The sequence below is a fragment of the Diuraphis noxia genome, unplaced genomic scaffold (genome assembly GCF_037042655.1).
Source record: "Diuraphis noxia isolate RWA-SAM2 unplaced genomic scaffold, SU_Dnox_SAM2 contig0004, whole genome shotgun sequence".
NCBI lineage: Eukaryota > Metazoa > Arthropoda > Insecta > Hemiptera > Aphididae > Diuraphis > Diuraphis noxia.
Window position 1 is genome coordinate 62,188,363 of NW_028301714.1, and position 70,364 is coordinate 62,258,726.

The 70,364-nt window shown below is 28.6% G+C and overlaps 6 protein-coding genes, 2 long non-coding RNA genes and 1 pseudogene across 11 annotated transcripts; 4 read left to right on the top strand and 5 right to left on the bottom strand.

The window, feature by feature from the left end:
- The first annotated feature begins 571 nt into the window (after positions 1–571).
- On the top strand, positions 572–3,123 carry LOC107170331 (uncharacterized). Its single transcript, XM_015520419.2, has 2 exons — positions 572–719; positions 2,593–3,123. The coding sequence occupies exons 1-2, from the start codon at positions 666–668 to the stop codon at positions 2,887–2,889; spliced, it is 351 nt and encodes a 116-aa protein (XP_015375905.1). The 5' UTR covers positions 572–665; the 3' UTR covers positions 2,890–3,123.
- Positions 3,124–3,928: 805 nt separating this feature from the next.
- Positions 3,929–5,108, bottom strand: LOC149056310 (uncharacterized). Its single transcript, XR_016191679.1, has 3 exons — positions 4,981–5,108; positions 4,531–4,657; positions 3,929–4,464 (listed from the first exon to the last, which is right to left on the bottom strand). It is a non-coding gene; the product is annotated as an uncharacterized LOC149056310 (long non-coding RNA).
- A 2,106-nt stretch (positions 5,109–7,214) lies between these two features.
- Positions 7,215–11,536, bottom strand: LOC149056311 (uncharacterized). 2 transcript variants are annotated; one of them, XM_089226757.1, is made up of 2 exons: positions 10,043–11,536; positions 7,215–7,878 (listed from the first exon to the last, which is right to left on the bottom strand). In XM_089226757.1, the coding sequence occupies exon 2, from the start codon at positions 7,853–7,855 to the stop codon at positions 7,295–7,297; it is 561 nt and encodes a 186-aa protein (XP_089082883.1). In that variant the 5' UTR covers positions 7,856–7,878; positions 10,043–11,536; the 3' UTR covers positions 7,215–7,294. The 2 variants fall into 2 exon arrangements, with proteins under 2 accessions (XP_089082883.1, XP_089082882.1); XM_089226756.1 differs by having other exon boundaries at positions 7,215–8,752.
- Positions 11,537–12,082: 546 nt separating this feature from the next.
- Positions 12,083–17,705, bottom strand: LOC107170330 (uncharacterized; annotated as a pseudogene). The gene is made up of 4 exons (XR_016191570.1): positions 17,445–17,705; positions 16,396–16,923; positions 13,536–14,195; positions 12,083–12,436 (listed from the first exon to the last, which is right to left on the bottom strand). The product of XR_016191570.1 is annotated as an uncharacterized LOC107170330 (transcript).
- A 5,158-nt stretch (positions 17,706–22,863) lies between these two features.
- Positions 22,864–23,507, bottom strand: LOC149056312 (uncharacterized). The gene is made up of 2 exons (XM_089227904.1): positions 23,197–23,507; positions 22,864–23,068 (listed from the first exon to the last, which is right to left on the bottom strand). Exons 1-2 carry the CDS (start codon positions 23,434–23,436, stop codon positions 22,916–22,918), a joined length of 393 nt encoding a protein of 130 aa, XP_089084030.1. The 5' UTR covers positions 23,437–23,507; the 3' UTR covers positions 22,864–22,915.
- An 8,181-nt stretch (positions 23,508–31,688) lies between these two features.
- Positions 31,689–36,111, top strand: LOC149056313 (uncharacterized). Its single transcript, XR_016191658.1, has 3 exons — positions 31,689–31,934; positions 35,884–35,920; positions 35,997–36,111. It is a non-coding gene; the product is annotated as an uncharacterized LOC149056313 (long non-coding RNA).
- A 321-nt stretch (positions 36,112–36,432) lies between these two features.
- On the top strand, positions 36,433–37,345 carry LOC149056314 (uncharacterized). The gene is made up of 3 exons (XM_089227395.1): positions 36,433–36,539; positions 36,610–36,648; positions 36,725–37,345. The coding sequence occupies exons 1-3, from the start codon at positions 36,440–36,442 to the stop codon at positions 36,934–36,936; spliced, it is 351 nt and encodes a 116-aa protein (XP_089083521.1). The 5' UTR covers positions 36,433–36,439; the 3' UTR covers positions 36,937–37,345.
- Positions 37,346–41,838: 4,493 nt separating this feature from the next.
- LOC107170861 (zinc finger matrin-type protein 2) lies at positions 41,839–44,498 on the top strand. The gene is made up of 5 exons (XM_089226136.1): positions 41,839–42,058; positions 42,140–42,354; positions 42,418–42,491; positions 43,396–43,541; positions 43,610–44,498. The coding sequence occupies exons 1-5, from the start codon at positions 42,044–42,046 to the stop codon at positions 43,745–43,747; spliced, it is 588 nt and encodes a 195-aa protein (XP_089082262.1). The 5' UTR covers positions 41,839–42,043; the 3' UTR covers positions 43,748–44,498.
- A 611-nt stretch (positions 44,499–45,109) lies between these two features.
- Positions 45,110–61,050, bottom strand: LOC107170859 (inter-alpha-trypsin inhibitor heavy chain H3-like). 2 transcript variants are annotated; one of them, XM_089226135.1, is made up of 18 exons: positions 60,650–61,050; positions 51,094–51,263; positions 50,896–51,006; positions 50,670–50,808; positions 50,473–50,581; positions 49,937–50,097; positions 48,756–48,956; positions 48,490–48,670; positions 48,022–48,205; positions 47,407–47,599; positions 47,117–47,333; positions 46,884–46,999; positions 46,688–46,796; positions 46,568–46,603; positions 46,400–46,483; positions 46,034–46,305; positions 45,808–45,944; positions 45,110–45,284 (listed from the first exon to the last, which is right to left on the bottom strand). In XM_089226135.1, the coding sequence occupies exons 1-18, from the start codon at positions 61,013–61,015 to the stop codon at positions 45,257–45,259; spliced, it is 2,814 nt and encodes a 937-aa protein (XP_089082261.1). In that variant the 5' UTR covers positions 61,016–61,050; the 3' UTR covers positions 45,110–45,256. The 2 variants fall into 2 exon arrangements, with proteins under 2 accessions (XP_089082261.1, XP_089082260.1); XM_089226134.1 differs by lacking the exons at positions 47,117–47,333; positions 47,407–47,599; positions 48,022–48,205; ... (6 more) ...; positions 51,094–51,263; positions 60,650–61,050 and having other exon boundaries at positions 46,034–46,194; positions 46,884–47,018.
- Positions 61,051–70,364: the final 9,314 nt, after the last annotated feature.

Here is a 70,364-nt window from a genome sequence, read left to right on the forward strand (position 1 = left end):
CAGAAAGACCTGACCAAAAAAAAAAGTATGCTGATTCAACGTATGACGAAAATTATTAATATTATACGATAAGAAAATAATTTAAATAAAATATACGTATGTCAGCAAATTCTGAAAAATATATTTTTTTTAAAGTGATTACGTTCCAAATTAATTTAACCGAAAAAATTCTGAAAAATGAACTACTTGACTTAGATAAATCTTTTTACCATTAAAATTGTTCTTATAATCAGATTCACATACAGGCTATTTTGAATTCATCCAAAAAGTTTTTTTGTTAAAATAATTTTTTTTTTTTCAGTAATAATGAGTAGTATTAAAAAAAAAAAAAAAAAAAAAAAAAAAAATATTAATTTGAACAAAAGGTATTCCAAAAGTCAGTTCTATTTGTTACACATCGTATAATGTAAAATCAAAGAGACATGTTTGCCATTGTGCTACATAAGTGTTTATATTTGAACAAATGAATATTATCGAGACAAAGGAAATCTGTATAATATGTTTACAAATAAACATGCATATGATATGTCAAAAATGAATGATGTTTTATCTTTTTGATTTGAGGTGCATTTTAAAATAGTTTTTTCGAATGGGCTATAAATAATAATAATTTTCATATTCATACGATGAGTATAATTATATAATTATAATTATAAATATGCACTATGAGCTGTCAACAACTAACTTCAGTGTGCATTTTTATAATCACATGTCAAATCGTAAGTAAAAAAAAGATCTATGTTCTTATAATTTACATCTTTTCATATTAAAATATTATATACAAATTCAAATTTAGTTTCAACATAAACCTTTAGCTAAATTATATTGAATTAATTCATTTATTTTAATGAAAGAAATTACTTTTATATATCTAATGGTAAATTCAATACTGCACAAAACGTTTAAAAATATTATATGAATGCAGTTTTCCACACTTCCACAGTATTATTATATTCAACCTATGTAGACCTTTTTTTAATAGATCAGCCCATCCTAATAATATATGTATACCAAATACAGTAAAAGACTTCAATTTCATCATAATAACTGCTTAAACAATTTTCAATTTTCAATTTAGTTTCACTTGAGTTTGATTCTGATCTGTATAAGAAACCAAATCTGTCATCCAATTCTTGATACCTATTTGGATTTTCTTTTATTTAGCTAATATTTGAGAAGTTTCTAGTCGTTGATTTTAATTGAATACTATAATATACTCTCATTAATCCTGTTGAGAATGGAGCTCATCCAAACACATGGGAAAACAGCAGTTTCTTTTTTTTAGTTGTTTTAATAAGTTATTACTTTCAACTCTATATTGAGGCTTCTCATTTTCACTTTCATAAATATTATTAAAACTGATAAAATTATATTATAACCATTCTAAAGAGCTTTAACTGCATTTGCATTAGATTATCATCGAGTCTCAGAATGTGGTTTTAAAATATATGTATTGTATTCTTAAGGTTATCAGTTAATAATTTCAATATTTTTGTAGAAGAAGAAAAAAATACATAGAAAGCCTGAACTAATCCAAAATAGTTGACAGCTTGTATGCAAGATTCAATTGAATTTACACCAACTAAATTAAGTGAATTAAGTTTGCCATTGGGGAAATATTTTTAATTCATGCGTGGACACCAGTGTATTTACCTGCTATATTACTTGCATTATCAAATTACTGACCAATACATTTTTTAATATTTAAGTTCTAATTTTTTAAAAGATCAACAATACTAGATGACAGATACTCAGCAATGTGACCATCAATACTATGAAAAGTCATAAAACGTTCAATAGGTTCACCTATATCATTTACATATCTTAATACCACTGACAACTGATCAGTATGTGTAATATCTGGTGTAGAATCTACAATAAGACCGAAATATTTAGCTTGCTTTACATTTTCTATTATATTATTTAAAACTTTAATTGTCATAATATCTTACATTTTACACTGGTAAGGATTAATTATTATAGTTTTTTGAAATATTATATTTATTTTATAAACTGAAAGTAGTATTCTAGAGAAAAAAAAATGTAAAGTACATGTAAATCTGAGGCCCCCTAATAACGGAGGTCATAGGCAATTGCCTATCCTGGCTAATGGTAAATAATATGGCCCTGTGGTATCAGAGTAACTCAGTCACCGAAAAACGTCACGTTGAGTCCTTGATGAGGTGGAAAGATGAGGTTAGAGGACCGGTTTATTAGTAAAAACTAAAAAGGTCTTTAATTCAATCATAATATATATATATATATATAATGATTATAATGTTGCTTATCGTAACTAGAGTTGTCGAGCAAGTGCTGGAATATAACTTATGTCTAGGCATGTCTAATAATGTTTGCCCGATTTTAGCTTTTTCCTATACCATAAATACTTACATAAGGGTAGGCTTTTACACTGCATCATCTCTGAGACTGTTGTGCAGTGTACACCGATCTTAAAATGTTATAAAAACGCGTATCGACCTGTATAAGTAGAATACATTTTTTTAAATGGAACTTTACACGTGAATACGTAATGCAGTGTACATGCCTAAATTAATATTATACCTTATCATTAAAATGTCTCGTAACCCGCAGGCATACGGCCAATTAAATCCACCGTTTAACATCCTATCATTGTTGACGGGAAACAGAAGCTTGCAGAATCTTAAGCCGCCACCGCCGGGCTACCACTATGAGCCGCTGGAATACGTATATGTAAACTATCCAAGCAATAGGTTCACGATACAATTCGGCCGATCGAACATTGTCAATAAAAGAAATAATGGTGGAAGAAAAAAAAATAAAAAAAGTAAAAATTCTGATGACTTCAATACTAACGACCCTCAGGAGACCGGGACAGCCGATGACACTCCTCCAGAAAATACTGATTAAGCGTAACTTTTATCATAGAGTGTACTGTACAGTGTGGGATTGCGAAACGAAATGGATGGTGGTGGAGTATTTTTTTCAACTTTTCGAAATTTGTAACAAGCAGTTTTATTAATAATGTATTCTTATGGTTTTAATCTAAGAAGTAACAATATATATAACAGTAAATATACTTATATATATATATAAGCTTATAAATAATTAAAGTAAAAATAAATTTATATAGAATATCAATAATACCCTGTAAAATTACTTACATACCCACGTATGCCTTCAAAATGAATCAAAGACAATGTTATATATTATATTTTATACTCAGATATTCTTAACACAGCATTCTTAGAAAGCCTTTTTCAAAACTTTTTTGATTAAAAATCCCACAAATTATAATTACAATAACTTTTATAGTTAACTATAAATACATTAATTCATTCATTTATTAATATATATTTAATGTTTGTTGTTATGCGTTTGCAAAACAAATTTTAAAAGATTAATTTTTTTGGATTTGTAATCAGAATAAATTTTTTTCAAATAATTTTGTTTTTTTATGTATTTCTATTCTACGGATATTTCCTTTATTTTAGATTCCGGGCGAAGCGATGGATGTATTATTGATTTTACAATGATGTGTGTGTTTTTTCTTTTTTTTGTGTGTGTGTAGGTACGCGATAAGTTGTCGAAATAATAATTCTTTGATTTTCAACTTTAGTAGCTTTACCGGTTGGAAAGTAATTCTAGTTGGTGCATTGGGGAGGTCAAATTTGAAATTCCCAGTAGTTTTTAAAAGCATAAAGAAAAACAAAAATATTAAAATTCTACGCAAAATCAATTTTTGAGAAAATCGATGTTAGATATCGGCGTAACTCTAAAACAAATAACCATAGATACATGGCATATTTACTTAATGTTTATGCTGGCATTTACTATTATTATACTAGTATACTATATACTTAACAAAATTTTCAAAATATATTCAATCTTTTTAGTTTTTTTTTTTATAAATGACAACACAGTTTTATTCGTTGGGTAAAAAGGTTCAAAATTTAAGACAATGCTCCTAATATATTGTTAGGACCGCTAAAAAATTATAAAATACATGGACACATTTTTTGTTAATAAGCATTTCAAGTCAGAATTTTGACAAAATACGTAAAAATCACGAAAATTCGCTATTTATTTTGAGTTGGAAATTTATAAAAATTTATTTTTTTTTAAATCTAAAGTTTGCCAATTCAATACAAGATTCAGTCTGAATGAGTCCCATTTGAAGGAGTTTCATCTAGAGGAGTCCCGTTGGCTGAGAGGTGTCATCTAACTTCCTTGTCTTCGTCGTTATTTGGTTTTCTATTTTTTTTATTTTTTATTTTTTCACCGATCGACCAGTCATTATTGTTTTATTTGGGCTTTTGGCAATGTTCGATGCACCGAATTGTATCGAATACGAATCGCTTGGATAGTTTTTCAAGGTGCATTCCACTGGCTCATAACGATAATAGGCTGGCCGTGACCGCAACATACAGCGGTTCATCGAGGATTGTGAGAAGTTATATACAATAAATCGAATTGCCCGGATGCCTGTGGGTTATGAGACATTTTAATGTTAAGGTATATAGAGTATAGACTATAGATATAATAATATACATTTAGATATTATGTACACTGGATCACGTGTATAGTTCGATTTGAAATATTATAATTTATATTCTACTTGTACGGGTAAGTATAACACATTTCCAAAATTTTGACATCGAAGTTTTCGCCATAAACACTGTAGAATATTTTTAAGACAATACAGTGAGAAAGTCTGCACTTATGTATAAATATACTAATATATTATAAACTGTTCGGTTGAACGTTGAATCTGCAATTTTATGATATTTTTCTAAAAAATATTTAGTTCAATTATGTCATTGTACTAGATTTTTTATAAATAATAACCTGCTTAAAAAATTTAAAATATTTAAAAAATATACAATGGCTTCAAAAGTGTCGCATATCCTGAAATCAAGTTTGTATATGTATAAGTTATATGATATTTTCATATATGAACAAAAGTAGATTATTGGAACGTAATGCAAATATTTTACTTACGATTTGACATGTTATGTTGTCATAAATATGCACACAGTTGTTAGTTGTTGACAGGCCATAGTTCATAATAATAATTACCTACTCATCATGACATCATATAGATATTAAATTTGTTATTAAGGAAATTCGATAAACATCTATTTGAATAGCGATTAATAACTGTAGCTCAATTTAAAATGATTAAATTTCATATTATATCTTCGACATATTATATACGCATATTATTATGACTATAGTGTTGTCTCGATAATATTTTATTTGTACAAATAACATGATGGCAAACATATCACTTTGGTTCTGCGTGATATTTTAGGTACCGTCAGTCATTTGTTTAATTATTAAATCTATTTATAAAATTTTACAAATATTCAAACGTATACCTACCTATAATAACGAGTAACGAATTATCGTTAACAGGTCGACTGTCATAAAAATTGAGAGTTGTTATTATTGCTTGCCTATTTCTCTTTTCTTATTCTTGTGTGGCTCTATGTCCGGAAGTAAGCACGAAGATCTAGTTCGGACGACTATTTAGCAGAATTTTAAATTAGGCAGCTGTAAGTTTCTGCTATGTCCGGTCGGGGGATGGTGATCTCATCCCCTAAACAGTATTGTGTGTCCAGAGAAAGATATCACCCGTGATAGGGATTCGAACGTGCGACGGTGTGTGTTGGAACCAACGCCGTAATCCACTCGGCCACTCCGTCCCCCATTATTACCTTTAATCCCACAATATACATTTACCTCTAGGCTATATAGTATGCGTAACGTGTCCATACGTCCCACTTTTGAGCTAAGTGAAAAATTACTACATTTAAAAACACTAAATTTTCCAATATTTTATTCGTTAAGTAAAAAAGCTTCAAAATTTAATAAAAGGCTCCTGATATATAGTTACAATGGTAGTTAAAAAAATATTAAAAATACATAGTCACAGTTTTTTTTAATAAACATTGAAAGTTCAAATTTTAACAAATACATAAAAATCACGAAAATTTGCAATTTATTTTTGGTTAAACATTCATAAAAATGTAATTGTTTAATTCTAAAATTTGAAAATTCAATGGAAGATTCTTCATGAGTTTGTTTACTTTTATCAAATTAAAAATTTCTACCGTAATCTCAAACTAAATTTTTAAGAGCATTTAAATTACAACATTGAATTTTCACTCAATTTCTCTTGTACTGATATTTTTATTTTGTTGTTATTAAAAAATCAATAACTCTAGAAACTTGAAATTTACACCATATCTATATTTTATTAATCTATATACTTGATAAAATTTTAAAAATATTTCAACAATTTTTGAATTATTTATAGACATGAAATTTTCAGATTTTTATCCCATAAAATGTCAATAAAATTTTATTCCAAATTTAATAAAAAACTCAATTATGCAAACCCCACCATGGTCTACCAAAATCATATAAACACAGAACTGGCAGAAAAAAAAAGAAACCTCTCCTGAAATTTTCAAGAACCTGTTCTATGATCTTAAAAGCAATTTATTAGGACAAGTCTTGTCCGACAAGACATATATACCGACGCTTCAAAAAGCGAACAAGGAGTAATAGGAATAGCTATTATAATTGAAAATAACATAACATCAAATAAACTTCGAAAGAACTTCTGAAGCCATCACCATAATATCAGCACTAAAACTTATTGAAAATGATCCACATCAGTATTACAATATTTTCACGGACCCCTTTTGTACCATCAACAGCATCCAAAATAATTTCCTAACAAACGACATTGCCACCATCATCATAAACCAAGTAGAAAAACTAAAAAACCTAAACAAGTAGATCAAATTCATATGGACACCAAGATAATTCTAAAATTAACGGGAACGAACAAGCTGATCAACACGCAAAAAATGCAACACTATCTAAAGCCCCTTAACAAAAATACAGCACAATAATAGACACAAAAATTCAAATTAATATATTAACACGGAACATATGGCAAACCACTGGGTAAACCAAAATAACAAATTAAGGGAAATAAAACAAAATATAAATCCCCAGGGCCGGCGCTAAGTATTTTGCCGCCCTGTGCAGTTAATAAAATGCCGCCCCTTTCAATACTTTTTGCCATATAATTAGTACATAGTATTATTTATTTTATACAAAATGAACAAAATGAATTATAAACTGGACTAAATTGTAGGAGAATAGGAGTTCAAACGGTGAAATAAATAATCAATTTATTTATTTACATTTTACATTGTTACACTTAATATTTTTTTCACAAAAGTTTTTTATTTACATTTATATAAATAAATGGTAGTTCATATTTACAATTAATAATTCATACAACAATAAATATAGAAATAGAGTATACAAGCCATGTTCTTGTGACATTTTCTCCATTACTCATACTTCGTTTGTAATGATGTTGTGTGAATTTTCGTCCTAGATCATCTGAAGGAAATACAAAATTTGCAGTTAACGGAGCAGGAGGGCCTTTTTCAACCAACAATGTTTTAAAGTAGTTATTAATAATTAAAGGCCATTCCGCAGGGTTTGTACTGATAACATTTTCTGTTGAACTTTTGGCTACTGTAGTTTCAGAAGGTACAGTGACATCTTCAACTGAGAAAGAGTCAAAAATCTCACTGAGTTGCATTATAACATTGTCTGTTATATTTTTGGCTACTGTGGTTTCAGAAGGTACAGTAGCATCTATAACTGAGAAAGAGTCAACAACTTCACTAGGTTGTACAACTACAGCATTTGAAATATTTAATGAAGAGGAAGAACTCGTTAAAAAATTTTTGATAGAATTAGACTGTTTTTCAATTACAGCTTCTTTTTCACGTTTTCTCTTCCTATATTCTGCACCCGAAAGTCGCTGTCTACCATCCGACATATTGGCGCTTTCTTAACTTTTTACTACATAAATAATAAATATAATTTGTTAAAAATAAGCATGTCACTAAAACATGGATAAATGATCTTTGAGTCTATATTTAATATTTTTGCCGAGAAACTTGAAAATTGACACTTGTCATTTTCTAACAAAATTCATCTCGAATTTCTTTAAAAAAATTGTGATAGTTTTAAAAAAAGGGTAACTTACTAAAAATTTTTTAAATATATGTATGACGTATGTATACGGTTGAATTACATAAAATGAGAACACAATGTATGAAAATAATACAGTTTTTCAAAACCCCAAATCCAACGCCGCGGTCGCGGCGCAGAGCTAAGTAAAAAAAGAAAGAAACTAGCGCGCGACAACGGTGTATATTACACGAGAGAACCAACTTGTATTTAACCAATGTTATTTTACGAAAATCATGTCGACCACCCTGTAGCCTAAACTAATGAACCAATTGACTTGAAAAGTTCACAAATAGCTCAGTTTGGTGTGTAGATGATTCTGTGAACATTTAAAGTTTATCGGAGTATTACAGCCTTAGTTACATGCTAAAGTATTAACATAATAATTAAGCAAAACGCTATTTTTTTCATCAATTCCACAATGTATATGTATATGTTCCGCGGCGTTGGATGCTTGTGCTGGCCGCCCATTTTTCCCCTTCCACTCGTCGGTTGAAATCACTCGTTGCGTAATCCGTCGTCACGGCGCGGCGCTGCGTTGAACTATCTGGCCGTCTGAATTTCCCTCTCCATGCAACGGGTTTACGAGTGTAATTAATGTGATTATGTGAAACGAAACATTTGATAACCGACAGTTGTAATGTACAGTACCGTGCCCGTTGTACAAATTATATCGTCCAACTTACTGCTCCTACCGACAAGTCTAAAGTGACATTGAAATCTATGTTTGAAATAATTTCAGAACAAGTTCTGATAGATAATATTCTGTGTGAAAATTGTCAAACATATTACCCTCATACACAAACATCACACATATTAAATGGCAACAAATATATATTTTTACAAATACAACTATGGTCAAATTCAACCACAAAAATCACCGACTTAGTCATTAATGGATTACCAAATGAAAAAATAAATATTGATGGCAGCATGTATAAACTACACTCGGTGATTTGCCACCATGGTAATTCAATGGCATCAGCTCATTATACATGCATTATCCGATTTAATAATAAATGGGTTAGATGCAATGATTCTAATATTTATTACGACCGGTGGCCACGTGGTGCTAAAGACGTATATATAATCATTCTCCAGCAATAATTAAAACTTAAATTATATAATATACCTCCCCTCTCCCAAACAAAAACATTTCATCACCGCTTGAAAAGAATTACATATATCTAAAATTTTAATTAAAAAAATGAGTGATATCTCATCAAAAACACTCCGTGTAAAAACATCGCTAAGTAAAAATAAGCACTTAAATTACAAAAGTTGTGATATCAAAAATTGGCTAAGTAATTTCATAAATTCATTAATAAAAAAGTATTTATAACTGTTTGTATTTATTGTACCTTGTTAATTTATTCAGTGCAAATAATTGTACTTAGCTTGGCGCAGTTACTATTATTTATGTCTCTATAACTAAGAACCCAAATGTCTCGATTTCTACATAAATATTCGCTTCATTTTGCGTATTTTTACTATAGTTAAACTATAGAACAATACAAATATTTAAATACATTCTTCTAGTACCCGCCAAGCTAAGTACAATTATTTGCACTGAATAAATTAACAAGGTACAATAAATACAAACAGTTATAAATACTTTTTTATTAATGAATTTATGAAATTACTTAGCCAATTTTTGATATCACAACTTTTGTAATTTAAGTGCTTATTTTTACTTAGCGATGTTTTTACACGGAGTGTTTTTGATGAGATAAACAATACAATTATTATTATTGACTATCCTAATTCCTAGAGTCAACCCAAATAATAAAATAATAATGTAGCTAATAGGTTTTTAATTTTGAAAATTAAAAATTCACTTCCTAAATATATTAGGAATATATATAAATACATTCAAAATTTAAAATCAGATATCGGGATGTATTCTTTTTTCTTAATTTTTCATTGTATTTACATAAATTACCTACTTAATATTAATAATATTACAATTATTTAAAATAAAAAAAATACTCACCAAATTATTAATATTAAAATATGACGTGTTGAATGTTGAATGTTGATCGACTAAATAATATGCACAATGCACAGCACTCTATAATCGTTGACACTACGACTCGTAGACAAATGACAATATACTAGGTACGTATAGTTCGATAGTTGTCAATCGTTATAAGTAAACTATAGTTTGTATCGCTGACAATAAATTACGATTATTGATTATTGTATATACGATTTTGGGGATCTTTATCATGATTTGATTCGGTTCATGTTTGCTAATTGGAAACCATAAAGATATTAGATAATCGCGAAGCACGCCGAGCGACAATGCTAGCCCGCACATTATATTATATCTAATTATCTACTAATAATTCTTACTTAAGTACTACATACAATGACATAGTTCCAGTCAAAATAATATAATGAGCATTATTTTAATTTTAGATTTACAGTGAGTAATGGTGAAAAATACATATTTTTATTTATAAACAATGCCGCCCCTAAAATTCCAAAAAAAATTGCCGCCCTGTGCGATCGCACAGGTCACACGTGCCTTCCGCCGGCCCTGTAAATCCCTGCAGGACACAATCAAAAATAATAATTATAATAACCAGATTAAGAATCCCTCCTCACAACACTAATAATTATTTTAAGTTCAAATGCGGATGTAATTATATATTAAATAATCGAGACTAGCAATTTTAGTTATATTGTTGTAATTTAAAAATATTATTCGCCGGTTCTTAAAATTTAGATTTATATATTATATAGAATATATAGATATAGATATATATATATGTACATTTAGAAATTAGAGTATACTTCATATTCTAATATTAATATATAATGTCTTCTTGTCGTTAATGACTTATATTAATACTTATTATTTTAAAATAAATTATATGTACCTACTATGAATTACTGAGTGAGTCAGGTACATAATGAATCTGATTTGATTAATTTGGAATTTATTTTATAGGAACCTACATTTTTTTTAAATTTTTTTTTGAACAATAACAATATATTTAATATAGTATATAACATATCCTAGACTGGCGAGCCGCCTCCACTCAGAATCATTTTTTGTATACAATGATATCATATTATTGAATTCAAATTTAATACTATCCATTACAGCAGTAGCTCATTTGTAAACTACTGTATAGCAGAGCGCCATCCACTTACCCACTTTTTTTTTTTGTACATAATAACATTACTTCACGCATCAAATTTCGAGGGATGGCAAAATATTTAAACTATCTATCTGAAAATAAAATGTTACAATGGTTTTTATCAATAACTTTTTTAGTCCAATACCTAAGAAAAAATTAAAAAATAAATATTTAAAAGTTTATACCATTAAAATATTTTTATTTTTATTGTTTATATGGGGACATGGGTATTTATGGGTACATAAACAAGTTAAACTACTAGAATATTTTTTTGCTGGTTATGAGAATGGGGGTGGGAGTCAGGTTAGGCTAACCCAATTGTTTGTCTCCCCCCCCCCCCCCCCCCCCGTAGAACAAAATCATAACTACGTCACTGGTGAGAGTAAGTGGAAAAATATTTTGCTCCATGGCATCATTAGACCTTAAGAAGGCTTTTTTTTTAGCTCGAATCTATTATCATACCACTCGGTATTGATTTAAAAGTTAACAACTAGCATTACTATAATAACACATAAGAATATTTTTGGCAAAAATTGGTTCAACTTACCATATTACCGTCTAGAAATAAAAATAAATGTATAACAAAATAAATCGTTCAAAATATAGACTGACAGTGTTTTCCGCTCTGAATATTTTTTAGTATCCAATAATTTATCTATGAATTCCAAATCAACATATAAATCATATTATGATGTAGGTATTTATGATTTATATAATTTTAAACAACATATTTAAAAATAATACAGACAAATAAAATTTTAGTCGTACTATAAAACTGTGTGCCATTGCCCATTGAATACCTACACAAGCAATATACTTAAATAAATATACATAACCCTTCTAGCTTATATTTAAATAAAAACTGGAACAAATAAAAATAATAATTTGAATACAATAGTTTTTTATATTATTTAAGTATGAAACGAATGTTAATTACAATTAATCCATTGTTGGTGTTGGTGATGTAGTTGGTGTAATTGGTGTAGATGGCGTCTTTATTTTAATAATACATTTGCTTCAATAGCTTTAACTATGAAATAGTTCGTAATTACTTCGAGAACGTTGATTAGTTTATTTACACGGTCACCAGAATATTGTTCATCAATGCCCAATTCTTCTGTTACAGCTTTAAAGGTTTTTCTGTTTTTGTGGTTAGTGTTAAGGTTAGGTAATGATTTTAGTAAATCTTCGATGTGTTTCAGTAACTCTTTGCCATCAAGTGTATTTACAAAGTCAGCCTAAAACCAGTATATATATTATTAATATTTACGATATTGAATATAATATGGTATTTAATAAATGATTTATTTTAGGTTCTCAAGTAAATAAGTTATCTTGTTTAAAGATTATTGGAACTTAAAAAAAATAAACTATTTTCATAGAGCAAAATAGGTACACACTAATGAAAATAAACAAACACTATAGGAGGGTTGAGATCGATATAACTAAAGCCTATTATACACATTTATTCGACAGTTTCAGTAGACAGGAAGAAAGTCATTAGTCGTATAGAGCACATAAACCATACAGGCCTTCAATTGAAAATTTGAAAAATTAATAAATTGAACCATGTCTAAGTATCTGTAAAATATTTATATACAGTTAGAAATTTGAGGTCAACAAATCCCAAAAAACTGTTTAACTGTATCAATGGGAAATGGCTGTAAAGTTGAGTAAAGTTGCAAATTTCAAAAGATACGTTGCAAATTGTTGCAATTCAGTTGCAAAATATTGGCACTGATTTGAAGTCGATACCTCAAAGTGGGGGTGCTACGTGAAGTTGGCACCCCCCATCAGGAAATCGGATTTTCCGGAGAATGAGTAAAGTTGCAAATTTCAAAAGATACGTTGAAAATTGTTGCAATTCAGTTGCAAAATATTGGCACTGGTTTGAAGTCGATATCTCAAAGTGGGGGTGCCAACTTCACGGACGTGTATATAGTCACGATTTTAGCATTAGTTATTATCACATTGTCAAACAATGATGGGTACACTAAAAATTTACAATTTTTATATGTTGACAATTTAAACCATAGCGTTATGTAACTTAAAAACTAAAAAGGAACTTTTTATTATCAAGTTATGTTATACTAAATAACCAAGTTTTTTTTACTTCCAAATACAAATTTTTCACGCGTAATTGAAAAAATCAAAAAATTTCAAACGTCCATGAATAGTGCAAAGAAAACCAAAATTTAAAAGTGTAGACAATTTTAATATCATTATTTATTTTAAAAAATGAATACTTCACAGTTATTCATTTTTTGATTATAAAAACGTGATTTGCAATTGCGAACGTGCTTTGTATTTGTAAAAATGTAACACGAATTAACTTACTTGTAAAACCATGGATTCTTGCATAACTTTGTTAAAATCTTCTTCTTTTAATTCAACATTATCGTCTATCGTGATATTGTCATCATCATAATCGTCATCATCATCAGCATCATCAACATCATCATCATCAGCACCATCATCATCATCAACATCATCCATATTTTCATCACCATTATCATAATCGTAAGATTCCATATCAGAGTCATTCTTCCAGTTTTCTTCGCTAATTAATTCATTTTTCATCTCAGTTATTATTTCATTAACTTTATAATTTCTATTTTTTAATAGTTTATTTTTGGGTATGACATATTTTTTATCATTAATTGCTCGGCGGATCGGTTCCACATCACTTTCATACGTTTTCGTAACAATCGTTTTGGTTAAGGGGATTTGAGAATTTTCTATATACGTTTGTGTTAATGTTGTCTCAATTTGGTTTTCTTTGTTTTCAGTTTGGGGTTCGTCGACACTGTTCATAAAACTATTCATTTTTTTTTTCATTTGATCGAAAATACTATGCGTTTCTGCCAATGAATCGGTTTTTTCTTCGTTCGAGAAATAATTTGTAATTTGTCCAATATGTGATTTAAAAGCATCTTTCAACTTTCCATAAATGTCAGTTGCATATTGACCAACCATATTACGAATATCGGATTGGGACTAAAAATAAAACACAATAATGTTATTTACATAAACAAGCACTAGATTTTGAATTATTTTTATAATAACAACATCAACTATTTACCGTCTTTGAACTAGAAAACTGAAATTGCAGGTGTAAAGATTAAAAGCTATCTAAATTTTTTAACTTACAATTCATAAAATAGTGTATAATATAGGTATTAGGTAAACCTACTGGGACTTCTTCAAATGTTTAAAAACAATTGAACAATGTATTTCAACTGTGACTAATTATGACTATTATGCCTTATCAAAGATAATTTTTTGGATAACTACATGCTATACAAGTGAATATGAATAACTATGTAAATAATAACTTAATTGATGAGGTGAGTAAATCTTTTTTTCGTCGATGCCTAAAGCAGTAATTCACCTAGTGGGAATTTTTTAGAAGAAGCGTTTTACTTAAGAGGATGGCGAATCTTCTTCCACTTGTATTTGTATAAATTGTAAAACGAATACTGCTCTTACGATTATTTTCGAAAGGCCTGGGTATATATCGTCATAATATTACTCAGCTATTACCAATTTATTATTATTATTTTTGTAGGGGGATTCCTTGATAAGAGAGTAGATCATGAACACGCTCCAAATGCAGCCGGATTAGAACCAGAAAAGGTAATAGAACAACCAAAAAAACTAGTGATTCTACTCAGACAACAAGGAATATGATTAGCGAGACATACCCTCAGTCATCTATGCCAATTGCAGCTAAGTTACCTTCAACTGTTGCGCTTAAGAGTAGGACAATTCAACGTTCTCAAAATCGAAATAATGTACCTCCGCCCATCCTTGTGACTATTGATTATTTAGTAATACCTATTGAATACACACTAATTTTAAGTAATTTACGTTTTTTGCTATATTACAGTAAAAATAATGAACATTGGGATATTAATAACAGTATATTGATAATTGATATCCACAACAAATAAAAATTTAAATAGGTATACTTAACGACTCCGAAATATGGTTTGCCGATGGAATGATTAAATCTGTACACAATATATTTAATCAACTGTATACTATTCACCGTAACATTGACAGCACTGTTTATATATATATATAAATGTTTAATAAAAACGAAAAAAGTTATTTCGAAGTACTAAATCAAATTAATATACTCAAACCAAATTTACCAAAAGCTATTGTGATAGATTTCGAACAGGCATTTATAGAATCATTTGAAGAATTTTACACTGATTTTAAAATTTAAAAGACATCGATGTTTTATCATTTTATTCAGTGTTTATGGCAAAAATTGCAATCGCGTGGATTAAAGAATAGGTATTCCACAGACGTAATATTTTCCCTCGAATTAAAAAAATTATCGACTCTTGCTTTTGTATCTATTAATAATGTTATTTCTGCATTTGAAGAACTAATTAACTCCAACTATTACGTAGAAAATGATTAAGATTTATAAATAGTCGTTGATTATTTTGAGAACACGCGGATAGGGAGACACGTGGTGGTAGGCGAAGAGCATCTACTTTTCCAATTAAAATATGGAATATGTTTGATGTATAATCCAAGGACAAATAATGCAGGAGAAGAATGACACAGAGCGTTTAATTCTGCACTGGCAGCTAACCGTGTAACAGAGTGAAAGTTCGTATTATAAATATGGTAAAGCAAGAACATGGTCTACAGGAGGCCAAAATAGAACATCATACAGCTGGTGTACCTCAACAAAAAAAAGGCAAAACTATAAAAATTTGGACGAGCGGTTAATTGCTGTTATGAGAGAATATGATGAAACTATAATAACAATAAATATTTAAAATCAATAGTACATAACTTAGTATTATAGTAAGCATAATAATTTTAGACTAAAAACTACCATTCAATTTTTTTTTAATTAATTAAAAATGTTTTAATTCATTTTTTGTATTCTATAAATATATTAATATCTTTTTAACTTGTATAAAAAGGTTTAAATTTTGAATTAATAGTTACGCGAATATTTAGACCGGGATATTTTTACATGGGATATTTTTTCATGGATTATTTTTGCGGGGATATTTTGATTGGATTATTTTTTACCAGTATATGGGTAGTGAGGTTTTTGAAAATCTAAAAATGGGTAGAGTGCGTTGTGTAAAAAAGGTTGGAAATTACTGATTTTCGTCTATAATCAATACATGTTGATACAAAATATTATAAAATATACGCGTACCTGATCTCCGTTGACTTGGGCATTGGCGTTGTCCGAGGCCCCTAGCGTGGTGAGTAGCGCCACGTTCAAGGACAACGTTACCACGTCACGCATCGACAAGTCGGGCATGATGTACTTGGTCAACTTGTTCACCAGTGGCAGGTACGGAGCAGCTTCCACCAAACTTTTCTTCACATCTGACCCGATAGCCACGATTTGAATCTCTTTAGACGATTGCATCATATCCAGGAAGCTGTTGTAGGCCTCATTGACAGTCGCAGTTATCCCGGGCTTGACGGTGGTTGAGAGGTCAGCGTCCGAGGTAACGGTTGTATTCTCGACACCGTTTTTATCATCGTCTTCGTGAACGAACTCCATGTTCGGCATCGGAATTTTAAACGAGGAGAAAAATCCCCGTTTCCTCCTCAAGATATTATACAAGTCGTCGAATTTAAGTAATTCGATTTTGGACGATTCGCTGACATCGGATATGACGTCATTCGATAATATATACTCGTCATATTTATGTTTAATCTGAATTCCATGCACCTATTATTATGATATTTACGTAAACGTGGTGTATAATATTATTATTTAACATAATAAATATAATAGATCTATATACTTTATATATTAAACGAAAATCAATCAATAATAATCACATTAATAATTTAGACGATATATTATTAAAGGAACGGTCGTACTTATATGTGTGTGTAGTGTGTACGGCCGTTAGTACGTGCGTTGCTTTCATATTACAATTATTATTACCTATAGATCTAAATAAATTTCTTATAATTTTGGACCTTCAATAGACAAACGCAATGTTGACCCGAAAGAATTTACAATGGGGAGGAATAGTTTACTACCACTCGTTTGCATTTTATGATTAATGTACTTGTTATTTAAATAAGTAATAAAATCCTCTGAACAGAGAACACGCCTGACACATGCAGTGGTGACCGAGCTGTGGTAAACTCTTCCGATTGTATGGCTAAATCTCTCGGGTCAACATTGTGTATAGTTGACATTACTCGTTAGCTGGTAGACGGAAGTGTTGTTCGACTTACAACATTGCATGCGATTACGAAGACCACAACAGCATAGTGATGGAAACAGTTCATAATTCGTAGTCGATACAGTGAATGTGGTGGCGTACGGTGTACTTATACGGTGTAGTCGTGTAGATGATAATATATAATATTATTGTACATAGGCTTATAATCAGATTTTATGATGCTACTCGGTCACGTCACGACATACAATTTTTAAAAACGCGATCTAAATAAAATTATTATCATAATATTATCGGTAGACATTTATAGCGTTCATGATGCGTGGTTTTACATACAAACTCATCTGTAGGTGACAAAAAGTATTATTCATTTGTGCAAACATAAGTACATTAGGTAAGCAACATATTACATGATAAACGCTGTCAAACCGTGACATTTCAGTTTTATTATAGGAATATGACGCACATACTTTTTACCTTTATGAAGAGCGGGCCGTGTGGGGGCATATACATTTATATTATTTTTTGTTAACAAAATCAAATTTCATTCGCATGTATTTATATGGTCGCATTTATCATTTAATTGTGTGGTATACAATGAGAAAAAAAACGACGAGTTCATTCTTGCAAATTTTACTAATTATTATGATATAATATCATGTATTTTGGTGTACCCAAACAACTATTTTAATGTCACACTATTGACCTTATATTGTTATTTCCCATGTAAAAATATATTTTTTTAAATTTGGATTTTTAATATTTATAGTTCTAGGTAGGATTTTTAGGAAATTGGTACCTGCTCATGATGCTATAATTTTGAAAAAATATCCTACTTTTAATTGTAGTCTTGTATAATTTTATCATTTATATTTCATAAACAAAGCAAATAAGATAAGTATAAAAAACTATTTAAGTTTTGGTTGTATAAGTTAATACTACTCCGATCATCTAAATTTAAAGCCTAACCTTAATTAAATCTAAAATAACCTGCTCATAATAATTTAATATTCAATATTTATACATTGACGTTTTTATTAAAATATTAGAAGAAATATGAAATTAAAAATATGGATTGCCTATACCATTTAAAAGTAAAAGCATTTTTTGATGGTTGGTAACTTGGTTGATGAGTGTTCTAAGTAAGAATAATCGTGGGATTTTATTTGGTACAATCACAATATGTTCAAAAACAAAATTAAAATTTTTGATTTAATCAATCAACATTTTCGTTTGAAAACAATGACATTTTAATATGTATGCCTATTGTATGTATACCTTAATACCTACATATACCTTTTTTTTTCTTGTTCAAAAACCAGGAACGGGTGGAAACTGTTCAACACAATACTACCTATCTATACCTACACTTATATACGGTTATGCCTAGCGATTATATTGAATTGAGTCCACGCTACTTTTATGTGTTTGAATTGAGCCGTATAGCTAAAATTTCATAACACTTGTTAAGTCGGTGACCTTGAATCTTGCACATCATATTATAGCTGTTAGCAATACTGCATAAAAGTAATGAGGCTGTTTGTCGTTTGCTATGTAGTGGTTTTGATGGACTGTATTTTGGAATGGTAGTAATAGGTATAATAATTGAAACTAAATTCTTATGTGATTACCGGTTGACGCCACACGAGAATGATCTTTTTTGTTCATTCGCCTTACCGTATATGGGTTTAGATTTTTTTTTCTTTGATTGTGTAGTATACAGTGTTGTGATTTTGTACGGTTTTGTTGTTACTTTATCACGTCCACCTGCACTGAACTGGCCAGCACCTGCCGCTTTACAAAACTTGGTCAAAATAAAAAATGTTGCGAAGTCCTCGACGGTTAGATAATCGTTGGTGTCGACTATAATAGTTCCCACTGGCCTTAGTAGAACATCCAATTTTTTTTTAAATAAGTATAATAATACTGGGTCCCATTGGTTAACAGCATACTTCTGAGTTTTTAATGCTCAATAATTGTGTATTTGTGTTCAATAATTGTCATATTGATTTTGAGTCACCCAGCATGGCTTTCTGCGCTGTCAAAAGCTGGTCTTGTGCTATTGTGCGCCTATTTGAATATCGCTTGTCCAAAATCTTCAATGCGAGTTCGTAGTTTTCATTACTAAGCATTCAATTGTTATAAGTTTCAACGGTTGGCCTTCTAAGTACGCCTTTAAATAGCTAAACTTAATTACCGTTTTAAAAACTTCATTATTATGTACTAGCACATCGAACTGGTTGCGGAAACTCGTAGATTTTTTTTGGTCGCCATTGAAGTGAGGTACTGGCAATTTGTCTACCGGAATATTGACTTGAGGAACTTTTTTCTACATAAACGTTTGGTTTAAACAAGCTTCGGTAATTGACTCTGGTAAATAACCAATATATTTTTCTTCAAAATTAGCACGTACTTTTTCTGTGTCTATTCCGTCTAGTCCGCTTGTGCCGCCTTTACACTGATGACGTATAAGATGTGTTTCAAACTCGTTAGATATGCTTTCTAACGATGCGTACATTATTCTGAATTTTGACATCGCAGCAGCGCCGTCGTTAGGTTTTGCGAGGCCCTGGCAAAATCTTTAAAACTGACCACAATCACGTTTAATAAATTGTTTACTAATCAATTAAAATTAAATTTTATACTTTTATTTATACATGCGAATGAAATATTTAAGAGTTAATTTCTAAAAAGTATTAAATATTTTTAGTTTAAACTGTTTAATAACTAATATTACAAATATTGATGAATCAAAAAAAATTACAATTACAAATGATAATATTCTGTACTCGTAATTTAAATGTTGGTATTCCTTTATTTTTCAAATGTCCTCTCGGTGATGGCCATCAGAAAAATAATAGTGTTAAACATAACGGCGATATCGCGATGATCTAATAAATAAAAATCTAGTACTAGTATAAACATTTTCATTGTACTTCTGTCTTTTAATAGGTATAATAGGTATATACACCCAAATATCTATTAAAGATATATTTAGAAAATTATGGTAAACATGATAAACGTGTGTAATCGTATCTTATCTGTAATACACAATATACTAGAAACTATAAAAATAGAATGGACAACGCGCGGGCAATTCCTTAATTTAAATTTCTACATCGATCAACCAATATTTTGATACTCAGAAACATAAAATATTGAAATTCAATAATTGATTTTATTACAATTAAATATCATAATATTACTAATATTATTATTATAACAAATATTGTTTAATAAATTATTATATTAGATTTTAAGCATATCATATTATTATGGTTTACAAAAAATATGGTTAAAAGAGCGAGGCCCCGGCAAATGTCCGATTTGCCGGGTTCACGCGACGGCGCTGCCTCGCAGTCTTCGACTGGTCTTTAGCAAGTGCTTCACCGGTCATACACGCGTTGTACTTTATTCTGCAACCCAACTAATCGTTCTTCTGACTCTACGTATACACCCATTGCAGTGGTGTTAAGATAAATTATTGTATTTTAATGGCTAATTGCAGAAAGTGATCCACATTGGATATGTCCACTTTTCATATTAGTGATTAATCCCTACAACCCAAGTGGCCAAGTAATTGTTAAAGTTCTCGAACTAAGAATCAATAAAAAAAAAATAAAATAATAATGATATTGTATAGTGTTTATAATCAATGTCTATGCATTGAAACAAAAACAATTTTTTGTCCGGGCAACGCTGATTGGCAAATAATAAATACATAACTACGAATGAACTGTTATTTTATTCAATAGATATCTTGAATACAGTTAATTTCAATATAATATATAGTATACACTGACTGTGAATAAAAGCGTTATATATAACAATGTCAAAAAGATTATTATTTGCAGGCCTTACGTTTGGCACAATAAGTGCTATTGGAGTATTATATCATTACATAACCAAACGGAAGCAATTATCAACTGATAATCACGTGCAAATTGTAAAGGTAATCAAAATATTTATTTATTTGTGTCCTATTTATTTTAATTTGTACAGTCTGTATAAATGGACATTTAGAGGGTTTGGTTGGCTAGATTATAGGTAAAAACTATGTGTAATGCACTTATGCAGTTGGTATATGAGATTAATTATTTTGTAAAACTAAATCTTGATAGTATCTTTTCTATTAATAGGACGATGGTGAAAATGACGAATCATCGGGAAGAAGAATTGAAATAATTGATAAAAATTTAAATAATGTCATAAAAGAACAAACATTACATTTTTTAGAAGGTTAGTTTTTCATATACATAAAATATATTGAGTATTAATTATATTTTAACCAAAAATAATTTCATATTAGATAAAAAGTTACCCAACAATAATGTGGAATTCATAAAAATTAATATTATAATACATATTATATCGACCTACCTACAATAGTAATTAACAATATTTCTAACATTACTTTCGTCTAGGAAGCGAATCGAGGAAAAAACTTGAAATTCCCTTCTACGAGGATTTACCAAACTCAAGCATACTTACTACACTTAGAGGGTTTGGTTGGCTAGATTATAGGTAAACACTATGTGTAATGCAGTTAATATATATGATTATAATTATTTTGTAGAACTAAATATTGACAGTATCTTTTCTATTAATAGGACGATGGTGTACCCAACAATAATGCGGAATCCATAAAAAGTAATATTATAATACATATTATATCGACCTACCTACAATAGTAATAAACAATATTTTTAACTTAACGTTCGTTTAGGAAGCGAATCGAGGAAAAAACTTGAAATTCCCTTCTACGAGGATTTACCAAACTCAAGCATACTTACTACACTTAGAGGGTTTGGTTGGCTAGATTATAGGTAAACACTATGTGTAATGCAGTTGATATATGAGATTAATTATTTTGTAGAACTAAATATTGACAGTATCTTTTCTATTAATAGGACGATGGTGTACCCAACAATAATGCGGAATCCATAAAAAGTAATATTATAATACATATTATATCGACCTACCTACAATAGTAATTAACAATATTTTTAACTTAACGTTCGTTTAGGAAACGGATCGGAAAATAAACTTGAAATTCAGTTTTCGTGCATCACTGTGAAAAATTTGATAATAGACGGTTGGTCAAAAAGCTTACAGTGTTTCACGGAATGAGAAATGTATAACCAAAACCTATGCATACAGTTTAAAAAATCATCACTCCGTAATCCTCTTCCGGATATATCTCAATACCGACAGGTACGGCGTAGGGGTGGTGGTCGGTCGTCGGTTGGCCCGTGGTTCCGGTTGCTAGAGATCCGTGCATGTAATATTACCTCCGTTACAACGGAATCCGGGAGGGTTGGGCTCATCGCCTACTGCTGATGTAGATCGGGTGTTGGCTGGGGAGGTAGTTGTTTCGGATGTGGGTGGTGCCCGTTTCTCCTGCAAGCGGTGTTGTTGTAAATTTTGTAACCTAATTTATTATTGCTGTTTTGAAGGACATCCGGTCTTCCCAACCCCGTTTGTAAGCGGCCCACAGCGCTGGGTCTGACTGTAGTTCTGATGGCGTCATCTGCTGCACCAGTTCCGACTGCAATGTTGTGTTGGTGGCCGCGTCCGTGTTGGTTGCCCTGCTGAACGGTTGCTGGTCGCATTCCAACAGTTCGGCCGTTTCTTGGAAGGTGGTGGTGGTGGTGATGTTGGTGTATAGCGCTGTTCAGACTGTAATAAAGATAACTATACAATATTATGCTGTTGTTGGTTTGTGATGATCGCTTCCGCGTAAAGCGTCAATGTGTGTAAATTCGATGAATTCGATTTAGATAGATTAAAAAAATTAAAAAACTCACGAGTATACAGTCCAATGTAGAATCCATCAGTGTCTCCGGGGCAGCCGGGCCTGCATCGATTTGATTGGCGTGCGGCACGTCCGTTCGCTGGATCATAACCTCGTAGTTAGTGGACTGTGCAGGGATGGCCATTAACATCGGTTGGTGGCCGTCATCCACACAGGAACCGGTATCGATTTCACTAATCACGGGTTCTGCTACAGCCTGTACGCCGAGGTCTCCGGAACCAGAACGCTTCATCGTGGGCCCGGCATAACAAAATAAGTGCCGGATAAAACGCTTCGTTTTTTTCCACGACGAAACTTTCTCAGCCTTAGCCAATATGGTGTTCGGACCTATTACTTCACCCTCGGAATCGAATTGTATTGTCGGGTTAGGAGTTCCCGCTGAGCCACTGATTTGAATATCTATTTGTAGAATTAACTTTTCAGTCCGCGATGAATCTTGTTTATCTCCATCAGAATTTGAATTGTGAACGGCAATGTGGCAGTGCTTCGAATTAGGGTTTTGATGATCTCCGAAATCATCATGACCTACCAATGTGCTATTGTCCGCTGGGCCATATGTTTTATTAACAAAATTATTGGACAACACGATTGGACCGGACGACGTTTCTTCATCAATATTATACATGTTAGAAAAACTGATAATACGAGTATTGTAATATGTACGAGTGAAATATAATGAAAATATATTTTGAATTTACGTATGAATTAATACGATCGCAACAATATAATTAAGTCTTTTTTAAACTTCAGAACTGAATGAGACAATTACAAATAACATTTGTGAAATGAAGATTACTGATCAATATTTATTTCGAACACTTTAGTTACCCATAGCAACAAAATTTAAAAAAATATTAAAAACTATTTTTTATTTATTTCAAAGTATAATATAAAGTGGTTTTTTCTCCAAAATACATTTTTTTTTTAATTCAATAAAAATCTATATGGTGTATAATTTTTCACCATTATTTATTTATTTATTTAAACGCCCGTGAACGCTCAAATACAATATAATTTAAATATATAATGTAAGACTATATCAATAATACGGTTAAAGCAAAAAAGCATAATAAAATAATATTCAATTACTTATTTTCATATTATTATAGGTAAATTCTTATTTTCGTCGTCTTATTAGAAATATAATGGTAAGTCTTAAAAATAAATTTAATTGTTGCCCTAAATTGCATAAATGTTACTATCACTTTATATGGGCGCATGTAAACTCCGCCACAAGTACCTTTTTTTACTGTAAACTCCGCCAGAAAAAAAAAACAGGTAAAATTGGGTTCATGTAAACTCCGCCACTGAAAAAAATCAGGTAAAATTGAGTTCATGTAAACTCCGCCAGTGAAGAAAATCAAATAGTAGTATAAAATCAATATGATATATTTAAAAAAAAAAATAATATAATATAATATAATATCATATCGTTCACATTATGAGCCTACAGCCGATATCATCATTGGAAATCCTGATTTCAGATAATATGAAGATAAAACTATTAATAATTTGAATCGCTCTAACCTTGACAATATTTTATCAATTTTGACATATATCATCACAATAGATGTAAACGTATTTAATGTGAGAAGGCACGTGGCAATGCGAGAGCTGTCGCACTGACCAGGTAAAAAAAAAAACTGGCGGAGTTTACATATACCCATTATAGATAAGAAAAAAAAACTGGCGGAGTTTACCATAGACCTATTATTACCTTTTTATCTCGACCGATATTCTGGTGCAGTTTACAATCGCCCCTTTATATTATGACTCAATTATAAAATTAAAAAAAATTTGCAGCAGAAACCCATTATATTTACTATTTTAATATCATATGAATTTATTTGTGTATTGTCATTTGTCAATAGCTATGGGTAATTATGTATAATTTAAATTTGACTGATTTGGGACTTTGTGTGTAGTACGAAACTTTGGATATTTTAGGGTCTGATAAGTATGAAAAAGTAAAATTAAAACTCAGCCCCTCCAAATATTTTTATGTGTACACGATTTCGTTAAAAAAAGTACAACAATTTAATAAAAAATTGGTAGCCAGCTCCCTATTGATTACATTCATTAGTAATACGCATGCAATACCTATATATAATATAATTATTATAGATGAAAATGTAATAGAATATTTTATGTTTTGGGATTTGGACTTGGTGTATGAAAGAAAAATGTGCTCCGACTATTTGTCTGGCAATAAAAATATGAATCAGGAATTTTTATTCAACTTTTTGCAAAATGGACTTTTTGACCGACTGCCAAGTATATGAGGTACACTAAACTGTTATAAACCTAGTACTTAGAGATTCCTATTTTTCAAAGAGTGAATAATTTTTTCCAATAAAATACTACAGTTTTTGGTTTTCTAAAATTTTAGGATCAAAAATATGGATAACTACGTTCATCTCAAATAGCTGACAAATATTCAAATCTATTTTCATGGTACCTATTCTTAATCCTTATCCCTTAATGGTACAGAATCAATCGGTAGCTACCTCGGTTGAAAATATTTTACGTAGGTAGATACACAAAATAATAAGACATTGGCTATTTAAATAGCCAGTATAAATTTTATACTGAGTGCGTAAGTACTAACTGGTCTAATTGCGTAAAGTGTGTATTGGATAAAAACAGGAAATCCACAATCACATTTCATTGTTTTTCCATCCCCTTAATCGTCTCTGCTACTACTGTAAAGATAATTGATAATATTTTGATAATAATAATTATTGGGTTTTTAACGTCTAATTCAGTCCAGACGTTCAGTCTTCAGTGTTCAGTGTTCACTGTTCCCCGTTCCCCTCTAAATATTTGGTTTCACGATTTAAGATATACAGGTTTCCCATTCCCATCGACCTATACCGAAATGATTAAAGTATGAAGATGAGATTGACTCACAGCAGTGGAAAACGACGCTAGCGCCCTTTAGTATCACAATAATTTAAATCTCGAACTAATTATCAGTTTATCACACTTAACATTTAATAATTTGAATTTATGGCCATCACTATATGGCCATATGGGTAGGGTAATGGGTATGGAATATTGGAATTATAGATTATATTCCACGATTTAGGATACATATAAATATACTTTAAGTACTTACTACTACTACTTAGTCGCAATCGCAAACAAAACTTTGTTATTTTGTATAGTATAACGCATGGTATTATTTAATATTTTCACTAAAGTTGAGATTTGATATCTTAAAACTATACAAACATATTTATTCAAATAGGAAAAAAATAATAAAATGAAGTGCTGCATTCCTTTTTGTAAAACATAATACAAAAGTAGTACTTTTGGTATACCCAAAGCTTCATTAGATTTGTGGGAAAATGCTCTAGGTATGAAATTAAAAGCAAATTTTTGCATTTGCCAAAAGCATTTCAAGGAAGAGGATATTATTAGGACTTGGGTATCTGGTACTGGACTTAATAAATATGTGGTATGTATCATAACCTAAGCCTTAAATTAAAAAATAACTTTGGTAGTTAATAAATAAATAGTATAATGTAAATTAATTAATATTTTTACAATAAGATATGTTTGAAAAAAGCTAAACTTTGAGATGGAGCAATTCCCATGGCAATTTCTGTAGTGGAAAGCAGATTTAGTAGTTCATCAACACTAGACCTGGTATAATTTTTACTTTAGAATTATGTTAGCAAATGTATCAAATTTTTTTACAAATATAAGTATAAAATTACTTCCTTATTTAGAACCCCATTAACAGTAATACTGATGAAAGTCTAGCTAATGATTGTGACATGATGTCAGATTGTTTAAATTTAACTCCAGTAGAAACTGATGCTAATAAAAACACTACACCAGCTAATTTATCCAAAAAAAGAAAGGTTGATTATTATTTGATAATTTAATTGCTTATGATAGTATTTTAGTATAAAAATAAATATTGATTGGTTTTATATTTAGATTTCTGAGTTAACATTTAATATACAACAAGATCACTGTTATTATAAAAAATGTATTGACAAAAAAAATATATTGGTCACAGAACACAATAATAAGTCAGAACTATTTATGAACTGTTTAAACAATTTAAAATTAATCGAGTTGCCAGAAAAATGGTATTCCGATATTGACTATTCATCTAGAACAAATAACAAAATTGTTATTGGATTTCATCAACTAGGTTCTATTAGAGATAACTTTTTAAGAACTATAAAAAAGCAAATGGTTTTAACTGAAGGTATAAGCACATAGCAATAAAATATATTATTACTTCATTTATTCTATGTTTAAATATTAAAAAATGGCCTAAAATAAACTTAATTTTGTTATTTGCATTAGATTCAAGTAGTTTTATTCATATTTATGGCCATGAAATAAATATTGGTAACATAGGTTTTTCTTTCAATTATAAGCCACAGAATATTTCAGACTTAGAAAAAGTTATATCATCACTTGATAAAGTACGAGTATGTGAAGGATTAATTTTTACCAGTAAGCACACTGAAAATAAATCTAAATTTGGTTAACAATTTATTGAATCTTTTGGTCAATGGAGGTTGATAAAAATGAATAAAAATTGCACAAGAATGCTTGATGAAAAAAGTGAAAGGTAACTAAAACAAATATAATACACAATCAAATAGCTATTATAAGTGTATAATTATAATGTAAAATATAAATTATTTTAAACATTATAATACCATTAGAATCATTAGATACAATACAGATTATTACAATTAATAATAATAAAACAAAATTAATATGTTAATTTAATTTAATGGATTTATAGTAATATTTGTATATGGTGCAAAAGGCTCTGGTACTGTATTAGAAATAAAAAGTCTAGAAATTCTACTAAAGTTTACTTTTCGCCAAATAAAAAGAAAAAATTTAAAAGTTTACAAAAAGTTAAGAAAATTGTTAAATAGAAATTGTCTAGAGCATCAATTAAAATAAAAAAAATATTAGAAGATTTAAATCTAATTAAGAACAAAATGAAAAATATTTCTGATACAAATATACAAAAAGTGTTGGAGGAAGCTAATATCCCAAAAGTTCAAATTGATTTAATTCATGAAATATTTAAAGCATCAAAGGTTAAAAACCCCAAGAATCGAAGATACAGTGAAAACTGGATGTTACTGTGTTTGCTTTTTCAAATAAGGTTTACTAAAAAAAATTAACAACTATGTTAAACAGTTTCTATTCAGAAATTATAATGTTGTTTTCTTTTTTGCAGATCACCTAGTGGGTATTTATTTTTACACAATCAAAATATTCTCCCACCCCATGTGTGAATACTATCAGAAAGTATTTGCTTTCAATTAAAATAGGATGTGGTTTTGATTCTAACTTATTTAAGCTCCTAAAAAGAAATTTAAAAAAAAAACAGAATTTGAAAGAAAAGGGGTTATTTTAATTGATGAAATGTTTTTGAGAGAAAGTTTAAATGTAAACACACAAACTCTAACTTACTCAGGACTTGAAGATTTTGGGGATGAAAATTTATCAAAAAAAAAAAGTAATCTCAAAGCTAATCATGCCTTAGTTATGATGTGGCAAAGTCTTGGTGAAAATATGGTGCAACCAATAGCTGTTTTTGCTTCCCATGGTCCAATTAAAGGTAGTATAATAGCCATGATTAATAATAATACAGTACAATTTTAAAACAATACATTTCTATTCAGGCGCGGAATTGTCAAAATTAATTGTAAAAGCAATTTTATTAATGGAAGATACAGGGGGAAAAGTTTTGGGAATTACTAGCAATGGTGCTTCCACTAATAGAACAATGTGGAATATGTTAGGGGTAGGTAAACTCAAGTTAAAACTGTAAGCAATGAAAACATTGTTCATGAAATTGATTGTGATTTTTAAGATAAAAATTCAATAATTATATTGATATTTTTCCATAGATATCTGCAAAAAAAAATAATTTCAAAAATTATTTTATCAATCCATTTGACCAGGGTAGAAAAGTATTATTTTTTTCAGATGCACCACACCTATTAAAAACTGTCCGAAATCGGTTGTATACCAAAAAAGAATTAAAGGTTTGGTGTATGCTACAATACTAAATCATAATCAACTATGAACTCATAATTACCTACCTAAATCAATAAAATGTTTTTAGATTGATTCCACTAAACCTCCAATTAGTTGGAAATTGTATACAAATGTTTATTCTATTGAAGGTAACAGTCTCACTAAAGTTTGTCCCAAATTAACCCCACAACATTTTGAGCTGACAAATTTATCAAAAATGAAAGTTAAATATGCAGCGCATGTAAGAAGTAGATTTTTTTAAGTTGTTTACCATTTATTCATGTCTCATGATACACATTTTATTTTATTATTATAATTTTAGATATTTAGTAGATCAATGGCTATAGCTATAAATTTTTATAAGCAAAAAAAATATGACTGCTTTAAGGATTCAGAAGAAACTGTTAAATTTACTATTAAAATGAATGATTTATTTGACGCATTAAATAGGAGATATCCAAAAGAAGGAATAAGTAAAAATAGCTCTGATATACAGGTTTTTTATGTGTACTGTGTGCTTGTGTTTGGTATATGTGTACATAATATGTTTATAGAATATGGAAGTAGGTACAAAGATTTTTTTTTATTGCATGAATGTATTATTTGTATTTATTGTAGACAATTGGTTTTTAAATGTTTGTATGTTTAAATATTATTTAACAATTATTATAAAAATTTACTTATAAACTAGGTATTACATGAATCCTTGAATTGGTTAAATGAATGGGAAACAAATCTGTCTAATGGTTCAATTAAAGAATGTCATTTTTTAACACAGTCGATATTTGATGGGCTTAAAATAACTGTTAAGTCTACTATTGATTTAGTAGAATATCTTTTGGAAGAATGTGGTTTCTCGTATGTGTTAACTGCTAAGTTTAATCAAGACTCTTTAGAGGTACAATATAATTAAAAAACAATTATTATTTTTAATATACCTACCTACGTATCAATTTTTAGAAATTTTTCGGGATTATAAGGCAAGTAGCAGGTCCAAATGATCACTCGACAACACCTACTTTTCTTCAGTTATATCGAATGTTGTCTGTTTACTCAGTTGTAAAGCCACCAAAGACTGGAAACTGTACTGTGAATGAAGGTTAATATCCAAATAATCTATAACCATAAAATAAATTAAACATTTTTTTTATTTTAGAAGCTATTCCTATTATATCTATACAAGATCTTAAAGAAATTATGAATGAACCATCTAATGCTCCCAAGAGACAAAATAAAATTAATAAGTTAAAGGAAAGGATCGATAAAATAATACAGGATGAATGTTGGGATTTAGATGATTTTCTTTTAGACCACAATTATGCAGATTCCACAGTGTTTGATTGCATTGTTTATTTTTTGGCTGGGTAATTCAAATATACAATGATAATATTTTTAATAAAATAGTTAACTATACCTGATTTCTAAAATGAATTGTCTTAATAGATATATTGCTAGGAGATTAGTAAAGAAAACTAAATGTGATATGTGCATTGAAAGTTTAAAATGTTTAAACACATCAGAAGGTCAAATTGGTAAAGAAGCTGATTTAGTACAAGCTAAAACAAAGGGATATCTTACTTACCCAGACAGCAACTTGTATAAAATTATAAAGCAACTTGAAGAATGTTTTGCTTTAAATGCAAGTTCAAATGATGTCTTTGAAAATACCTGTAATGAGTTTTTCACAAGAAATTTAAATATTAAATTCAATTGCAGTATTCGTGAACATCAAAAAGAAATGTTAACCAATATAGTTTCTTACTATATTACAATGCGCATGAGGCAATACACCTTTATGCAAAATCAAGCAAATAAAAAACAGTGCCGAACTAAAAAAAAGTTGTCAAAATTAGTTAAATCATGATTAAAAAGGTAATAAGTAGCTAGTACCTAAATGTAAAAATTGTATAAATTAATTAGTTCATAAATAAATATATTGGTTGTATTATATTATAACTTGATAATTATAATAAAATAATAAAATCTATATAACTTATATTATAATTTATAATATATTATTACTGTTATACTTGTATAGCTTGAAAGCAGACTTCAATAAAATCTTAAATGTTTGGAAAATAATATAAAATTGTAAAATTAAATTAGTTAAAAGAATAATAATTCTTTTGTAATTAATATTTATTACACAAAACTGAAAATAGAAAATTTAAAATTCAGCAGGCAATCGGCAGCGATACGGTAGTTAACTTTTCTCTCACAAGGAGCGCTTACTGTAATTTCCAGCACCATGAAGAACTCAATTTGGTTCTCACCTTATCATATGCCGATGGGCAACCTGTATATCTTAAATCGTGTTTGGTATGGATAATTTATTTTTAAATACGAAAAACACATAGTTGTTCGTGTATATTTTAAACGTGTGTATTCACCGAAGGTTGATAATTTAAACTGATTAAACACAGCTGTCGTAGTGTCGTGCACGACTTTAGATAGAAGCCGTGGTGTCGTGGTACCACTCGGCAATTAAATGATATTATATCAAATCTGTTTGGACTGTTTGTCTGTATTCCGCAAGACTGTAACAAACTAACAACTCGTAGTCAAGACGTGCTTAAGTGTCTTACACTGTTTTACCTGTTAATTGAGTTAATTCTATCCATTTTAATTCTTACTGAAATTTTTTTGACGCGACTTTACTCAATACTCAATAGTGAGTGCTGACTGCTGAATAGTGACGTACGTTACCGTTGCGATATCTATACTTACTTATTAAATAAGTATATAAGTACATTATATTTATTTATTTATTATTATTTTTTTTTCACAATAAGATATTTCTAGCTTGCGCTGTCTATACCTAGAGATATTAGGTATATTATATTAAAAAATATTTAGTCGAATGCGCTCCTTATTGTATGATGCATACAAACTTAGGAAGTTAGAAACATAATTTATTAATTGATAACACGTGATATCAATTGCATTCTATAATATTAATGTGATAAGAATATAAGTTATTATTATCTGGAAAGAAAAGTAGTTTGAAAAAATAAGTATTATTCTAAATATATACTCAAAATAAATTGTCAAAACTTAATGAAATAGTCATTAGTACCTTGAACATATTTATTTCTTCGCAAACACTATATAGTTGAACTTTGAATTGAACATCCATTGTTATTATTTGTATGTTCGTTAAATTAATCATCTACTTAAAACTTATTTAAATATGCATATAATTACATAGTATTTTTCACGAATTCATAATATAGTATTATACAACTTTTATTATTGCAATGCAATAATTTAAAATAAATTTTAAAAAATATTTAAAAAAATAATTCTGTCTATATCATATATATGTATATAATCTATAAAATATATTATACATTTATAATCTAAATATTAAGGTTAATTGTTGTACAAAAAGTCTATTTAATTCAGAGTAAGAATCGCTGAAATTAGCCTTTTTCTGAAAAATGTATTTATTAACTCTGAGTTAATAACAACATCTTAATATGCTGGGTAGGTACCGATAAAAATTGTTAAGGGTAATCTAATGTAATCTCTCATGTCATTTATTTTTACGACTACATCTCATTAAACTTAATTATTATAAATTTACATCTTAAAAAATATAATAGTAATTGATACGATTAAAAACGAAATATTGTTATGGTATGCACTTTAAAAATCAAGTGTTTATGTTAATTATCAGTTTGGTAGGTAAATGAAGGTATAAAAAAATACTATAAAAATTAATTGATATGATGAAAAATATTAATAGTTAATGCAACTAAAACTATTCAAAGAGAACAACTTAAGATTTTACTGACGAAATAAATTTTAAATTCTTGAATAATGAAAGTTGACATCAGCCTATTGAATAATGTAATACTTGTTAAAAAATTCATGTTTTTTAAAATCTGATATCAATGGTTAATGATTTGGTTAAATATTTAGCAATATAGTCATGTAGTAATAAATGGATCAGGAGCAAATGATCAATTAATCTCAGTCTAACGAGCTAAGATCTATAGAGATATTGCATGTGTTTTATTTGAAAAATTAAAGATAATTAGAGCTTGCATAACTTTACGGAGCCTTAATACAAAAGTCACAAATAAATTAATTATATATAAATCATGCATTTACGTAACTGTTATATTTTATATTTAAGACTAATACCTAAAATGCAATTAAAATAAAAAATCTCAAGTGTATACGTTTTGTTTTATTATTTTAATTGTTTTATTAAGATTTTCAATTAAAGCTTCAAATAAAACCGTTGGAAATCTTGGATTATGTTGTTATCATTGAATATGCAAATAACAGGTCAATAAAATTTAAAACTAATTGAACTGAACACAAAGGTAAACATTAATTAAAAATAAATGAATACAAGATCATATCTTTTTTTTAGATTCTGAACAGAGTGATGAATGTATTGATTTTACAATGATGTGTGTGTGTTTTTTTTTGAGTCTGTGTACAGCACAACTAGTCGACATAATGCTTCAATTTCAAACTTTGGGGGTGGTTTCTGATGTAAAAGTGAATATCCTTGGTGTATTATAGAAATCAAATGTAAACATTTTCAAAAAACTCGAGAAAAACAAAAAAAAAATGATAGAAAAACGGGAATTTTTACGCAAAACCAGTTTCGACCAAATCGATTTTTTATATGGTTGTACCTAATTCAAAAACGAATTACTTGAAATACTTGAAATTTTCACCAAACGTTTATGTTAGTGTTATCTATATGTAGTTTAATTTAATTTTTTTGATTTATTTATATAACACTGAAATTTTCGATTCTTATGAGCATTTATTTTTGAAGTGTCGGTAAAAAAATTTCGGATGTCCAAAAAAACTTGAAAACTTAATACAAGGTTCTTTATGAGTTGTTATTATTGTGGCTAAAAGAAATTAAAAATCGTTAGTTACAATTTTTTTTTATAAGCGCTTATAGCTCAAATGTTTACGAAATCTGTCGTAAACGCGAAAATTTTTAAGTTTAAAAATCATAAAATTTTTTGTGTTTATAACTAAGGATTAAAAATACAACACTAAGTTTTCCTTCAAGTAGCTATAGTGAAACTCGAAGCGTCATTTTAGGAAAAATGTTTTGAGCGTTTGGGTTTTAATTTTTTATGAAATCGCGTAACCATAACGAATTATCCTCAAACCAGGTATATCGGTATATGTATATCTATGATAATATAAGGTATTATGAATTATGATAACTACATGCAATGTTTTTGGAAAAATTGATTAACCATACCTTAAGCAAAATGCGTCCTAATTGAAAAATAAAATATTTGTTTCAAATAGAATATAGGACAATATTTAAATATAATATATCCTAGACTGACAAATCATCTCCGTTCGGAATGGTTTTTCGTGTACAATGATACCTATCATTGCATTCAAATCTAACCTACCCTAGTCAAACGTCCACTACACCACCTAATGTACAGCAGAGCGACATCCACTTACCCGCTTTTTTTTATTTTTATTTTTGTCCAGGCTTTACTTTTAAAGTAAATATTGATTATCATAATAATTCTGACTTTAACTTCTATAAGAAAAGAAGTATCAATTATTAAGCGGATAACATGTTATTGTATTATATATATATATATATATGTGTGTGTGTGTGTGTGTAATTTTAATTTTTAATAACTTCTATGTTTTGAGCTAATAAAAAAAAATTATTTTAGACATAAGGGAACATAAAATTACAAATCCACTGATAATAATAAGTCATAACAATCTTAACCTCGATAGGTGACATTCAATGTATTTATTGAACGTTTAAGAAATAATATTTTAAGATTTAAGATGAAAATCCATAGTTGCTTTTGGATACGGCATACAGATTATGGAATATAATTGTCATAGGAGGAAGATACATTATTGTATTTTAATCCCTAATTACAGAAAGTGATCCACTTTGGATAGTTCCACTTTTCATATTTGTCCCCACCACCTGAATAATTGTTATAGTTCTCGAACTAAGAATCAATAAAAAAAAAAAATAATAATGTTATTGTACATTATTTATAATAAATACTCATGCGTTTAAACAAAAAAAAAATTTTGTCCGGGCAACGCTGATTGGAGACAAAATATATTATTATATTAAATACATAACAACGAATGAGCCATTATTTGATTCAATTGAAACGTTAATATTATTGTTCATTTCAATACATGCGTTTACTTTGAAAATAGCATTAAAAAATATGTCAAGAAGAATTATCTGTGCAAGTCTTGCATTTGGCGCTATTAGTGCAGTAGGATTTTTGTATAATTATATAACCAAGCAGAAGAAATTGTTAAAAGATGGTGATTTAACAAACTCAAGCATTCAAATCGATCAACCGACCAAGCCAACCGACGTGGAAATAGTTATGCCATCAGAATCGACAATAGTGGAAGAGATTACAAGACCAGTGTCTCCATCTCCAACATTCGTGGTAACAATTGATTTTATAGTTTATAATTGAAAGTTTATACTTTATAGTACTTTTTGAATAGTATCTAAAAATTAAAATTCTTGACTATCTTAATAGCCGGCGATTACATGATTTAATTATTGGTGGTTGCATTATTCTTATTTTCAATATGAGATTACTTTTTTTGTAAAACTAACTATTGACAGTAACTTTTCTATTAATAGGACGATGGTGTAACCAACAATGTGGAATATATAAAAAGTAATATTATAATACATATTATATCGACCTACCTATAATATTAATTAACAATATTTTTAACATAACGTTCGTTTAGGAAGCGAATCGGAAAATACACCTGCAATTCCATTTCACCAGGATTTACTAAACTCAAGCATTCAAATAGATCAACCGACCAAGCCAACCGACGTGGAAATAGTTATGCCATCAGAATCGACCATAGTGGAAAAGATTACAAGACCAGTGTCTTCATCTCCATTATTCGTGGTAACAATTGATTTTAGTTTATAATAGAAAGTTTATACTTTATAGTACTTTTTGAATAGTATCTTAAAATTAAAATTCTTGACTATCTAAATCTGATATATAAATGTATAATATGATTCGTTATTCGTTAATTTTAAGATAGCTTCATAGGTAGGTAAATATATTGTTTAAAGTAAAAACTATAATGTGTAATGTAGTAGGTATATATGAGATTACTTATTTTATACAACTAAATATTGATAGAACTTTTTGTATTAATAGGATGATAGGGGAATGGTCGAATCTTATAACACAAAGTCCGGAAGAAGAATTAAAATAATAGATAAAAACTCAAATAATATCATAAGAAAACAAAGATTGAATTTTGTAGAAGGTTAGTTTTTCATATTCATAAAATATATTGAGTGTTGATTATATTTTAACCAAGCATATTTTCATATTAGATAAAAAATTATCCTGGAATAAAGTGGAATTCAAAAAAAGTAATATTATAATACATATTATATCGACCTACCTACAATAGTAATTAACAATATTTTTAACATAACGTTCGTCTAGGAAGCGGATCGAGGAAAATACTTGAAATTCCCTTCTACAATGATTTACCAAACTCACGCATTCAAATCCATCAACCGACCAAACCAACTAACATGGAAATATTGGAAATGCCATCAAAATTGACGAGCGGATCACTGCAGCTAGTTCCGAGTTCCGCACGCGCATGCGCGTCCGCCCCAATTCCTACTATCAACATAATATCTTATCAATAACTTATATTATTAATTATTATAGTACTGTATAATAATGTGAAAATTACAAAATAATCTAGCATGTAAACCATGTAAAATATTAATTATTAATAAGTTACAAAATTAATATTAATACCATGGAGAGAGTCAAACGCTGTAGTTTCTTTTATTAATTGTACATTTTGTTCGTTGGAAATATGTTCACATACATTTGTGAGAGTTTTAAAGTATGCTTCGCATAAGGACATTTCACCAAACGGACACTATTTCTATTATCCACACCATGGGGTTTTTGCATATGTTTATCCCTATTACCTATATTGCTAAACATACTATTGCACAAAGAGCATTTCTCATTTTCGTCGTTTCGATTTCGTTTATTTAAATTTATTTCTGACATTTTTATATAATATTTGAAACTGTAAGAAACACTAATTGTACATAATTTTCACATTATTATACAGTACTACTTATATATTATTAATAATAATAAATAAATAATAATCATATACCTATATAATATATAGGTATATGATTATTATTTATTATTATAACCGGGTGATTCTTTTATCATTGAACACTCATTATTTCCAAAATTATTTATGTTTTTGAAAATATTATTTTACATAGTTTATAGTTGTTAAAAAACCAACGTTTTTATTAAAAAATTATATTAAAAAATATATTAAATATAATTTTTTAATAAAAACGTTGGTTTTTTAACAACTATAAACTATGTAAAATAATATTTTCAAAAACATTAATAATTTTTGAAATAATGAGTGTTCAATGATAAAAGAATCACACGGTATATATAATAAATATATTAAATATTGTATATTATAAAAATGTATTTTAATGTTTTCTGATTCAGTTATTGTAGGGAATTATTTCTCACATACAAGAATATATAATAATATGACAAGATTATAATTCAGATGTATTGCGTTTTATAAATATACAAATCAAGCTATAGTTATATATATTCAAAAAATGTACACTGGATTAAAAACGGTGCGTGAGTAAAATTTAAATTATATAACTTACTATCGTTGTAAAGATTTGCAGAATTAAAGAAAAGCAGTTGACGGTGATAATAGTGGTAGTCAGCTATATGTTTGGTTTTATTTGTTTATTTTTAGAAATAATATTTATTTATTTTTATTATTATTAAGTCTTAAAATAATTACATAGTTTATTAGATTACAATTATTACATACGTGTTATTACATTTAACTAATTTATTTAACTTTTGAACATTCCTTTTTTTTAAATTTTAACTAGTCGTGTGGAGTTATCGTTGATCCGTGGACCTGTGGTCCTATATATTCGATGTAAACACAACAATCTTGATGAAGTTCGAATATTCTTTTTTCTTGTCCGGGGCCGAATGGTTCTTTGGTTGAGATGGTGTTTATATTTGACTGTGTTCAGGCGTTCGGTTTCCTTACACATTAAGTAGGAATGTGTGAGCCTAGTTTGTCCAATGCGTACTCTGGTAACCATGATTTTCTCGTGTCGTGTGAATTTGATTATTGGTTTAACCATTTTTTAGTAGATGGTTTCATTTGTTTGAGTTTATTGTTATTGTTGGTTTGTTTTTCCCAGAAATAATATTATTAACTGTAATTTACAACAATTAGCTATAAGTAGTATAGTATTATTTAGATAAAGTATACAATAATAGTAGCTACTAAAAATGTTTTATCCAAATTAATAACTCTCCATTATATCAATACATATTACATTATATAATTACTGTATAAATAAGTGTAACTAATGGCCTTTATTGCCGATGTAAACATGCTCAATAAAAAAAAAAAATAAAAAAAAATAGTAGCTACTATTATTACATTTTGTATTTAATGTATAATCTAAATTATGTATAGGTAGAAATATAATACTGCTGTATTAAATTCAGTAAACAACTATTCATTTATTTTTTGTATATAGAATACATTTATTTTGTAATTATTTTCTTTGATCTGGGGTCAGTCTCGTTTTAAGGATTACCGATGACGATATCCTCGTCTTGAATTTAATACAGTACAGGGGACATTGGGAGAATTGCGGTTAGCGAAAAGATAAATTATTAAATTTACAAGTCTTTATATTCATATTAACCTACATTATTATGTTGGCTAAAATAATATATAATAATATAATAAATCAGTATCTCAGTTTCTCTTATTATCGTTGCCCGGCAGATAACTCCCAGTCTCCTCTTTGTGGAATAGGCCTACATGGGGACACCACATTAAAAAAAACGCGCCTTTTGCAATACCTCATGTGATATTAAACACGACATAGATTGTCATCGTTTGATAAGCTAAGGTGGTGTGGAAACTTGCAATGCATAACTGCTGCAGTCTGCAGTAAATATGCCAAAATTACCAAGCTAATACCTAAGCTAAATATTTATGGTTTTTACTAGAGATGAAGTAGAGAATATATAATCCCATAATTTATTATATTGTACAGTTGTTGTAGTAATAATACATATTAATACTACTAATTAGTTTTCTTTAATATAATAAAAATACTATTACGTTCTCAGACTCTCAGAGTTGAAAACCTGTGCGTCAAATTATTCAATAATATAATATCATATATTAAAATATTATGTAGTCCAGTAGTCCTATAGCATATAGGTATAGCATATAGCATATATATATATATATATATATATATATATATATATATATATATATATATATATATATATATCGTAGGTCGTAGGTAAGATGTACCTTTTAAATTCAATGTTTAAAAAAAAAAATTTATTAGGGTGATAGACAAGGTTAACCAATAAGTTTTGACAATCTACACCATATTTATTTCTATATAGTTTCGTTTATTATTAATAATATTAGTAATAAGGACTATTATGCAGATAATGAGAAGTAACCAAGAGCTGAATATAATATAGATTGTAATCTCGTGATTGAGTTATATGGTTATATTAATTCAGCAAATTACAAATTACTCGCAAACATTTTGATGAATTTGAAATAAAATCACTTGAAAAATCTGTCTTAAAAGAATATAAAGACAAAAAAACAAAATCTATTTTTCGCGATGAAACTTGAAATAATGATTTAATTGGAAAAGAAAAATTTTAAATTAATACCTTTTTAGTTATTTTAAATCATTTATTGATTGAACGTAACAAGAGAAGAATATAGCGTACCTATCACAATATTTATGTTAGCTAATTTGATTTTGTTGTCAAGCTTGAAAATCTTATCACATGATACCTAATATAGATTTAAATGAATGAATTAATAAATGTCCAAATAATACAACTGGTTAAAAAATATTCCCATGCAAACATCTTCAAATTTTACATGAAAAAAACTGAATTTCAATGTATCCCAATAACGAAATAGTACTCAGAATAAATACATCTACTGATGTGACTACCTATAGTTGTTCAGCTAAACGCCTTTTTTCTTACATGAAAATAATAAAAGATTATCTTTGATCTACGCGGATGTCACAGGATCTAATAAATGCGCTATTTTCATAATAAGTATTGAACATGAATTTACTAATCAGTAATCAAAAGACAACATTGAAAACTGTAGCGAAAAAAAATCAAGGCGTACGATTATATTCTGAACAGTGAAAAATACGAGCAATATTTACTTGTATATATTTCTTTTTTTAAGCTTGCTTTTGTAGTTTTAATTCATTAATACCTATGTTAAAATTAAGTATTTATTTTATATTTTTATTTAATTAATGATCGTTTTTAAAATATGGAGCGTGAAGGGTCCTTTACTTTTAGGAGTTAGATATCAATATGTTAATTAGGTAGTAAATTTATTTCAGACAATGGGCGGTAAAATCCTTAATCTGACTCTGTATTCATAGGTTCAAATACGGCAAATAGAGGTGGCTTAGAGGGTATTAACGCCCCCAATTTCAAAATTAGCACCTTCAAATACCGTTCGTGTTTATTCAACAAAACTTCTTCCTTCTAAAGAAATTAATTAAAAAATAAAACGAGAAAATACATAGCCTAGTACCCTTAATTTTTTTTATTGAAATTGCACCATAGATAGATAAAAACTGATGGGAAACCACTATTGAAAACAATTATCATGCTTGTGCTATCATTATATGGTCCTGTTTAACACATTCTGTACGTCTAAAATTGTACTTATGTATAAGCTGGTTTTCATTTTTCACTATTTTGTACACAAAACGAGTTGTCAAAAAAATTTATTTAAATGTGTGCAAATGAGTAAACGAGTCTCCAATATTTGTGCCACTATTTTGATCACTCGTTATTAATAATGATATATTAGACTCTAACCTCTAACACTGATATTTTTCTCGTCGTTTTTGTATAATAATATACTGATATACTATGTACTACATTTTTGTTGATTAATATAAGTGCCATTTGAAAAAAATATAATTATTTAAGGAAATCGTTAATTTATAAATTGGTAATATACGAGTGAATTATATATCCAATGTACGTAAACATTTGTATTTCAAATGCACATAAAAAAATTTGACTTTCAGGTCAACTCACTCTAAATTTTAAACTAACGGAACTTAACGTCATATGTTGAGTATAAAATTTGCTATGTAACGTACTCGTAAGACGAAGATAACACATGCGGGTATGTGCAACGCATTAAGTAATATCACAGAATATATTATAAAATAATTTAATAAATAAATAAATATATTTCATATATTCTGTGTTAATACTCTTCTATTAACGTCCTCTTAACGGTAAGTATCCTACCTAATAATAGTAAGAAATCAAGAAAATGTTTATTTTTTCTAAAATAAGAAATTTTTTACATCATGGATCTGTTATCAATTTACGTGTCTCCTTATCAATGTTTATGTTATTATTTCTTATTTTTGTAGTACCGTACTACCGTTTATTGATAAGCTGTAAAGCTGGACAAAACAAAAAATAAAATCTTTTAAGTTAATATCAAAATATACTATTATACTATCCAGTATCCACTTTATAACTAAAACATAATATTTTCTCTCATATGTGTTCATTATTTTAAACTATTCTATTTTTATTTAAACTATTAAACTGACAATATAAAATTAATATTAAATATAAAATATTAATTAAAACAAAACCATAATGTCATCAAGTAGTGTGAGTGTACATTCTTTTCTACTAATTGTTTAAAAGGCAGTTTGTTAGTGTAGTAATAATTTTGATTTTAATGTTTTATAGAGACCGGAAGATCATCGGCGAAAATGGGACCGAGACGAGTACGAAAAGTTAGCCAGAAAGAGACTGATGGACGATCTCGACGACGATCGTTCCAAGGACCTATCACCAATAAAAAGAGAAATGCTCAAACAACGAGATTACCGCGTAGACTTAGACTCAAAACTTGGAAAAAGTGTTGTAATTACTAAAGCCACTCCTTCTTCACAAAGTGGAGGGTAATAAATAATAATTTTTTTTATTATTTGATTTTTTACTAAACCAATCTTGTTTTATTTCAGATATTACTGTAATGTTTGCGATTGTGTGGTTAAAGATTCCATTAATTTTCTGGATCATATAAATGGAAAAAAACGTAAGTCTACATACTATGTAATTTTAAAACAATGCATTTGAATATTATTCAGTGATACCTATGTTGTTCTCTCAAAATGAATTATTCATTAGTTATTAAAGACTGTATTTTTGTGCAACAAAAATCTGAAAACATACAAAATTAAGTTATTAGCTTATTAGGAATTAGAGAACAAAAGCTTAGTCAGAGTAGGTACTTAATATTATATTTTTTCTTATCACTTGTTTCATATTATATTTTGTATGTAGTAGGTATAAAGCAAAAATAATGTGTTAACTTCTCCCGGGAAAATAACATTTTTAACATAATATGTCTAAATAGTAAATGGTATATCAGTAGTGTGACCATCATGAAAATATATTTGTGTTTTTGTTACTGCTTTAACAGTAGACTATTTGATCGTAGCTAGTTGTCAATTTACTGTATATGGTTGCAACACCCATTGTTATGTTTTTACATTGTACACCTACTATATTAAGTCCTAGGTCAGACAATAATGATAATGTAATAAAATCTATAAATAATACCTGTAATACCTGTGATAATAAGAAAATAAACATTTTGATGAAATATAATTTAAAATATTTGTATTGGAATCAAAACATGCAATAAAAAATTAAAAAGATGCAATTGCACAAGAATCCAGTTTTTATTGATTACTGATTAGTAAACAGTCAGTCTCAAAAACTTAACTTTTATGGGGGATAACAATTAACTTCACATTTTTTTTTCTTGTGTTCGTGTTTTATTACTCAAATATAACTTATTTTATTTAAAAACTCAAGAAACAAGAATTAAATTGAAATTATCACTTACAAATCTTGATATTGAGATTGATTGGTAGTATTCTGAATGATTTTACAATTAAATAGTGATTAACAGTTACATAACGTCATATTTTTAGATCAAAGAAATTTAGGAATGTCCATGAAAATTGAAAGATCATCATTGGATCAAGTTAAAAAAAGATTTGAAACAAATAAAAAAAAAATGGAAGAAAAAAAAAAAGATTATGATTTAGAACAGCGTTTACGAGAATTGAAAGAAGAAGTAATTTTAAATTTTGAATATAATTTAAATTCTAGTATTTTTTATTTATTTGTTAATATTATTTTTAGGAAGAGAAGTTAAAAGAATATAGGAAAGAAAAAAAGAAGGAGAAAAAACGAAAACATGATGAATTAGATGATGAACCTCAAAACGATGATATGGCAGCATTAATGGGATTTTCAGGTTTTGGATCTTCAAAAAAATAACAATTGTTAGAAAACACAATAAAGTTTAAATAATAAATGAGTGAAAATAAAATTCAATAATAATGAATTTTAGCATTTAAAATTGTAATAAAACTGCTTTCTAAAAATTCATAAGTATTCCCACCAAACAGAAAATCACTTCAAATATATAAAAAAAAATTATATTAGTTATTAAAAATTTTTTTTTTATATTATAAATGTACACAGAGTTATTCATATCAAATAATTTTATATGAAATAGAATAAAGATGACAGAACACTTTTATAATATGTTTCACTTATTTTATTCCTTTTTGATATTCATTAATATGAATACTATTAAAAAATAAATACAATATATTCAATTATCTTTATAATAAGTAAACACTCAAATGTACATTACAGTGTATTTTATATATAAGGTATACTTTTTTAAACTTTTTTTGTACTTAATTTTACTTATTATTTCCATTATTATAATCCAAAATAAACTTTAAATATTAGTTTTAAAATAATCATTAGAACTAAAATAGAGTTATGGAATATATTTATTGTATAAAACCAAAATATCAAGCCTTGGTACAACATTCCAATTGAAAATCATTATTTATAAAAAATTATTTATTTTATTGATATGTTGTCTGTTGACATCTAATAACTGCATCAAGTGCATCACCTATGATATTTTGCAAATACATACTGACATAAGACTTGTAAATTAAACCAATTAAACCACAGGCAAGTCCATGCTCAAATGTTAACTAGTAAATAAGTTTTTTTTTTTAAGCTCCTGATTCCCTTCAAAATTTAAATGGAAATATATTGTATAAATTATTTGCATCTGCTAAATTACTTTTAAGTACAAACTGAGTTTATCTTATAGCTCATCTGCTCGAGTAACTAATGGTGTAATTTATACATAAAAATAAAACTAATTTCTACTATATTTTTTTTTTTATTATAATTCTCTACTATTACTTTTATTATAATCTGTAATATGTAATAATTGGCAACCTAAAAATTTGCTTATACACAAAATGAACATTTCAATTTCTGTTGAAATCTCAAATTCTTTGCATGAGCACCTTTTTAAAATACGAATTTCGAAAAATCCATTCATAACCCTAACCCTATATAATGATAGTACAAAGGTCACGTGATGATTTTAATTCTCCAGCTATCATTATACTCTACGTTGATCAGCCAGTCATTCTGCCAAAATAGCATTTTCAGTTTTCCAATTTTAAAATAATGCAGAACAACAGACACTTAAAAATCGCTGAAAAAATATGAATATGAAGCAGGATAAAAAAACAAAAAACAAATCGAGGAACCGTTAGGCTAATCAATAGTGGATATCTGGTTTTAGGAAATTAACAATAATTTGGATTAATAATTATGTTTAATTGATAATACAAAGGTACATAAAATATAAGTCAATAATCAATAATAATAAATAACTTAAACACATAAAAAATATTAATAATTCTCTGAATTCTTGAAATTTATAAACATTCGTACATTTACATTTTACACTAAACAGCAAATTCCTGCATACCTGTAAAGAAAATAAAACTATTTCTTATAAAACATTTAATAGGGAGGTATTTTAGTATTTACAATACACTTTATATGGAATATTATACAGAATGATTTATCTCCATAATTAATTAATACAAATTACAAACCATTAACTATCTTTTTAAAATATTAATTTCCTTAATCATATAGAAAAATAAATAAATTACAATTTTAAACATCTGAGTACCAAAACAAACTTTTCAAACCAATAAACAATTATATATTATGATTGAGCGATAATAAATTATGAATAAATATTTTTTATAGCCATTATGCGATATTACTCAACGTTTTTCTTAGATTACAACAAAAATTTCTTTTTGTTTGAGAGAGGAAAAAAGTTTCGAAAAAAACAAATTTATATTAATTTATAGAATTAAGTATAAAATACTATATAATTTAAATGACTTGATATACCAACAAATTTCATAGGCTCAAATGTTTGCAAGTTTACAATACAAAATTATAATAGTATACCATACAAAAAATGCTGTACTTACAATGATTCTATTGGACAAAACAGTGAAAGGTATGTATCAAATGAGTTCAGGATTGAAGCCACCACGCAGTCTTTTAAATGTTTACAATTACCATGGATTTGGTCGGGTGTTGTACAGTTTTGATAAGATTGACCACTCTAAACAAAAATTGAACAATAAACGTACAACATAAATTTTGTAATAAATTATAAATCAAAACTCTCTGTACCAGTCAGGGATCACTCACCGTATTGAATGATACTTGGTAAACTGCATTAGTTGCGTTCAATGTAATAGAATCACTCAGCCATGTTAGTTCTTTGATATCGTGTAACGATGAAGAATTTGATTCCTCTGTTACAATTTTTGGAGAATCTACAACCGAGGTCGGCACTAATTTATCTGCATCTGCAACGAGAGTTGACGAAATAGTTGAAAAAGGAACCATTTCGGATGCAGCAATTAATGCATCTTCGGGTACGGCCGAATATAGACTAGGACTAACAACACCAGAACTAGCTACAACAACAAATTATAATAATATAAATAACAATTTATTTTGGAATCTTGAACGCAGTTAAAGGACATAAATAAATGGTTTTGAAAATAATACCTTTCAACGAAATAGCTGATATACCTGGAGGTGCGGGATGTAAAGCAAAACTGTTTGCCGACATCATCGAGCCTGCAGATGAACCTAAAACAATACAATATTTCAAAATTTAATGTCACTGGTGTAAGTACCAGATATCCTATAAGTGAATGTTTTTACAAGACGCACCTAATTGAAAAAGTGGGCTGCTGGCCATTAGAGAACCTGAAACATTAAAATAAAATGAAATTCAATGATGTCAGTTCTCTCTTTACAAAACAGATTCGTATCAATAGGTTTGGTACCTACCGAAATTATATCGATCGTTAAGTGGTTTTATTTTTTCGGGAGCCGCTGATGTAATTGTATCATTAGGTTTGACAACAACTAAGGACGTTAACGGAGTAACAAATGAGTACTAAAAATCCCATGCACAAAAATATTATAAAATATACATTTTTAACAAAAGTTATGCAGTTAAAAATACATGTTTATTAATACTGACTTCTAATGCTAGTTCGAGTGCCTTAGCTTTTGCTGTAGAATTCTCATTTTTGTTTAGTTCGTATTCATCCATCAGTTGTTGTATGTTCAAAAATGCCCATAATTTCTCTAGATGACCTGTTATCGGTATACAAAAAAAAAAAAATTCTGGTAAGTTGTCAACGAAACCTTGTGTACATGCGCAATGAACACATAAATTGTGTATACGACAGTCACGACAATATAATTAATTACCAATTCTTCTTTTCTGAGGAACAACGTCTGGAGGAGCGATGGGGACATCAAAACATGTGATGATGACAGGACCTTTGAAATCTCCTTCAGTTGAATCGGCGTCCAAAGTGCCGTTAAAATCAACCGATTTACCATCTTTCAACTTTCCGGCCACTACTAATTCTGTGCCTTTGAACAACAGGTTAAATGATTTTTTTGTCACAGTAACGTTGTCGACCTGTAAGTTGTAAATGTACAATCGATTTATGATGAATAAAAACACAAACTCTAACACTGTTTTTGATTTTTACCTGTTCGTCAATGTATTTGAAGGTGACGTTGGACAAAACGGGAGACGATATTTCCTTGTAAAAGTTACGCAATTGTAACGACGCATCCGAAGCTTCGTAAATGACCCTTGCGAAACCGGTGTTATTCAATGAGAGTTTCTTAAGGAAATCAATATCCGCCCCTTCACCAAATCCCAAACTAAAGATCGGATACCTAATAATAACAATCAACATCATTATATTACCAAATGTTTTATTTAATCGTATTTTTTTTATTTTATTTTTTTATATGGTATCGAGGACCGGAGAAGGAACTATGTTGCCAATACTTCTCCTCCGGCCCCCATCGTTTATTGAATAATCAATACAAAATCTTATTAGCAGTGGTGGGCCAGTCTCCCACTCATTACTATCGCATTATATTTTCATATTTTATTATAAATAGTCTAGGCCCCGTCTTCCGCCGTCACGTCTCTGGCTATGGTGGCCTGCCGGGCTCTTTATTTATTTAATCGTATTTAGCAAACGATTTTAGCCAATAACGAACATTAGTCCGAATGATGAGCAGTTATTATTATTACACGAACAATGTCGTACACTATAGCATTAGGTATACAACAACAGTTATCAACTCACTTCTCTTCGTTTGTGTTAGAAACATATTTAATCAATTCCTGGGGTTCGGTAATCCCTGTGGTCGGTTCGCCGTCGGTTAAAAACACGATAATAGGTTTTGGTGTGTTAGCACCATCTTTGAAACGCGTTTCGCCCAATTTGGCGATCAAGTGAGCTTTGGTCAGGGCATCTTCCATATTTGTACCTTATTGTAAAACAGTACACAATTATACAATCGTAATCATACTACTTCATATACTTGGTTTTTATATCATCAGTATCGCCGGTCAGAAATTTTTGGAATGGTGGGAGGATGTTATAAGTGATAAGTAATAATATACATATAGAAATTAATTTTGGTGCTAATTCCGAATCCACAATTATGATGGATATTTATACGGACAATAAGGTGGAGGGTATAACCCCTAGCCTCCCCACCCTAGTCACCCCTTTGCATAGTATAATATTTATCCTTGTATCGTGTCTTACTGCTCTCCGATGTCAAGTCCTGAATGAATTTCTTGGCGTATTGTATGTTCTGCTCGGTCGCCGGAAAAACGAAACGGTTTTCTCCCAATGTCTCCAAACTAAAATTATTGTTCATTTTCCAGTTGCTACCGTTTTCGTCCCAGCGATTCGACGTTTCTTGAGTAGCGTTTATTGTCCAGACCTGTCGTACGAGAATTTCATTGACAAATAATTAAAATTTACTAGCAAACATTTTATTTGTCTGTGTAAGAAAATTGCACGTTTACTTGAGCGAAATCTGAGAAAAGTATCAACGTGAAAAAATCTTCGGAATGGATTTCTGAAAGAATTTGACCCATAGCTTCTTTCACTTGAGGTAATTTCTGTCCAACCATTGAACCACTAACATCGAGCACAAATATGACGTGGGTCCTAAGTGGCTTCAAATCCGTAGGTGCAAAGAAATGCACGAAATATCCATCGTCGATCTATAAACCGTAATGATTTAATTAATATACCTAAATTCGTATTTATTTTAAAATCAATATTAATAAGCAATAATTATCCTCAAATTATTTGTGTGTTCTGTAAATTTGGTTTATTTACAAACAATTTACAAGAAGTTGTATACCTAATCATATTGACGGTTAAAGATTAATAATAAAATTGTCGACTATGAATATTTTTATAAAAATAATACAATTAAGTAAATTCATATCCTAGGCTGAAGCGTAATTTTGATTTCTTTTGTTCCTCGAAGTATATATTTTAAAATTTTAATTGATTAGTAGTATTTTTTAATCAATTTATCTACGTCGAATATAACCAGACTATATACAACAATGTATTTAAAAATAATTATTATAAAATAATACTAATTATTTCTTATAGCAAGATAAGTACATTACATTAGTATAATAAATTGTACCTAAAACTCATGTTTTTGAATATGATAAATTTTCATTCACTTATTTCACTGAAATTAGATTAAAACAAAGAGTGTACATAAAATTATTCATTAAAAATGTTTTATAATTATTATTTTTAATTCAGAAAGATAATCGTATTTCCTTTTGTTTTCAAAAGATATGAAGCCGCATTGACACATAAATAAATGTTACGTCTTTTCAATTAATTAGTTTTTGTTATCAAATTTGTGAGGATATTTTTACACTAAAATTAATATAATACACGATTAATTTATTGAATAACTCGATTATTTTTTAATGTGCCAGTGTATGGTTACATTTTATTTGAAAAAATTTTAATTTAATAAAAAATTTAAAATTTATGTATATAAACATTTCTAATGATTCGTTAAAATATGCTCTTTAATTCAATATGTATTAAAAAAAAATAAGTAAACAAAAATTACGTTATTTCATAAACATAAATTTTACATGACTGACGTACATATTCCACAACGAGAAGTATATTATATTATACTTATTAATTATAAATAACATACAAGAACTTGATTTGGTGCAGATTTATGATCTACGTCATATTGAACTATAAATTGGCCTTTAACACCACGATCCGTAAATGTTAATTGCTCTTTAACACTTGGACTCCATGTTATCGTTGCTTTGTTGCCTGACTCATGGGAAATTTTCGCCAATTTGTTTTCTGAAATACATTTGTATGTCATTAGAATAGAATCTAGGTACAACATAATAATTGTATGAAAAAGATAAAATATTACGAAATAGGAAGGCAAAACAATAATTAAAATGATCATGGTTTATTTTAAAATATATTAATGGCTCATTGTAAAGAAATGTAGTTAATTGTATAATACTAAAAAATTGATGAAAACAATAACATATTTCAGTAATAAAATTTGTTTCATTAACTAAATTGCTCTATTGAACTACTTTATTAATGTTGTTTGTTATTACTTGAACCTATACTTAATACTATAGATAGACAACTTTTCAATGCGCTATATCGATTAAAGAAAATATTCACGCCGCAAATTGTTTAATAATTATGTATGCTTACTACTAATTGTAGTTTCTATTTCATTTGCTGTTTTTATGTCTGGCACTTCCAATTTCGTTATGTTCGATGACTCTTCGATGTCTACTATAACTTGCAAGTTTTTAACTACCTACTCGTATAATAACAATAATTACAAGATAATATTAGGATTCCGACAGTCATAATAAGTCCATGACAGAGGACTTGTAGCTACTCACTTGTCCGGGTTGTAAGTTTATTATGTTTTCATAAATTCCCAATTTCCTGTTTAACAATTGTTCGTAAGTGAGATTAAACGTAACTTTACTTTCAGCTTCCACGTGTACAGAAACCGTAAACTTATTCGAATCTCTTGCGCTGTAGATACAACAATTAAGTATTATTTGTCAACATTTAAGTTGAGAAATGATTTTAAATTTTAAGGTCACTATAGACTGTACTTACTTTTGCTCGACATGAGCCGCCGTCTGACCCGAGTTAACTGCAGCAATATATTCTTCTTTGGCTTCTTTCTTTTCTTTTACGTAAGCTTCGTACACTTTTTCGTTTATTTCCCTAAATCCAAAAAAGGACTGATTAATTGGATTTTATGATCCAACAATATCAAATTAATAGTAACATATAAAATAATAAATAACTTACATTAAAAATTTAGAAACAAATGCAGATTCTGGAAGAGTTACGTAGAACTGTACTTCTTGGGAAGTATTTTTTTTGTTGGCAACGCGACTTGATACAACAGTCTGTGCATATCTGTACTTGATTTTCGAATGTACGACGAAACTGTAAATGTCTCCATTTGTAGCCAAGGCCTAAAATAACAATTAATTATTGATCAATTATTTCGTTTGAACTAGAAATGTGAAATACACATCATACATATTATGATTAGTTAGTAACTATTTAGGTTACGCTGTAATTCGTTTATATAATATTAGCAAAACTAGTATTAAAAATAAAATTAATTCAAGCAAGAACAATACATTTTTATAACAAAAAATGAAGAAACATTTTTAATTTTAATTTTTTTATTATTATTTTACAGATATTCTTTTAACTTTTCACTCATTATTACGAAAATTATATCATCGTTTATACAAGTAAATTCATATAATAATAGTTTTAAGTCATTAAAAATCGAATAAAAAATAATGTATTGTTTTACTATTTTTCTTTTGTTAAAATTTTTTAATTATTTAATTTAATTTTTTTTAATTGATGGTAGGTATACACATTTTTAATGTCAAATTTCTAAGCAGAATATTTTTTCAAAGAATTTCAATTTACACAACTTGAATTTTTGATGAGTAATTAATTAGTCAGACAATTATTAAGTACAACAAATAACTTATATAAAGTTAACTTATTATAACTGCAGTACTGAACGTTAAAATTTCATTTTTTGTATTGATATATGCGATTTAAAAAAAATTGAATAGATACTTTTAGTATTTATATAGTATATGTTTACTGCTAAAATAGTGTCATAGTATAGCATCAATTAGGAAATGGCAATTATTTGCTAGCTAAACTATTTAATGTTATGCTTTATATGACTAAATAATCATACCTATCTGAATTTACCACTTGTTATTCTACATCAATCCGATAGCTATTCAACTATTTACTATTTTGTTTAAGTCGTTGAAATAAAATTAACAATTAATACCTTTATACTGTTTAGACATAGTTCAGTATATATATAGCTATTTTATATCTATACTATGAAATAACCCATACTTTTAGTTTGTTGTGTGCTTATTTTATTTGTGTGTTATTTTTTCGCAATCACATAAAATAACTTACAACAGTATACAAATATTTATAAAGTCTAGCCAATCTATGTGATTCATTAATACACAACATACAGACTCCTATATTTTGGTTGTTTCATAGAGTTGTTATTAACCAACTATAAACAAATATAGTGGGCACATTTTTTAACGAATTAGTCAAAGCTAATACCTATATAAATTATAAATGACGTATATACCTATGATGATACGTTATAAAAATATCAATAAAATAATTCATTCGAAAAAGTGATACGATTTCTTAAACTTTTCAGTTAATGTGCATGCTTATGTTGTAGAGTATAGACATGTCAAACTTAAAGTATTATACCTGAGCCAAATATATTGAATAATGTAGGTAGTATGCAGCCAGGGCATAAAAAATAAAAACACATCGAAAAAAACATTTTATACAATTTTTAGTTTCATTCATTATTTAAAATATTATATTATACAATTCTATTATTCAATTACAGATCATTAGAAGATAAGACATAAAAGTAACACATTGTTTACTTCTACCTAGTTATGAAACGAAAAGAAAATTGAACACGTTTTTTTCTTCGATTAATTGTTCATTAATATTGTTATCCGAATAAAATAAATGAGTGGACAACACGTTTTACATGAGACATGACCGTTTTAGTTTAAATTATACTAAATATAGTGGCACATACCGATTTATTTTTTTAAATAAATATTTAAACAAAATATATGGCCATTATGATAATAAGTAGGTAGTAGTAGGTTAGGGTAGCATCCATACGTGCTTAGATATGTGAGATGAAATACAAAAATGTTACTGCATGTGACAGAAAATAAATCAATAGTTCACTCGAACCTTAAAAAATAAATAATAAAAACCGATTGAAACATAATAATATAATATTAATATAGCTGGTAGCTGGGCACCTATTATTAATATTCAGATAATATAGGTCACGCGTACACTCCGTTTCAAGTTCATGAACATTTTTTTTTTTTATAAAATTTCAATAAAAATTACATATTTTCTTTGAAAACTTTTTTACATAATTCGATTCAAAATAGTATCAAAGTAGGTGTACTGCATCTGCATGAGTTGAACGGAAATATTAATAAAACATAATTTGATTGTTTTCATTCGGATGAAGCTATAGTTTATGATATAGGTTAGGTTAGGTTAAGACGCAAGGACGAGGACTCTCGTACTATACATTATGTACATATATTACATATAGATGTATAATGCACACATCATACTAATATTAATATATGGATTCAGAATCACTATCAAATTTTTTTCATCGAAACGTCTTATCAATGCCCTTCATAAAAACTATAACACAATATACGCAGATATTAGATGCATTGATATATAATAATAGTACATTATTGATCGAAATATACAAGGATTCAGCCTGTGTGTAAGTGCTACAACTATGGGAATAATAATCAGCATTATTATTATTGTGCACGACATTGTGTGCGTAATATAATAATATGTTCATCGCTACCTGCACCACCAACTACCATACTCTAGTATATATTATAATATATTTTAATAATATTGTTAAAAGAAAATTTATCATAGACGTTTATCGTGTGGCATAGGGATGACTCGGAAAACTCGACTACACCCGGGATAAAGTGAATATAACGTTATTAACTCATATGCTAATAAAATATTTTAAATATTGTATTTACATATTAGTAGCATTGTACATTAACGTTAGCGGGCAACTAGTTTGGTAATATTGACATATGATAATAAACAAATATAATAATTTTCTGCATTGTTAACGGTTCGGGAAAAAAATATCAATTTAAGATTTTATTTTTAGTTATGTTAATTTTAATTAAAATAATGATTATAAAGTATAATGTACCAAAATACTCATAAGAATAAAACATATTTGGGCTGATTAATTTTTACTCTTTTGAATGACAACGCATAGATTTTTAATTTCTTATTTCGAAGCATCAATATGATCAGTGTGTTTCGATGTATAAAACTATAAAAATCAAAATTCTGTCAAGGAGTTTATTCGTATTTTAAGTATTTAAAGTTTAAGTAAACGGAGCAGTAGACGAATATTTTCTGGAGTAGGTACTCACGTGAGTAACACTCACCCGATCAGCAATAAGTAAATGGTAGGTATATACATAAAACTTAAAAACTATTAGTCGATAATTCGACTTTTGTACATAGAATTACTCCAAAAATATACTTCTTTGGAACTAGGTATAAAAAATGCATGTTGCCTTCATATATAATATATAATAGTATTATATGTATATAAATACGACAATAATTAAACTTAATTGATAATATCACATTGTTATAAACATATAGCCTGTAATTGGTACGGGTGAACAGGTGAACTGCTTCCCGACTAATTCATCAAGCATAATATTATGCTATTATTTTATGCTCATCCAATTTTATCATTTCTAGTAATGATGCATATTTATTCAAATTCTGAATTCTTTTTCACCATTAAATAAGTGTCATATTGTAGGAAACACTCTTTTTAAAATTAAAAAAGTTAAATATTTAAAAAAAACCCCCCTTTTTCTACTGTAAATTGATAAGCATGTCGTGATCTTTTTGAAAACGTTAATGTATGTAAATCGAAATTCGAACACAGAACGAGTATTCTTAAGTTATTGAACTTTAAGCAGTGCTAAGGACAGCTGTCTTTATAATATAGTATAAAAGAATAATTAATCCATAGTTATTCTAAATTCTTATTGTTTCTCTTTTTTGTCTTCTAACTGTTAAGTTATATCATAATTTGTTGTATACTATTATAGTGGCCTTAAAATAAAAAATTAAATATACATAGTAGGTTTAATGTCGCTCTTATTATATCCAAACAATTTTTTACAAATTATAAAATGTCAGTAAACTATACGTTCCAACAATAGGATTATAATTTTCAAATTAACATGGCCCATTAGTCCCGATATATTGTGTTAAACCTATTATCATTGATATCATGGATAATGGATTTGGTATAATGTATAGAAATGAATATACCTACATAGTATACTCACCTATTATAATGGATATAGTAAAATGATAGGATAATAATCCATAGCACTTACTTATAAAGTTAATAACTCGGAAACTACTCGTTTAAATTATTTCAACTTAGAGCGTCAAATTAAAAAAAAAAACAATTTGTTGTATGAAACAAAAAAATGTTTCACGTTTTAAAAAAAAGTTTGTGTCCCCATAATATACTCCTTGTCTCCTTACACAATACACGGTGTTACTAATCTATAACTATACGTATGTAAGAGATTTTTATAATATGGACATAAAGCGTACTTGCATACTAAATTTCCTTTAAATGCTTTTAAGTTTTGTTTGAGAATTTGAGATATATTATAAAACACTTGAAAAATACATATTAATAGTGGGATTTGTTTTTATTTACCTCGAGTTTCGAGAGACTCGACTGTATGTAATATGATGTCATTAATCTGATGATCGAAGCATTCGAAGCGCTGCTCGGTTGACCATCATTTTCATTTATATTGTAATTGATAACAACATCAACAATAACGACAACCATATACCTACCTACCCACGCATGCACAAATTGCGTGCACGTCTATGCGTCGTTTGGGGCCCTCGATTATCTGAATTTAGACGAATTGCGCTCTTTAATAATATATATATATTATAATAGTATTACGAGCTCGTATACGTAAAGCGCGTTACGTATGAGCGTTTAATATGCATATAATATGTGCTAATAATATTATTATAACTCGAAAGTCGGACGCACTTTATAACATTATTATAAATTATACTATAATACATATACATTGAAACCTCTAAATACCGGACACTCTCGGTCGCTTAAACGTCGTCCGCTATTTGGAGGTGTCCGCTATTGAGAGGTGTCCGTTAAAGGAGGTTTCACTGTAGCAACAAAAAGTTCACAATAACTACGGCGGCATGCGCGCTGATCGGAATTCCACGTACGTAATGACTAATGATTTATGATTATTATTTTTGTTATTATTAGTTATGTACTTATGTATATATTTGTTATTTTGTGTGTGACCGCGGCGAGCGAATATATTGTGTTGTTGTTCTATACGAGTGTCTAACGTTTATGATGATGTATATATATACGGATGATGGGTGTATACAACACTCTTGTTTTTCGTAGACACGTCCGCAGTTAACGTCCATTAAATACATATAAAAAGATAATAGTGTCGTAATGTTATTGTTACCATCGGTAGAAACGAAAAATCCATTATCCCGAACATCAAAAACGATGGCGTAGGCGCGACATTAAATTAAAAAAAAAAAAAAATGTCTGTTGGTAATAAAATATGTCTAACGCTTTTATCAGATTTTTTGTCGTCGGATGCAGATTAACCATTTATAAATATATACAATATATACATGATATTACATTATATCGTAAAATACGAGTTATATATGATCTGGCCACGTGTGTTGGAAAAAAAAAATTACGGTTTGCTATGCGTTGAACTTTAAGACATAAATGAAAAATGGATTGTATTGTTTAATATTTCCGTGAATAGATTTATGCTTATGCAAACGCATTTCTGCTCTCGACAATTGACATGTTTGAATTTTGTTTGATATAATAAAATTACTAGTTTTCAAAAACAAGAAAATACCAACACTATAACATATAGAAGAATGTACATAAGATTAACATATTGTTGTTTACTTATATATTAGTATGATGGAATATTTTTATTTTTTTAATCATTGTAAAATAATGCATTGCAATTTACAACTAAATAAACAAATTTTTTGATTAAAAAGTGTGTTTTTGTAACTACCTATAGATATAGAAATTCACGAGAACATATCATTTTGGTAATTTGATTGAACAAATTGTAAACAATACATCCAGTCATCCGCAACATTAATTTTTATGTTCCATTGATTTGAGCAAAGTAAAACGAATACATCCTATACAGCCATATACAGGTAACAGTTACAAAAGCTAATACAGAAGGAGAAGGACCTAAGTTTTGTGCAGAAAATACCAATGTTAGATTGAATAAACGTTAACCGTAAAATAAAATACACAAATAATACTACAATAGACTTAATTCTATTCAACTTTTAACTTTATGCCGTGGTTTAACCGTGATGCAGTACCTATACTAATAGATAAATGCATATTACAGAACAAAAGTTTTAATGGCGTACATCTATACAGGTTAGGTTTATTAGGTAACTGCAGGGTAGCTGGGTTGTGAGATTCGGATAAAAAATGTACGTGAGTTCGTTACTGTAGAGTTACCTGGGGAGTTATATGTATAATAATTTTAAATATTATGCGGAGTATACTATTTAATTTTTAATGATAATTTATATTTTATATAGGTACAAAAAGTTGATTTGAATTGACAATATAGACTACATACACATAATTGTTCATATTAGGTATATTATTTTATAATGTTATATGTATATTTTTTAAATTAAATTAAATTCAGCTTATTGATAAGTGAGTATAATTTTACAATGAGCATGTATAACATAGCGTGTCTTTTCTACGTAAAGGCCATGGGAGGGGAGCATTTATGAACCATCCAAAATGTCCTTTTTAATTCTGTATATACTATAATATAGGTACCAGAAGCATAATATTTAAAATATAATATAATATGCCTTACGGCTGTTTGTTATTCTTTATTTAGTATGTCTTATACAAAAAAAACTTTAAGGCGTCGTACTACCGTTGTTTAATGCTAACCGCGTTTATGATCATATTTGTCATGAAAATAGTAAATATTCTTTGCTACCGAACGGACACTTGTTAACAACACTATTGGATATACATATGCCCTACATGATAAACAATTATTAGTTATTTATTCACACCTGATGTCTTTATACTATATTCCCTATCAAAATATTAATCGAACAATTATTCATAATTAAACACGCACAATGAGCTCATTGTAGCACATAAATATATAGGAATAGGTAGCGTAATCGTCGTTATTAGGTATAGAATTTATGGAAAGTAGAACTGTACATCGTATATGCATAGGTATATAATAACTTTATTTCATAAAATTAGATGTATGATTATAACTATACAAGTAGTATACCTGAATGAACGTATATATAATGCATGTTATATAATTTTTTAAATAAACATTTTAACATTATTTGACAATCGAAATTCGATAAACCGACATGATGGGGATATTGCCGATGTGCATTATAGTATATTAATTTTGTAGCTTTTTATTTTTATAATAATTTAAACACGTACCTAAATACGTGGGGTGGGAGGAGAGGGTTAATCAACATTTAGTAATACAAATCGTATGATGATATAATAATAATATAGTCGCCATTTTTGTTACGCGAAATTCTGATCACCTTGCTAATAGGATATTTTGCTCGTAGTCCTTCTAATTCGAAAAAAAAAACGTAAAATTACAATACGTGTAATTTATTATAATCATTTCTATTTGTGTTTGACCAATCGATAAATTATTTTGCCTGCAAGACGAATAAAATATTCATGATTAAAATCTAATTAGACGACACTGTTTGTGTATTATGTACCAAAGGTTACATAAGTAATTATACGGAAATATTTAATATATTAGCAACGAATTGTTTTACCATCTTGGCGGTCAAACATAGCATCTTAAAGGAATTGCTAAATGAAAAATAAATTTAAGCCCGTACAAAGTAATTTTTGAACGTATGATGTGTATTACATATGAACATCCAATTATCATAACTATTTAAAAAAAGGAATATATGTTTATTATACTGCAGAGCTTACATTTTACTCGTATTTACTGATAATAATTCATTAGATATTGCAGAGATCGATGTTCATTATATTTTAGTGTATTGATAATTGTTCACTTTTACGATTCAATGTCTACCGATAATATTTATTCCGATGAAAAACCATAAGCTTTAATTTAAATAAACATTGGATATTTGGATTAGTATACACAATACACTTATATATATATATATATATATATATAGGTAATGGTATTATTACCGGTGTTTGCATTAAAAATCTATTACAACGGCGTAAAATGGAAAATATTTTCTCATTATAAATTTCACTTTTACATAGGTAATATTATTATTTACTGTAGCATTACAACTGACGGATATGGTTTACGTATGCGTTTCATACGTATCGTTTGTTGTTTTAATATTATTATATCATCATAAGCTGATTTTGTAATTACAGATATTATCGACCAGTTTTTATAGGTTTAATTGTACAGATAATCTTTGCAGCGGTAACGGAAAATCGGCAGAATTAACTGTCGATAATTAAGTATCTTGTGGGTTCCTTATTGTGATAATATCATTTTTGTACTTGCAAGTGATTCCGAACCATAGACCTTATATACTACTTTAAACTACCTAATAAGGTCCATGTTGCGAACCAATAAAGTAACAATGGAGAAAACACATTTACAATATTTACATACAAAGCGTATCGACAATACATCATAATATAAATACATATTACAAAATATTTTATTTTACTTTTTTGTTTTTAGCTTCTAGTATAGACTATTATAGCTCAAAAATGAATGCGAATACAGGAAATGCATATAGTACGTGAAAATGAAATATATAAACATAATGTGGGTAAAAATATTATATTTATACTATCTATATAGACATATACTCGTACATCTGCATGGGTGGGTAGACGGGTTTTTTTTTTTCAAAAGTATAATACCTTGGACGACATCATCTCGTTAACGTTTTAATATATTTCGTATAGATAAATAATCTTTATAGATACAAATTATTATGATTACATTGGTTTCAACAATCGATTGAAAAAAAGCTTATCATACTTTTCCTTGAACCTCTTTCGTTTCCGCATAAATTATATTATAAATAAAAACGCAAATCTAGGCTAGTGACTTCTAATAGATCTAGACTCTTCGACGTACGTTATTAGGTCATGTGCATTATATACAATATATTTTAGTATACCTACCTATATTATAACTATTTTAATGATTTGAACTAGGCATAACCATTAAAAGGTAAAACATTAAACATCCGTGAAATGGGGGGGGGGGGGTGTTGGTTTTTGGTTATGTACACAATAATATTATATTTTTATATAAATTGTTAATTACATTTTAGTTTGATAACCGGCACACTAAAATCGACAAGTGCCCAATATTTATCAACGACGAGTGGTCATCATCTATATAATTATATTATTACTGTCACGATAATTGGAAAAACTGGAGGGGAGGGCAATCGATATTTTTCAGAAACTTAGAATAAATAACATAAAAAACATAAAAAACTAAGTATACGACCTAGGCCTAGAGCATCATAGCATCGTAGATTTAAAAAATCGTCGTTACTAATAATATTTTTGTATACGAACCGGCGGTGGAAGGGATGGCTTCGATGGAGGTAAACCGTAACCAGACGGCTGGAGGACGTTGTCGGCGGTGTCCGCGATGTCGACGGTATCGAGGGTGTTGTCCACAGTGGTCGATGTGGCGGCCGTGGAGGTGGACGCGATGGCATTGGCGGTGGACGCGATGGCATCGGCGGTGGACGCGATGGCATCGGCAGTGGACGTAATGACGGTGGCTGCAGTAGTGTCGGCGACGACCACGGTCGTGTCAACGGCCGCAGCACCGGCCCGGTTGGCGGCCAGCGCCAGCAGCAACGACAACAGAATGGCGGTGGCGGTGCACGCGCGCGTCGCTGACGACAAGATGAACGGCGACGACGACAACGACATGTTGATGCGCCGAGCGTAAAACTTCTAATGCACTCGGAACGGACGCGGACTGCGGACACCGGACAGAGTCGGCCGTGGTTGGGTGGCGACGGTGGTGGAAGCGATACAGTGGCGGAACCGGTGGCGGGGGGCAGTGGCGACGGCAGACGAAACGACTCGGACTTGCGCTTCACCATAATTTATTATGAGCCAAATAATAATAATAATAATAAATTATTTATTATGATTTACTCGACTACAACTCGCGGCATTGGCGTGATTTTATTATGATGAAAAAAAAATAACTAAAATATTGTCGCTGATCCGCCACAAACGACAAAAACGTTAATTATAATAAATTATATTATATTAAAAAAAAAATGTGTCTTATCCCAATGGACATGTTGCCGAGGGTCATTTCTTTAATAATAAAAAAATAATATATATATTGTATTAATAGCATCAAGATACTTAAAAACCCTCTTCAGTTTACCAAGCTTTCGAAGACGAGAAAACTGCTTCAATCAGTAAATTTTTTCACGATTCACGATATAAACTCAAGTAGTTCACTGTAATTATTACTTAAATAAAATGTGCATAAATTTAATTTGTCTAAATGTTGTTTAAATATAGGCTAAAACACGTGTTGTTGAAGCCTTATATATTAATAAAAAAATATATATATTATTTTATACATTTATACATATTGTTATTAAAAATTATATGTATATATATAATAATCATGAATTATGATGAGGACTTAGGTTTCCATACATCTCAGTTTGATAGGGACTGTATCGGTTTTGATTATTATATATTGTCCCGGAAAAGTGTTTCGGTACAGCCAATAATTGTCCAAAGATTATACCTACTTCAATAATTATTTATGTTAATATTTTTTTACCCGATAAAAAAACAATATTGTTTTTATGAATTTTGAAATAATCAAGTTACAGCTCAACAGCTGATTACTCGATTGACTGACGAAGCTACTTAGAAATTATTTTCCTACTTGATGACGTCAAGAAATTATTGCCGATGGCGTTCATTATTGTTATTGCGAAAATTATCATTTATTAGTTATCGCTGATATCGGATAGTTTTATCGGTTACCTAGTTACTGATTCCAATTTGTGAAGTTTAATTAATTTTTACTTTATAAATTTAGCAAGTCGTAGATACTAGATACCCATTGTTTGTGGTATATGCTGGTATCCAAAAAACTTATAGTAATATAGTTGAAAGGTGGTAAGATTTTTCAATAAAAACAATGGCGTAGGTATGTCTTGGTTTCTTCTTTTTCTTCTTGTGGTCTTTACAATAACTCTCTAATAGTTTTTGCCAGCATACAACATTGCGTCAGCTATCCGTGTCATGGACCATTTACCTTTACTTGTCTATTCCCATCTTCCTTAAGTATTCCTCGACTTCATCGATCCATTGATTTCCCTAAGCCATTAGGGGAAAATGTTATAGTGATGATATTTTTCACCAATTATTTTTTATTACCATTTAATTTTTAAGTCATACATTTTGTGTAAGTTTATATTAATATATTGGAATGTCATGGCTGGAAGATTTCTCGCAAAAATGTTATCTAGTACTCCACTCATCTAAAAACTTTACTTATAAATTATCATAGCTGCTCGTTACAAATTCAATTTTTTTTATTAAAAACTTATTTTATTTCAAAATATAAAACTAAATATGAATGTTATTCAATAAAAACTAAGTTAAACTTAAAAACTCTTTGTTTTGATTGAAATCGGGATAGTTTTTATCTTTATAATTTAGCAATCAGTGGAAATATTTAAATAAATAAAATAATTATAAAATTTAAATTAATTAAAAATTAATTAATTTAAAAGTGTAATCTTAAGTCACTCCGTTATATTTCATCTTATCAATAAAAAGCATTAAAAATATCACTCAGTTTTAAAAAATGAAGTTTTATAATTACTTCAAGTATGTGAAAAAAATTTTCAAAAATCTCAATGCTTTTAAAAATAAAAAGTGTGAACTGTTGTCTGTTAAAATAATAATAACCCTGTACGCATCGCTGATGTACGTGTTACGTGTACGTTGGTATAAGTAATAATAATAATAACATTTTTAAATACACAATCTTGATGAAAAGAGGGGAAATAATAATTTTTTTTTGCTTTTACTGATCATGCAATTCTTGAATTACTTAAAACCGGTTTGAGAGGTTTTTCCGTTTGCGTCACTCGGCACGTGTTAGATATTTTCGCTTTTAAGTATGGTAAGCACTAAAGTACATATATTATATATATACATATACAACTATGGTGAAAACTTTGTACTGACAGCTAAAAATTATAATACATTTAATCATCTTATTAAAACTTGAATTGAAATTACTTCATTTTTTTTTTTTCGATAGGTAAATCTATATAGATTATATGCTTTTTTAAAAAATTATCTGACGAAGAAGTTTAGAATTTTACGTTTTCTCATAATATTAGGTATATAACTATTATATAGTACTATTTTTTTTTTTTTTTTTAATTACCTACTGTAACTTCTTCAGTTTTTCGTCTCGTCATTTCGACTCCAAAATCGCCAAATCGAAACTGTACAATCACTAGCCTCCAAACGCTATTCCAGATTCCACCAAAAATTATCATCAAACTCTAGCCTCCTAATTTCCTCAACTCGTGAAATCTAACCCAAATTTAAATCTAACGTGCCGTTTGAAACGTCAACGGTGCAGAGATTATTAATTTTCTAATAAAATAAAAAAAAAACTTTATCGTTGATGATATTTAAAAAAAATAAATATATGACATTTTCTCCAAAACACATTCCTATTCAAATTGGGTAGTAGCTGCAGGTGTTTAACTTTTTTATATGTTAACTTTGACATTAACAGAGATTTCAGAATTTTTATTTAGGGAAATAGCTGATGAGTAGACGAAGATAGATTATATTTATCCGCGCATACCTTTAACTAAAAGATGATGGGAATTTAGACGAATAGTGATGGCTAACAATCAATTGACAAATCCCTGTGCATATAATGTCCCCTGTGCCCCCGCATCTAATTCCGCCAGTGATATTACCTACTAATGCATATAATACGTATATCAGCTGTGGTATATAAATCGTGATGTATAGGTACACTTATCATCGTCCGTGCTTTTATAATTTTTCCTTTGATTTTACTTCCCTTGTAATCTGCAACGTCGACCTATTATATCAGGCACGTGCGCTCAAGTTTATCATATTTTTGAGGCCTTGGATCCTTTTTCACCGCTGTCCCTTTGCCCTCGGCACACGCGATATATGATGTATATAATTGCAACCACTATCAATCATTGTTCATTATATCATCAATCATCATATCATATGATATGTGGTTTTATAATAATTGCATGTATTATTCACGCCCACCATGCAATTATATTATGTATACGTAATATTATGATATGGTGCTAATCATTGAGCACAGTAATTAGTAAAGTTATTACAATAACAATTATTAACTTTTACACGCGGTTTTTCCGTGACGACGCCGGTGTTTCGTACAACGTAGTAGACAATGGAGTATACATACATTTGTATGGAGGGGGAGGTGATCAGTTTAAAAAAGCGGGTTAGTGGATGTCGCTCTGCTGTACAGTAGGTTATAAGTGTCTTACTGCAATGGATGGCATTAAACTTGAACTCAATGAAATTATATCATTTTATGTACTAAAAACGATTCTGAGTGGAAACGGTTTGCCAGTCCTGGATATATTATACTATATTAATTTTGTTATTATTATTATTATTATTATTATTGAAAGAAAAAGGAGGCTTCAACATCTGCGGTTATTAGCCTTGTGTACATGTTACGACATTGTGTGAGTTACATTAATAATTCAATTCCAAAGGTTACAATAGTCTTAAATTATGAATACATGTTAGTCAAAGAATACTTACAATTTTAATTTGTGTGAGGAAATTTAAGATTTTTATGGTATTGTCTTCATGGAAACCTTCTTCTAAGTTGTTGAGTATTGATAAGGTATTTCCGATATTTTGAAAATCTGGGAAGTTTAGGATGATTTGTTGGATCGTTAGGTCTTCTTGGCATTTATTACATACTATATTAATTATATTGTTATTATTTAAAAAAAAAATGTGGGCACTTACAAAATAAACTCAAAATTAATCAAATCAGATTCATTATTTACCCGACTCACTCAGTCATTCACAGAAGGTATAAACGATTTATTATAAAGTATTAATATAAATCATTAACGACAGTAACTATTAGTATCAAAATACAAAGTACACTCTAGAAATTAATGTACCCACGAATAATATTTTTAAATTACAACAATATAACTAAAATTGTTACTCTTGATTACTTAATATGAAATTTCATCCAAATTTGAACTTAAATTAACTATTAAAAAAATTATGTTTGTATAATTTTTAGATTTTTTGTTATGGAGCAGAATTAATTACTTATGTGGAACCTTGCTTTAAATTTTCAACCCTCAGCTATAAAATTTAAACGTTTTATAAATTGTTAATTAAATATATTTTGTTAAAATTTAAACTTTAAATAGTTATTAAAAAAAAAAACGTGCCAATGTATTTTTAATAATTTTTCAACTGCTATTATATAAACTTATGGGGAACCACGAATAAAATTTTCTGCAAGTTGTTTGACCCAATGAATACAATTTTATCGACATTTATAGAATAAAAACTAAAAATTCGGAAAGTTTCAAATGTCTATAGATAATTTAAAAATTGTTGAAATATTTTAAAAATTTAATCAACTATAGAAATTCAGCGAAAATTGTATGTGTCTACGGCAATTTGTTTTAGAGTTACACCAATATCTAAAATCGATTTTCTCAAAAATTGATTTTGCGTAAAAATTCCCATTTTCTCTTAATTTTTTTCTGTTTATCCCGGTGCTTTTGAAAACTACTAAGAAATTCAATTTGACCTCCCCAATACACCAACTAGGAAAAGCTACTGAAGTTGAAAATCAAAGCACTATTTCGACAACTTATCGTGTATACAGACACAAAAAGCTATATAAAAAACACACATCATTTTAAAATCAATACATAAAATGCTCCGCTCATCAGAATCTAAAACCTATATATTATACGTGTCATTATAGTCATTACTCATCACAGTGTGATAATGAATTAGTTCAGGGAGATTTCACCCTCTCATCCCCCAAATTTAAAGGCCTATTATGCCTACATGTTATATGCAATTACATAAATCGCCCATAGATTGACGAGTTTATAAAACATCTAGCTAGGTTTATATATTATATTTCATGAATACATAACACCTGTACACTATAAATTAGAATAATACCTATACGGCTATACATAATAAATATTACATAATATGATATTGTAACAACAACTTATTATCCTAGTCATGGGAGTCCTCAGACATTTTTCTAGGGGGGAGGGGAAATTAATTTTAAAAGTAAATGAAAAATTTTTGATACATTTTATTCATAGTAAATTATTATGTTTCACCATTATTACAATTATGAATTAAAACATTAAAAACATTATTATAGCAGAATTTTACCAATTGCTGTGGAACTAACATTATTCCAGGGGGGGCAAGTGCCCTGTCTTGCCCCCCTGGGGACGCCCATAATCCTAGTATTGTATATACTCGCACAGCGCAACTATCACGTTTTACTTATAGGTTGAAAGTTTGAGGAATAATATGTTTATGAGCCAAGGACATATATATGGACGGCTCCGAGTTGTATTTTATAAAAATTTTAGGTAGGTATCTGGTATATTAATATTTAACTAAGCGTATTAAAATATACATTTTTCATGAATACGAACGAATGTTTTTAAGATTTAAAAAAAAAAACAAATTTTTTTACCTACAAATTGTATTAAAATAAACTTCATTAATACTTTCTAAACACTACTTTTTTTTTAAACTAAAAAAATTATTTTACATCATAAAATATATAAAATGACAAACACAGGGGAAACAACGCAAACCTGCTATCATAATATTCCAAATAATTATATCTTCAAAATCGGTACGCCATTGTATTACTGTAGTTGATGAGATGTTATTAGAAAAAAAACTAATTTCGAAAAAAAATTTCAGTAGAGAGTAAAGGCCGGTCACCGATTCCCTTTATAATGACTGTTAGAATTATTTAGTAAACAAAAAATTAGGGTTAAGTTAGGGTACTAGTAGTTGCAGTGCAGGGAGAACTTGATGATGATTTCTATTAATTTACTACTTCATTTTCTGGTCTACGCGCTACAGATATATATGTTTTTTTTTTAATTATTGACCTAGGTATATCTACTCAATAAAAACATGAATATATATTATTTTTTTTTTTGTCGTCAAAATTAAAATCTTGAAAGACTAAGCAGATTTTTAAGCCTGGAGTCCGTAGAAACTTAGGTCCGAGATTTATTATAATTAGTATATACATCCCAATATTCTAAGTCACTTTTGACTCGGTTTATCATAACCATAAACATAACATTCATAACGACAGTTCACATATTTTATGTCGCCGAGCCAAGACCAAAGCGACCAAAGATCACAATCGATGCTACTGTGATTTCGCGAGTACCTGCATAGTGTTATTATACCTCAATAGTTAATAATATAAATAATATAATAGATATATTATTATAATTCATGATAAAATAACGGTTATTAAAAAAAATTAGTCATGTCATCATCAACAGTCGTCCGACGAAGAACCCAAGAACTTATGAGCATGGGCTATACAGTCCCCACAGAGACTTTTGTAGCACCCTCACGTTGTTTACTTTAATTTAAGACATTTAATCCAAAATTATAATTTTAAATGTTTTTTATGAATCACCCTGAAATTCACTAAGGCTTCAAATATTAAGTAGTTTACTGTTTATTGACAATTATTGTATTTACCTTTTACCTACATAAACCTATTTATTTTTGTCATAAACATATGATTATTTATAGATCAATAATTTTAATTGTTTTATCTTATGTGTACTGTAAAGTAAAATGTCTGGTTAAGAAGGAGTCAAATATAAATTGTTCTGTTTGCCTTCAATTCAAGTTAAACAAAACAAGTTTTTGGAGTATATTTTTTTAGTCCTATTATACAGGGTGTCCCGCGAGGATTTACCCATTGCGATATCTCCCGAAATAATGGAAATTCTGGTTTTTTAAAAAGACTCACAAGGATAAGAACAATTATTTCAAATTTTAATTTATTTTAATGTTTTGGTAAAAAAATTAAAAATATATATTTTTTTTTAAATTATTTCTAAAAAATTTGACAATATAGTCATTTTGTAGAATTTATTTTTCTGAAAATATTGATGTTTCAAAATTGTAATTTCATTCATTTCCTGATTTTTAATTTCGTTTTTAGTCTCTTAACCAGACATTTTATTTTACAGTAAACATAAGATAAAACAATTAAAATTATTGATCTACCTATATAATAGCCCCCATAAATAATTATACCAAACTACACCCATGATGAGTTATATAATATGATGTACGGCTTCTACGGTTACTGTACCACCTGCCCTGTACCGTTCGCCGTAGCTCGGCTATAAGTATTCTATTATAAATAATAATTGTTTAATCTTTCACGTAGGTCTATCAGCAGCTGTATACAAAAAAGTTTACGTCAACAGTTTCGTTCTACAGCCATCGGAAGATTTACGATAACAGTGGAGCATATTTTTTTATCTATTACTCTTTAATCCTATGCGCTATAATATTTATTATTCCAACGTAAATTTTAATCGTATGCAATTTGGGATAATAAATTTGTTTGTACTGCGGAATATTCGTGATAGTGATTTTATCGAAACGTGAATGTATAACATTGTATCGTTATTTTACAACAAAGACGGCCTTAAGCCCATAATGTGGCGTATTATAATCATTTTTCTATGATTGATTGAAAAATTACTAATATTTTTCTACGTAATGCATTTATACTAACTATACAATAGTCAAAGAAACTAATTAATTAAACTGAATGCATTTTCAAGTTAAAATTGAAAAATATTATGAAGTTATAACTTGGTAAAATTCTTTATCAGAATAAAATACAATTTATATACCTATGCTCAGATATGAGCCACCTCAAGTTATGGATCAATTATAATAAATTTAAAGTCAAATTATAAATCGATTGCCATCATGTCAATTAATAATTGTTCACAATATTTTAATAGCTCACTTCTAAATCAATTTACGATAAAACGACCAGTTTTATTGTTATAGGTACGTAACTAAAAAAATTGCTGTATATATTTTCAGGTGATGTGATATCTGAAAAGTCTGCCATGACCCAAAATACGAGTGATCTAGAGTAGTAGACCAGGTATACTTAGATTCTAATGTAAAAAAATGAACTACAAAAATGTATAAATATTTGTTAACAGTCAAACCATGGTTATAAATTTAGAGATAGTATGTATACGTTGAACATATCGTAATCCATAATACCATGCATTTAAAAGTGTCAATATTATTACAATATAATGTATTATAATACAATATTATAAATTATTGCTGTCTGTGGGTTTAACTACGTAATTCAAATTATTAATGTAGGTATACTGTATATAGTAACAAATAATAAGAAAACTCAGTAAACTACAGTTTGCATTAAAAATACATTGATTTTGAGTTGAGAAAAAATCAATAATTTTGTTTGCTGCAGAAACGTGGGTATATTACTATAATACTATAGTAATACTCAGTACTAGTAAGTACCTATTAATTATTTCTTATACGTATTTCAAAATGTTTTCTTGTTTTATGGCCTAGAATTTAGGAGACAGGCTCAGAATTAGTGATAATACCTCTATATGGATATGTAGATATAATACCACCTAGCTGTACTTATTAAATAGAGTATTTATGACACAATAGAGACATCCCTTTAATCATCAATGCCAGTATAATACTATTGCTACTGCTGACTGTCAAGATCATTCCTCAAATGTCCTACCTTGAATCATTATAAAACCACCAATAATGAATGTACACCTGATATCCACGGTTGTATTGTGCTGCACTGTTCGATGTTCGTGTTTTTGTACAATATGTTTTTTATTTATTAATTTATTATATTCATAATTTGATTTTAATTATTACCATTCGACCATGTATATATGTATATCCATGATGACATAATGTACAAAAAAGGTGAGGTTAGATTAGGTTGTATAAACCTTTATAATCGACTATATTACATCCCTGACTGACTGATCTCTGTAGAACTTATTGAGCTTAATAATTATTAATTAATGATAGGAATAGGAATTGGAAATTTTAATGGTATCTTCATGAGTAGTATAACATTACGTTA

What these genes read in the sequence shown, in the direction of transcription:
- LOC107170331 (XM_015520419.2), top strand. Translation starts at nt 666, where the DNA reads ATGAGCTGTCAACAACTAACTTCAGTGTGCATTTTTATAATCACATGT. An exon ending in TTATAATCACATGTCAAATC is followed by an intron (nt 720 to 2,592) that starts GTAAGTAAAAAA and finishes CGTAACCCGCAG; the next exon opens with GCATACGGCCAATTAAATCC.
- LOC149056311 (XM_089226757.1), bottom strand. Translation starts at nt 7,855, where the DNA reads ATGTCGGATGGTAGACAGCGACTTTCGGGTGCAGAATATAGGAAGAGA.
- LOC149056312 (XM_089227904.1), bottom strand. Translation starts at nt 23,436, where the DNA reads ATGAAGCGTTCTGGTTCCGGAGACCTCGGCGTACAGGCTGTAGCAGAA. An exon ending in CTACATTGGACTGTATACTC is followed by an intron (nt 23,069 to 23,196) that starts GTGAGTTTTTTA and finishes TCTTTATTACAG; the next exon opens with TCTGAACAGCGCTATACACC.
- LOC149056314 (XM_089227395.1), top strand. Translation starts at nt 36,440, where the DNA reads ATGGTCGAATCTTATAACACAAAGTCCGGAAGAAGAATTAAAATAATA. An exon ending in AAGATTGAATTTTGTAGAAG is followed by an intron (nt 36,540 to 36,609) that starts GTTAGTTTTTCA and finishes TTTTCATATTAG; the next exon opens with ATAAAAAATTATCCTGGAAT. An exon ending in TAAAGTGGAATTCAAAAAAA is followed by an intron (nt 36,649 to 36,724) that starts GTAATATTATAA and finishes ACGTTCGTCTAG; the next exon opens with GAAGCGGATCGAGGAAAATA.
- LOC107170861 (XM_089226136.1), top strand. An exon ending in CCTTCTTCACAAAGTGGAGG is followed by an intron (nt 42,355 to 42,417) that starts GTAATAAATAAT and finishes GTTTTATTTCAG; the next exon opens with ATATTACTGTAATGTTTGCG. An exon ending in TCATATAAATGGAAAAAAAC is followed by an intron (nt 42,492 to 43,395) that starts GTAAGTCTACAT and finishes TCATATTTTTAG; the next exon opens with ATCAAAGAAATTTAGGAATG.
- LOC107170859 (XM_089226135.1), bottom strand. Translation starts at nt 61,015, where the DNA reads ATGTCGTTGTCGTCGTCGCCGTTCATCTTGTCGTCAGCGACGCGCGCG. An exon ending in TCAAATACATTGACGAACAG is followed by an intron (nt 47,334 to 47,406) that starts GTAAAAATCAAA and finishes TACAACTTACAG; the next exon opens with GTCGACAACGTTACTGTGAC. An exon ending in TAACGATCGATATAATTTCG is followed by an intron (nt 46,604 to 46,687) that starts GTAGGTACCAAA and finishes TTAATGTTTCAG; the next exon opens with GTTCTCTAATGGCCAGCAGC.